At 34.0% G+C, this 66,422-nt stretch overlaps 3 protein-coding genes across 7 annotated transcripts; 1 reads left to right on the forward strand and 2 right to left on the reverse strand.

Moving 5' to 3' along the window:
- Window positions 1-3,330: 3,330 nt before the first annotated feature.
- LOC147066922 (uncharacterized) lies at window positions 3,331-7,305 on the reverse strand. The gene is made up of 2 exons (XM_085953683.1): window positions 6,986-7,305; window positions 3,331-6,160 (listed from the first exon to the last, which is right to left on the reverse strand). Exons 1-2 carry the CDS (start codon window positions 7,151-7,153, stop codon window positions 4,241-4,243), a joined length of 2,088 nt encoding a protein of 695 aa, XP_085809809.1. The 5' UTR covers window positions 7,154-7,305; the 3' UTR covers window positions 3,331-4,240.
- Window positions 7,306-15,025: 7,720 nt separating this feature from the next.
- On the forward strand, window positions 15,026-29,102 carry LOC147066923 (uncharacterized). 5 transcript variants are annotated; one of them, XM_085954725.1, is made up of 9 exons: window positions 15,026-15,094; window positions 15,284-15,528; window positions 18,407-18,589; window positions 19,630-20,306; window positions 23,262-23,387; window positions 24,622-24,812; window positions 25,621-25,763; window positions 27,107-27,256; window positions 27,626-29,102. In XM_085954725.1, exons 2-9 carry the CDS (start codon window positions 15,358-15,360, stop codon window positions 27,767-27,769), a joined length of 1,785 nt encoding a protein of 594 aa, XP_085810851.1. In that variant the 5' UTR covers window positions 15,026-15,094; window positions 15,284-15,357; the 3' UTR covers window positions 27,770-29,102. The 5 variants fall into 5 exon arrangements, with proteins under 5 accessions (XP_085810851.1, XP_085810850.1, XP_085810853.1 ...); XM_085954724.1 differs by having other exon boundaries at window positions 15,028-15,090; XM_085954727.1 differs by lacking the exon at window positions 18,407-18,589 and having other exon boundaries at window positions 15,033-15,090.
- A 2,199-nt stretch (window positions 29,103-31,301) lies between these two features.
- On the reverse strand, window positions 31,302-43,991 carry Tbce (Tubulin-binding cofactor E). The gene is made up of 7 exons (XM_085953850.1): window positions 43,551-43,991; window positions 41,459-41,568; window positions 39,146-39,325; window positions 38,622-39,039; window positions 36,818-36,949; window positions 36,562-36,718; window positions 31,302-33,115 (listed from the first exon to the last, which is right to left on the reverse strand). Exons 1-7 carry the CDS (start codon window positions 43,893-43,895, stop codon window positions 32,778-32,780), a joined length of 1,680 nt encoding a protein of 559 aa, XP_085809976.1. The 5' UTR covers window positions 43,896-43,991; the 3' UTR covers window positions 31,302-32,777.
- Window positions 43,992-66,422: the final 22,431 nt, after the last annotated feature.

A 66,422-nucleotide genomic window follows, 5' to 3' on the forward strand; every position in this document is an offset into this window, starting at 1 on the left:
TCCTCGATTACCAGCATTTGTAACATGTTTTCCCACGTCCTAGTTACATTTTACCAAAAATTTTATGCATACCCATCACTGCTGTGTTCTAATAGTTGTCAACTAATGAATCACTTAAACAATGATTTTGATCAAGTCTATCAAAATTTATCACCAAAATTCAATGGTCCTACTTCGTAGCTATAAAAATTATTTCTTCTCCACATTATTTTTTTATTTTCTCTCTTCGTCGTTCCATCATGACTGAGGATCGTGACCACCTTGAAATTTTTTCATCTTTCGAGCGACCAAGACTTTTCACCCCTCACAATCCTCTGCTTCTCTCGGGGCAGAGTGAATGCTGCCCTCCGTAAGCTCCTTTACTTGGTTGCTCCAGTGCGCCGACGCTCTTTCTCTACTTCGTCTTGCCTTGAGGCTTACCCAAAACCACCAGTCTCGAAGTTATCCGGTTCGCGCTGAACAATATGTCCAAAAAACTGCAGAATGCGTCTCAGACATATTGCATGCCGTTCCTATATCTGCAGTCTCTAGAATCTAGATGATTTACCGGTTCGTTCTGTGTTCTATCCAAAAAATACGAAGCATTCGGCGCCAACGCCATATTTCAGAGGCCTCAATTGCCTTCCGATCCCTCTTTTTTGTTTTAAATAATCCGACTACAAATTAGGTCATCTTTTACTTTGCAGCCTTAATCATCACAGTTTTTAAGATACTCAATTTATCGACACCGTTCAGGCAAAAGTCACCAACCCTGAAAATGGCAGTTTTGAGTTGAGTATGTCACCCGAAGCGTAAAATTATGTTCTTTAAGATGCAAAACTCACCACGGTACATTAGTTAGTAAAATTTTGCTTAAATCCGAATTATTTGTTTTTCACTAAATGACTTTCGATAAAATCTTAACAAGCAAAAGTCATTATAGGTGAATAGACATTATTGACCATATAAAAAAAAAAAATCCTTCGTTATAAATATACAAGCAAAAGTCACTATACTATAGATGGTGAGTTTTACTGATCCTTCTTTTGGCTAACATTGTTCAGATTATTAACAAGTAAAAGTCACCAAACCATAATTGAGCTATTAAGAAGACATGAGAAAATAATTTAATGTAGATAAAACCTTAAAAACATTAAAATCTGATTTTTCCTGCATTTTCAAACTTTCAAATTGCGATATCTCAAAACTATGTTTTTAGGGTTGGTGACTTTTGCCTGAACGGTGACGTTATATTATATGTCATGTCATTTAATAATACATTTCAATTAAAATTTTGATAGCTACCATATATAGGACCACCGAATATTGATGTTATACTTTATACATGGCCGTGTTTTGACTCCATCATAAGTATTTCCCATATTCTCGTAATATCAAAAGCCAAGAATATTTGAACACCTACATCAAGTCAGTAATAATTATTATGCAATATTGCTCCATGATTTTATTCACTTATATCAACGTAATTCACAATTACTACCTCATTTACACTGAATAATTAAAGAATAACAAATAAGAATGCATTTCAGATTTGTTTATTTTCTCTATAAGAAAATTTATTTTTAAAATTAGTCATCAAAATTTATTCCTAGCCAGTATAAATCCTTGTTTGTGTTCATAGTCATGAATAAATCTAATAGTCAATTATTATTAAACAAGTTACTGCAGTATATATAAATCAACATTAATATTATATATATATATTTTTACATTGTTAAATGAAATTTTTGTAGACTGTATCTAGACATTTTTCTTCTATATCAAAATTATTATTGTTGGTAATAAAAACTATTTTTTTATTAAATGTGTTGTTTTATTGCATGCTTATATAATATATTGTCAATACAACATAATGATGCACAACCAAAGATGTTGATAAAAATCAAAATTATGGCAAAAGGGGACCATTAATTTTGATACCCATACAAAGGTGCCATGTCAAAATATCATAGTAGGCTTTACTCTGGAAGAAGATTCGACATCTTTCTGTGCAACACAACATGATTGAAGCCCCACAATGCCCAGGGTGTACATCTCTCAAGTAGTGAGTGCAGGTTCGATTACCGCAAATATCGCAACTAGCTGTCATTTAATCTTCATAAAAAGTCTGTTAAGTTAGTCGAGTGGCTTACGTGTCAGTTTATAATGACATGGAAGTCTGACAAATACATATTGTTTTTCAATTTGTATTTGGAGTCTGTATGGACCTAATAGGTTGAGTAAGTGGCTAACATGGTTCCATAAATAAACAGAACAGTGATAGCCGAATAGCCAACATGCAGTGATTATATATTTTATAAGTATTTAATAAATAGATATGACAAAAATGAATGTTTTATTTTTTCCCTATCCCAGAATTGTCGTAGTTCCGTTTATCGCTGTTCTATTTTGTACGGTTACCGGCTAACATATTATATTTCTCATAAAAACAAAAATCTATTAATACAAACCTTCACTCTGTGGAGGGCCATATGATCTTAGGATTGGACATAGTATATAATAATAATATTACCTCCACTCCATGTAGGGCAGCGGTAGCGAACTTATGGCACGCGAGATGATTTTGCATTGCACGCATTTGAAGAGAGAAAAATACATGATAATAAATGACAGATCGCACCGTATAAAAAATAGCAGGAAAATACGTTTAATGTAAATATATAATTGCATAGGTTGGTCTTTAGGCTTTATTCGTCACATATAATATTATCGCACTAACCTTATCAGGACCTTTAATTTTTATCGATTTATAATGCTTGAGACCACTGTAGTGAGAGAATGCCTCATCTGATCGGAGCAATTATGGTGTCAATATATGCGTAAAGAACCAGACTTAATAAATACATTAACAAACAATTTCATTTCTACGCACAAAATAAGAAATTTTATTCATAAAAATAATATATAACTATAGTCGACGACATAACCATGTTCGGTTGGGTTCGGCTGTTTTCAGCCAGTACGGGAGCGACTAAAAAGAGAACAGCCCGTATTACACGTAGCAAATCGTCAAAGTTACTTACAATATGAATAATTATTAAACTACTGTCCACAACAAGATCTCGGCGATTACAGGAAGTAGCTGTAGTCGCGTGTAAAAGACCTGTGTTGTCATTTTTTGAGAAAACATCCGGCGAAATTAGGTTTTTAATTTATAACAACACTATCCTCAGTAATTCACTTAGAAATCCAATTATTATTCGATAACTAACAATAAAAAAAATATTTCAAATAATTTCACCTTTTAATTATTTTTATGATAGTTAGGTTAATTTAATACTGGATAATTATTGAGTTTGGAAGGAAATAAATCATTAAACCATTAACTGATTATATTGCTGCAGGTATTTATTAATTAAATAATTTGGAGAACACAAATTATGACTTAATAAGTAGAAGTGAACAGTATACATAATTATTAAATATATGGATGACCCAATTTTTTTATAATTTACAAATAATGTCTTTTTAGTAAAGTTGTTGTAAAAACACATACTCTGAAAATCATTTCATCAAACTCAATAGACTTCCCGGGAAAACCCAAAATCTCCTCCTGCGTGTGCGACTATTAATCGAGCACCTTTGCCTATCGGCTTAAGTGATCCTCTTTCGGTTTCTAACTGCCAACATTCAGAGATGGAATGTCCAGCATTGACATGTCTCGTCAAGATATTAAAGGACGTCCTTCCATTCGATAATGACAAACACTATTCAAAAACCGAGCTCTCCATGAAACAATCTCAAATCATTCAATCAACAATTGACTGAGACTTTTTCCATCGAAAGCCGAGTTTTGCGAGAAGTTTCCCCAAGTATTCTCTACTGCAATCCAATATATCACTCTTTTTCAATGCTATCTATAGTTTTTTTAATGTAGGAATAACTTTGCATACAGTGTAAAATTCATTAATTTTGCGACGAATGGCTCCTTTGCAAAAATTGTGTACCCAGAATTGTTGGTTTTTGGAGAACTGAATAATGTATTACCCTTCTTTATTATACTCCAAATTGTACTGTTTTTCATAACTTTTAAATATTCGGTCACATTAAATATACGATTGAATCGTGTAAAACAGACTTTTTATATAACACATACTGACGTTAACATGCTCGAGGTAAGGATGTACTAATTATCCATCCCTACTCTGTGCGCTTCTGCACAGGTCCGTGCCTTAGTTATTTATCTATAGGATCAAAATTCATTCTGTATTATTTTTGTTCATTGAAATTAAAAAAAAAATTAAAGTGGCAATAAGAGTGAGTCTTCAATGAGTGTGTCGGGTTGACCTTGCTTTAACTTCTTCACGTGCAGTAACCAATGTTTTCGCAAGTCGCTTCGATTATGAAACTTGGAATTACAATATTCTAAAGGGCAATGTTCAGTTCTTTCACCATGCTTCTTTTCATGGACACAGCGCCGACTGCTTGAGAGAAATCTTTCTCCGCAGATGGAGCAGGGATATGGTTTTTCACCAGTATGAAGACGGTTGTGTAACATCAACGCCTTTTTGTTCACGAATCTTCTGTCGCAGATTTCACATTGGACAGGGCGCTCTCTTGTGTGAACAATACCGTGTTCATTTAAGCTGCCTTTGCTGTAAAACCCTTTGTTACAAATCTGACATTTATACCGGCGCTCTTGAAGGTGCTTACTTAAAATATGAAGTTCTAAAAGTGTTTTCAGGTTCCTCTCTTCTCCACAGTAATCGCATATAAAGGATTTCTTAGATTCCGGTAATCCTTCATGTTTCAACTGATGAGCTTTAAAATAGCGCATGTTTTTATAGCTCTTTCCACACTTGGGGCAGCATATTTTGCTGTGACTGTCTTTGTGAATGAGCAGTCGGCTACGGGAGCTGCACAGTTTTCCACAGACTTCACACATGAAGCTATACTTGTCTCGGGAATGTGCTAATCTCAGGTGCTCTTGTAAAATATGCCTCGTATGAAATTTCTTCTCGCACTTTGTACAAGCGTGCGCCTTTTCGCTATGATAAATCATATGAGCCTTCAGAATGTTTCGATAAAAGAAGGCTTTGCCGCATACAGTGCAAAGGTATGACTTTTTCCCCGTGTGAATCACCATGTGCCTCTTCAGTGTTCCGACTTCCAGATAAGATTTGTTACATATCCTGCACGAATGACGTGTTCCTTCCGGATGAGTCAGAATGTGAACTTTTAACGCATCATTACTACTGAAAGTATCCAGACACATTGTGCAATCGAATTCAGTTTTGATATTGGCTTGCGAAACTTCTTCATCGCTGTTATATTCTTCTTTTATGTCATTTGTGATTTGATCCTCATAACTCGAGGCTTCGGTTGGATGACTAGTATTGACATGATCGAATAGCATGTGTCTGAAATAAAATTTCTTATGGCACACTCTACATGCGTACTTCTTTTCTTGGTGATATCTAATGTGAGCTTTCAAAGCGTTTCTATGATAGAAACTTTTCCCGCAAATATTACAAATGAAGCTTTTCTTTCCGGTGTGAGTGACGATGTGTCTTTTTAAAATGCTAGCTTTACGGTATGACCTGTGACATATTCTACAGACATGCCTGGCATTATCAGGATGTGATTTTTCATGCCGTTTCAGTTGTTCCCAACTGCCAAAAGTATTAAAACACATAGTGCAGTCATATGCATTTCTTTGCTTTCTTTGATTACGTCTGTTTATTCCAGCGCGGAACATAATAACTTTTTTCCTTCGTTTGATTTTCACGGAATCATTATTTGGGTGGTAATCATCATCCTGACTGCTATTCGGTTTGATTATGGGTAAAACTTTATTTTCTATACCTAGTATGTCCAAAAAACTCAACTCACTATCGTCATCTTTGATTTCTTGCTTTAGGTTGCTATTTAGAAACAATAGATTATTGGCATCATCACCGACAGTCTCATGTGTTTTCTGAAATACATCAGTTTCTCCGTCTTCATTCTTTGATTCAGGCAAAACAATGAGGATGGTATCTTTGTCAGAAGAATTATTGGAATCGGCAGAAATGTCTAAGACTTGTTCGTAGAGGCAAGTTATACAGTTTTTTAAGACCATTTCGGATTCTTCACACTGAAGTCGGAACGAGTATGCTGCAAAAGTTTTCTCCGCGCACGCTGGGCAAACGCGCTCTGGTAAACTGTCTCCATCTGACACCTGAAAATACATACAATTCATTTTATAAATATCACAGCATTTGGAATTTCAATCTCATTCGAGCGCGGTTACAAATTTTATTTTATATGGTTGACATTGTATTATCTAATTTTCAGTATAGGAATTAGGTGTTGACTAGACTTATTGGGTCCCCATATATTTAAACAACAGAACTAATAAATAGAATTCCGATAGGCTATTTCCCAATACACTACATTTTAACGCAGGGTTTTGAATCTGTGAGGGTCCTACGAAAATGAACCATACATTATGGTGTGTTGTAACCTTCAAATAACCGTATAAACCGAGAGCAGTTTTCAGAACGAAGGACAAGTTTATTCTTTACATGTGTTTAAGTTTATCTCATATTCTTCCACACTCGAGATCGGTTGCCTGTTACTCCTTACCCGTTGGGTATTTCAGTTCCCGTTATTTCTGAGTACCCTGAAATAAACACTGCAAATATACCGATATTAATATTGGCTGGTACTAGTCGGTTATCCTGGATACAGCGGCAAACATATTTTCAAAATAGCCGATATACTGGATTATTTGTTAGGATAACCTAACCCAAACTAACAAATAATCCAGTATATCGGCTATTTTCAAAATGTGTTTGCCGCTGTATGCAGGATAAACGTATAGAACCTATTGCCTTTAATGTATGTATACACACACAAGTACTTTCTCCTTTTCTATACAATTCATCTTAGGTGATATTGTTCCATAACTACTTAATGTGAAATTAATAGGCAATCATCGGATTATATTTGGACACTTGTTGTTTTCTTTATTAATAAAACAATAATTGGCATGGTAACATACCTCAATCGAAGAGATATTCAATAACATATCTTTAATGCTAATGTTTTCATATTCGATTATTGTTTCGCAAATAGGTTGAAGTTCATCGGATTCAGTGAAGCATATTCTACAGATCCGGTCACGGATTGTGCCTGCCAGTAGATGATGGATGATTATTTCTTCGCTCATTTTGTCTTCACATTTATTTTACCGTGGTTGAAATTTCGTAAACGTTTGGCGCGACGAGAACTGTCAAAATAAAAATTTATAAATTTACGTTTTCGCCGACAACGCATCCCGCACACAACGCGGCTTCACGTATTTCATACATTTTTGTCTATGGTCAGTGAAAATGTGTTGCAAATGAGACAGGTTGAAAAATTCCCAAATATTATACCTACATAAACGAATTAATTGTTTTTCGTGCTGTGTGCAATAATTATTGCTACAGTGAATTGCTTTTGTAATTATTATTATAAACATTATATTTTTTTTAAATACCTACTCAAAATTTACAAAAATATTAATACCTTGTTGACACTTGCATGGATGTACTGTTCACAGTAAGAAAAGGTTCTACAAAAGCATTACAATTAATATGTACAGAAGGAACCCACTGTATATCTTACTATAATACGACATTTTAATATTTTTTGATCACTAGTCAGTTTGTTACACTTACCCCAATATTGGGGTAAGTGTAACTAAATTCATCTTTATTCCAAAAGTACTTCAAAACCAAAATATATTATAATATCCATAGAAAGATAATATTTCATTTAATGGATATTGAGTCTTGAGTTAAAGCTACAGTAGGTACAGAATTTCAACAAAATGGACTAAAATATTTTTTTAGGGTAAGTGTGTCATACTAATGTATGAAACGCTAGTGATGTTTCGAAAGAAAAACGACGTATTTTTTATTAATTAACGTAGGTAGTTGACGGAAATCCGATGACACTAACGAGTTTACTTTTTGAAGGATCATGGGAAAAACTTGTTATGTCAAGTAGACAGTCAACATTATATATCCATTGTGGACAATCCTTTAAATTCAGGTTGATGATTGAACTCTTTAATAAGATAAGTATAGTACCAATTGATTACAAAAGGATCGTAAACTTTTTTTCAAACATATTCTACGGCCTGCGGTTTTTAGCATGAAACATGTTTTTGTCTTGACCACCCGGCCGGATTCGTTACGAAAACATCGCACAGGCAGCGGTAACGAAAACAAAAAATAAAGTCACAAAAATAGCGCGGCGCGGGCTGGAGTGGCTTCAGTCGGCCATGAACGGCGCTTCAGGAATAACGTGTGACTCGCGCCTCGCAATTTATTTTATTTTCCTTCGAATTTGGACAACCAGCATTCAGAGAATCAATGGGCAAAGCATGTTCCATGTTTAATAATTTTAGCCGTTAGGGTTTAAGTAACCATCATCTTTAAATAATAACTTATTTTTTTTAATAAAACCTATAAACCAATTGTGTCCGGGTACTTCGTTTTTAAACGGTGTGTTAATATTATTTTCTTTAATATTCTGTCCAATTAATTCGAGGACTACTTTTTTGTGAGACATGCTTTTCCAACGTATGCAAATTTTCTGCAAAAGATGTTTCAATCGCTTTGTGTAATATTGTACTTCTGCTAAAACTGTATTTTCTTCTTTCGTAAACATGATTATACATATCCATATGACATATCCCGTTTTTTTACACATTCAACTGTTTTTTGTAAGTTTCCTTCGTCGTAAGCTCCTTTATCTGTCTTTCGTTTATATTTACTTGTGGAAAAAATGGACATTAATTATTATCACATGTTAGATAAGCCACTTATTTTAAAAACTTGTGTATTAAATTGAAACACATGCACTCTTCCGAGTACCTACCTACTTAGCTAACATAAATCTATACCAATAAAATTATAAACATTTTATTTCAATTGCGAACATTTTTTCGATCGATATAAATAATGCGTCGTGTTCCATCACTAGTAAAAATAATGAATATGATGAATGAAATAACGAATTCATAGAAAATAAATGGGGGAAGTGTGACACAAAACAAAGGTACACTTACCCCACGCGTTTACTTTCATGTGAAAAGTGTGTCTAATCGATTAAAGCTTTAAAATGCTTATCAATAAGTAAAACGATAACAACACGTGAAGCAAGGTATCAAAACACATATACTCACCAAATTTTACAACCATAATGTGCAGATTTCCGTGTTTTAAAAAATAGTTTAGTAACAGCCTGCTACCATCTCACTCGTCGACTTCAAAATGTCGTCTGGAGAATAATCCATGTAGTCACCTCAAAAAACATGGTATCGACACCATTTCTGATTATTTTTATAAATTGGTGACTTTGCTATCACCTTTCCATAGATGGCATCATCCAATTTGTAGTATATACTGAGATATCTTAGTAGCTACACTTACCCCAAAGTTACACTTACCCCGACTCACCTTACATCATTATTTTGTCTGTAGGTTAGTAGATATTTTTTATCATTTAAGGCATTGAACCCTTGGCGGGTCTTAGCCTCCTTCAAAACTTCCTCCATCCTGGACAATCTAGCACCGACACTCTCCAATTGCTTTGACCAAGCATTCATAAATCTCCATTCCAGCCATCTCAATTTCGGCCGTCCAAGTCTTCTCTTACCCTCAGGGGTTTGATACATTTCCCGCCTTATTGGTATATCTTTATGCATGTGGTAGATTCAGTGCAGTCTGCATTTTCATAATATGCCATAATCTTTTTATCCCTATATAGTGTGTGCAGCTTCTCATTATACCTTGACCTCGAAATGACGCTTTTTTGAACAGCCCAAAAGATTCTTTTCAAAACTCTCCTCTCAAAAATATCAATATTTCTCTCATCCGTATTTTTATATACGTATTATACACATATTTATTGGTAAGTACCTATTTATATTCTTAATTTGAAGAAATTTAATTTTAATTAATTCACCGAAATTTTAATTTCTACTTCCACGTTTTTATGTTCCCAAAACTATAAAAAAAGTTATCTAGTTAAGCTGCATTTTGAATGCTTTTTTATGTTGAATGGCCAGAATGGCAAAATTGTTGAGCCTGGTTTTCCAATTGCATTATTTTTTAATATTATTTTTTAACATGTCTAGCGATGATTTTATTACTGAAAGTTTACTTTATAAAGCTCAAATTAAATAAATTGGCAGATTCTCAGGCCAACCATCTGCCATGATCACCCTCGATCATGAATAGTAACTTTTGAGTCGTTTCTTGGAGTCGTGATCGAATTTGAACAGATCCTATTTTTTGAGCATGATCGCGTCGAATATTAATACCAAGAACGTACGAAAATATCCAAGAGTGGCTGCGCGAGTGTGTCCTGTATTGCATTTGACATAACAACACAAATTTGACATTTACAAAAATGGACTTCATTGATTATTTTAGCAGCCAATAATAATTCAGAAGAAAAATAATACCCTAGTACCTAAATACAATCAGCAACTCGTTAATTGTCTAAATTTCATTTGTTGCCTTACTTATAAAATTATTAACAATCGACCTTATATTATGAACCAATCAAATCAAGCGTCAACACGATTAAGTTGGCAACTGAATTGTTCCGTGTAATTGCTATTTAAGGTCGACGATTGTTCACAGCAGTCGTTGAATCTGGTTGATCTGCGACTCTGCTGGTGTAATTTCGTCCTAGCATTTTTGCTTGAAACTTAACGGCCCACGTGCTCGTCGTAGGTCAAAATTGAGTTTTAAACATCTCGCTCTAATGTTTTAGAATATAGTCATATTTCGGTACATAACTGTGCAGTGGTGTTAAGATTTTTTACGTTTATTAATTTTTAAACGCACTTATGAAACCATTAGTATAATTTATTACGAGATAATTTTTGTAAAATATTCACGATAAAAAATTATATTGATAATCTCTGTGATCCCAAATTTGACAAGAATTAGGCATTTTATTATTCAAAAAATCGGCAAGATTAACACATTTGAAGATGATTCTAAAGGTACTTATTATAAGCTATTTCTTTGACCATTCAAGTGTGATAAACATCTTACCGTAATGACGAACATAAATGTCATTGCATCTTGCGCATATTCATGCATATGACGCGGGCTGCCAATGTACATCGCCGGTAGAATAGTTAATCGACCAACATTAGCTACATCTCCTTCGTGATTTTATCAGATGTTTTAATAGTTATTCTGCTATTCGGGATGGAGACAAAACTAACAAATCAAAGATCATAAAAATCGGTCCAGCCGTTCTTGAGTTATAAATGGTGTAACTAACCCGACTTTTGTATATATAGATAATCTTCAGGAAATTAATTATTAACTCAGAAATACACATGGGGTGCCCCAAAGGACACTTGTGGCCTTCAGGCCATTTTTCAAAGGCACTCAAAGCATTTGGAAAGCATTTCAAAATTTTTTCAAATCAAATTTAGAAAGTGTGAAATAGTTACCTATTAAATCTTATATGTAAGACGAGACAATTTAAATAGGTATCTTTTGAGTTGTGCTTTAATTATTTTCTTGGATGATGTTGATCTTGGTCCGAAAATGTTACCCACCAATGATCTAACTGTTATTCTTATCGTGCAATATTTCCATTTTTGTTTTCATATATCTTATAATAAATATCACTAATGATGTCATAACTCAAAGGTTATCAGTTTATGTCTGGTTTGGAAATTCTAAATCTTTTCATTCTGCATTAAATTTGACATGTCGAGGAAATTTATTTGAAGAGGGTTCACTGGTCTCACTGGCGATACAATCCAATGTGGTTCTTGGTCTCTTCCAGCATCTGCCTTCATCCAGGCCTGTCCAAAGCCAATTCTCTCCAGTTAGGATACTCAAGGTTTTAAAATTCTACTCGACATTATCCCTCACTCTTGTATGAGGTCGTCCACGTTTTCGTTTGCCTTCCAGCTTCCTGAATATCAGTTTATTTGTAATAAACTGTCTCATCCGAAAGGAGGGGGGGGGGGGCGTAGGTTGCGCTGGACCCCCCCGTGATGATGTAAAGGTCAAGGTTATCGTCTGCTGGCTTCTTCTTTCGGGGACATGCGTGTTTGATTGACAACGTGGATTTACGGGGAAAACAGAGCTTTTTATTGTTCGGAATACATTTACAGTAAAGTTACAGCGTATAAAACATTTAACAAAATATTTATACTTAAAATAAATAAATTTAATTTGGCGAAGACGTCGGCGCCGGACGCGGCCGACGTCTGGAGAGACCGAAACCCGAATGAATCTTCTAGGGGCTGTGGTCGTCTCCGAAAATCAAAGTAGGTAATAATACAACAAATAATTATTCACAATTTTATCACTGAAAAATGACAAAAAGACAGCCTTCACACCCTTTGGCATATTATGTACCTGGCTTGTAGGTACCTTGGGTCTCATATTTCTGAGAATTTCCGCTCACAGAAACATACAACTTTACTAGAACTTTTCTAGGTACATGCTTTGAAAGTTGCTGTGTATTTCTTGGGATTATTCTTACTGGGCTGAAGCATTTCTTTGCTAGGTAAAATCGATCAGACATATTTTTACAAAATCTTCATATAAATAATTTTAGCTAAACACAATATTATACCTACATGTATGGCTGGAAACTTAGCTTGCTTCTAATATTTATAGGTATACGAATTTTGATATTGGTCAAAATTGGATGAAGGCTAATGTAATAAAATTAAGAAATTAATTATTATTTTAGGCATCTAAAGTGTTGTGCTGACGATTGTTTTAAGTTATATAGGTAACTACAAAATCATTTGCCATTAAATATTTATTGGCTTTCAAATTACAGCTTGCTTGTATGTTTAAAATTGAATAAGTATAGAATTTATAATGACGCTAGGTTTTACTTCGCTTGCTTCTAGAATTAATGTAGGTATAAAAAAATACAGGATTTTATATTCATTAAGGGCTAGAATGATTCTATTAAATTTTGTTGAAGTTGCAAAATGGTGACTATAAATTTTCATACATCTAAGCTTACGGGCTAGAAATTTCTGTCTCGTAGTCGATCTGCTCAATATGTCTGCATGAATCCGCCCAATGATGGTTCAGGCCTCATGGCCTTGGATTCTCTGAGGATGCCATGGCTTAGGCGGTATCAACACTACTCATCCATCCCGTGTACGTAGCCCAACCATCTAAGGCAGCCTAATTTAATGGACTGTACAATAAGCGCCCTCCCCTCCCCATAAAGTGTGCAGCTTGTTATTGTATTTCCATCTCCACTCCGACTGTGTGTCATTAATGGATCCCAAGTTACCGTGCAGCACGCTATGCTCAAATGAGCCCAACACTCTTTGCATGTTTTTGGTCATGTACCAGGTTTCAGAACCATACATGGCAACTGGTCCTATTAATGTTTCGTACAAGATGCATTTCAAGGTTTGGTTCAATGTCTTGGAACACCTTCATTATATCGAAGTGACTTTTATTGAATAGCACAATAATTATTATTCTTCTCTTAATTTTGATTATTTCTTGGTTCCCTGTTAAAACACGCGCGTTAACATGTTCTTACTCCCTACTTCAGTTTTAGTTTGTCAATTTATGGCTACAGCCGTATGTTGTAGCTTAACCACTGGGGAATGCCAAAAGAAATGGCGTATTTCAAAAAAACATACCTTATTCTTAGGTCAATAATTATTATAAAGCAATCATTATTCGTAGGATGTTTATCACCCTTGAATGGTCAAAGACATAGCTTATAATTAGTATCTTTAGAATTATCTTCAAATGTGTTAATCTTGCCCATTTTTTGAATAATAAAATGCCTAATTCTTGTCAAATTTGGGATCACAGAGATTATCAATATAATTTTTTATCGTAAATATTTCACTATAATAATGTCGACATAAATTATACTGATGGTTTTATAAATGCGTTTAAAAATTAATAAATGTAAAAAATCTTAACACCACTGCACATGGATGTACTGAAATATGACTATATTCTAAAACATTAGAGCGAGAGGTTTAAAAGAATACTATTTTATGTAATAAAAATACTTTATGCAGTCATCAAATGTTTAAAATAAATATAAAGGATAATAAGGCTTCAAAATTATATAAATAGATTATCTACAACGTTTAAGGAATGTCCAGGATCATGCTTTGAAAATAGAATAAAGGCTCCATTTTGACCTACATTGAGCATGTCCCCCTTAATGGAAGTTTTCAAACCCCTCTCAAAAGCCCTGTATACTACCATATATTTGGTTTTCTAAAGTAGCTAATATGGAGTACCTATTATGACTTGTCTTTGATGTTTTGAATGCATGGTGTTCTAAATTTAAGTGCCAATCGGTGACTTCTGCTTTGTTATTGTCAAAATTTCTATAGCCGCTTGAGTGTAGAGTGATTTACACCTCAAAATCAAAGCAATCCACTTTATAAAGTAGCTGTGCGTACTAAAATCTTCTCTAAAATTGTTAAAATTGGCAAAGCTTCAATGGTGCAATCAGTAGTGCACTCAGCTATCAACCGAAAGATTGGAAATTTGAGGCCGACTGTGGACATTTTTTGTTTTCCGATTTTCAAATTGGATGTAATGGTTTTTCATTAACGGCCATCAACCGGATTCTATCTACCAATGAAATGGCTGTACAGTGCATAATTTTTTTTCACTTTAATAACTACCTACATACTGTTCGACAAGAAGATCTAGGCAATAACCGGAAGTCGCTGGAGTCGAAGTGCGATTAACAAAATAGGAGGGGCTTGTTAGTTCACAGTTTTAACACGTGGACAACTCGTCGATAACCGGAAGTCGTTGCAGTTTTAACACGTTCACAAGAAGATTTTGTTCGACAGTAGATTTATTAACTAGTAAATAAATGATAGTAAACAATGTTTTGATTTCAAATGAAAATAAAATATATACAATTTATTCTCCTTACAAAAAATTCTACTAAAAAGAGGATCACAATTCAAAAAAGATTGAAAACTGCCAGTTTGAGTATGTAATGCAGATAAAAATTGTTATTATTTATCAAATTCAAATAATATATGCTTGGAAATACTATAATACAGTAATACGTTACACTATAATTTTCCTTGTTTAATTATTATTAGTAGGTATTAATTATATAAATTATTAATTAAATTAATTAAAAAAGCTGATTGGCCACCATTTTGTAAGAAATAAAAGGCCAACAGTAATGCTAATGTCAAATATTATTATAAAGTTATATTCGTTTGAGTATTCAGTTGACATAAGCTTATGCATAATATAGTTTTGACTTAAAAGTATATTTTGTATCGTAGGCTATCGAGTATAAGACAGTGATGAGTGATTTGTTTCGAAAACTGAAATAACACAACATAGCAAATAATATAAAATGAAAATGATTGTTCGAGCGATGCTATGTGTGGTTTTTGTGACCGCCACGAGTAAAGGAGAGTTTATAAGTATTTTAAAACACAATTACTGGAAACGGATTCTTTATGAAGAGAATGATATCAATATTCCTGTACCAAATGGATTACACTATTCGGCATCTGAAACTTTGGTAGGTAAATGATACAATATTAGTGCAGATTTTCCAATCATGGCTTTTGTAGTAGCAAAAAAGCTTACCATACTAAAAGTCTGAAAAGAATATCAAATAATAATAAACAGGGAACCTGCATACTCTTTGTATTACAACAATTGATAGCGACTCTGACGTTTTTAATATGGTTGAGCTGATAGCTATAGAAAAGTTGTTTTTCTCTATGTTGAAAACACTAGATTCATTGGAAATAGAATGAAAATGGCAGTTTATTGTTAATACATATCGACTGTAGAAAGGAAAAAGGGCGTAACCCTCAGATTTTTCAAAATAGGTTTTATTGCATAAAACCGTTGTACATGACTAAAAAATAAATAATAAATATAAAAAAATACCCTAACATAAAGTAAATAAATTGTGCTTTGCCCCTATCAACAAAGTTCTGTGACATCTTGAGAATCATTAAATAAAGTTTCACCTATGTTTTTGTTACCTCCTCCATAAGCACTATGTCCTATATCTTGTGTAAAAAATATAACATGCCTAATATTCGATTTCCCTGAATCGATGGTTTTAATTCAAACCAAAATCAAAATTAATCCTCCGACATAAACCATCACTGACATAAACCACCTATATAAATACATGTTGATACCAGATGGAAGTCTCCCACAGGAGACTACCTCAAAGGGCGGACCGAACCATCAACTTTCCCAGAACACCACAGCCTACGTCCACTCTTTGCGGTTCTCGCAACCCTCAGCCAAGCAGAGCCCGCCTCCTCAAATCCGAATTCAAATTCGTTCGCGCTCCCGCCAAAATGCAGGCGCAGTCTGCCGAAAACGGCCGCTCGCGCCGCCAGTAGAATCCGTCGGTAAAACAGGGAGGTTCGCGACCGAGAGCGGGATGACGCCGAATCTGACGGTTGAACACACGCGAAAAGCTCTCTCTTCGATTGGCCGCCGGACAGCCAGCATCGTCTCTGCTCGCCTCGGACGCGAAGCCAAGACACATCTCCCGTCAAAAGGACCGCGTCGGCAGACTTCTCAAGTATCTCCAGGAAACAAAGGACCACATCGGCAGCACGCCAAGCCGCAAGCTCCGATCCTCTCTCCCATCGGACGCCGGACAGCGAGCATCGCCTCGGATGCGAAGCCCCAGCAGCCAAGCCCGCGACACTACGTCTGCAGCCCAAGCAACAAGTAGCCCAGCCCGCGACACCATGTCTGCAGCCCACCAAATCGCAAATACGATAAAAATAAACCACCCTCGACAAAATACACCGTGCGTTTCTGTCCCCCACCCCCGTTTCTTGGCCATGACATTATCACGGTCTGCCATCTCCACCTAAGAGCGCAAGAAGGCCGGTGATAATGTTCCATTAAAAAAATCACTGGTACCAAAAGTTTCATGTTTTGTATTATGCGTTATGTTATATATTGTGTTATTACTGCGCCGGGCACTAAATCACCTCGTTCCACCTCCACTATCAACACTAGCAAGTGGGATTATGATCTCTATTCAATTTTTAATGTTGTGTGCAAACCACAACATGTTGTCACTAATTTATGTTACGAGGGTGGGTCAATAAGTCCTTAGAAAAGCCGACAGGTGGCGCGACTAGTACTGTAAGCGGTTTGTTTTCATGCAGCGGCACTACCGATTCAGTATGCTGCGAAGTTTCAATCAGATTGGTCGGGTTGTTGTGTGTTTCTCGTACATTTAAAAATTGGTGGAAAATGGAAAAATGGAAAATGGAGAAAATTGAGTTTAGAGCTGTTATTAAACATTTTAATATAAAAGGGTTAACAGCAAAGGAAATAAAAAATGAGTTGGATTTAGTTCACGGCATATCTGCTCCTTCACTTGCAACTATTTATAACTGGTTAAATGAATTTAAACGTGGTCGTACATCAACAAAGGATGAACCACGCTCAGGACGACCTGTAGAGGTGACTACACCAGAAATGATCAATAAAATCCACGATATGGTGTTAAGTGACCGAAGATTAAAGTTGAGTGAGATAATTGAGGTTACAGGGATCTCAAAAGGTAGCGTCATTTCTATTTTACATGACAAATTGGGCATGAAAAATATTTCTGCAAGATGGGTGCCGCGTTTGCTCACAGTCGACAATAAACGCAATAGGGTGGTGGCCTCTAAAGCCCTGTTGTCGCTCATGCAACGCAATCCGGATAAATTTTTTCGTCGCTTTGTGACTGTAGATGAAACATGGATACACCACTATACTCCCGAGACGAAAGAACAGTCAAAGCAGTGGATTGCGAAAGGCGAACCATGTCCAAAGAAGGCGAAAACCGTAAAATCAGCTGGTAAGGTTATGGCTACTGTATTTTGGGATGCACGTGGAATTTTTCGTTGACTATTTGGAAAAAGGAAAAACAATAACATGGGATTATTATGCATCTTTATTGGACCAGCTAAAAAACAAAATTGAAGAAAAACGGCCTCATTTAAACAGGAAAAAAATCCTCTTTCATCAGGACAATGCCCGTGTTCACACATGTTTACGATCAATGGCTAAAATTGAAGAATTGAAGTTCGAATTGGTCGACCACCCACCGTATTCGCCAGATTTAGCCCCCAGTGACTTTTTCCTTTTCCCAAACTTAAAAAAATGGCTAAGTGGACAACGTTTTTTTTCAAATGAAGAAGTCATCGATCGGACAAATGCTTATTTTGAGGACCTTCCGAAAACTTATTTTTCTGACGGTTTAAAAAAAATTGAGAAACGTCTAACCAAGTGTATTGAGCTCCAAGGAGATTATGTTGAGAAATAAAAAAAAAATACAAAAATAAAAACTGTTTTAATGCTTTTTTCTAAGGAATTATTGACCCACCCTCGTATTAGTCAAAGCTTGTCTAACGTTACAGATATTATTGGAGAATCAAAGTCTAGTCTTTACGGAATTAGATTATACAAAATACACAATAGGACCAAAACGGAACAAACCTACGTTAGACGTTGTTAAAGACAACGCTGGTAACAAAATTTTCAATTTACATGGATCTCTATTTTATGAACATCATAAGGCAACAAACACTGCTTTAGCAAAGGTAAGCAAATAATTTATCTCATCACTAAATAGGTACTTCTTCTTCGACTATGTTCGACCAGAGCATATGGACACCACAGTCATGGTGCCTCCAAGAATCCCTGTCGCTCGCCAGTCTCGGTGCATCTTATCAGATCATGCCAGAATCCCGCAGCTTGTCCCATGTTTTGTGTGCTGCGCGGTGTATTATAATGTGTAATTTTTTTCTGGCAGATTCGCTACGAACGTTCTAAGGCGCATGCACACATGACGCAAAAGTTGTAACTACTGTGTGAAAATTCAGAAGCCGTTAAACTTTTTTGATCCATGCATGCAATCTAGCAATTTGCACGGTAATATGTGTCTATACGTGCATTTTCTTGTTATTTCTGCGATAATACGTATTGTCAGGAGTAAATCCATGCACGTGTAAATGGCTACTTATAATGTTATACCCCATTTAGACGTGCATGGATTTACTGCTTATTTATCGTGGCCGTAATAAGAAAATGAATGTGTGAACATGTATTATTATGCAGTTGCAAGATTGCACGCATGAATCAAAAAAGGTCGGAAGCTTCTGAATTTTCATGCGACAGTTGGGATTTTTTCGATCTGCACCTGCGAAGTAGTGGCGAACCTGCCGGCAAAAAAACTAATTACACCACGGCCGATTTTTACGATCTGTCAAATAGTACCATAAAATGACAACATCAAGTCTCTCTTCCTCTTTAAGAATGCGATTGGAGAGACAGTCAACACTTTTGCATTTAAACAGTTATTGTCACGATAGTTCAAAATACACATTATTGCTGCCAGTAAATCTATGCACACGTGCACAGGCGCCATTAGGAATATATGCATATAGCTTGTCATACAAAACAAAGTTACAAACAGTTATATGTTTAAATACTGGTTCACGCGTGAATAGATATGAGAACATATTATTATTATTATGAGATATTCTCCTCTTTCTTTAAACTATTTTGTACTTGTTTAATTATAAAATGTGAAATTTATACTACAATATTTTGAGTAATAAAACATAAAAATATGTTTCAGATAGTCTCAAATGATGTTGAAAACTTTAAAGAATGCGTCTTAGACACAAAGAGAAACATAGCATACTTGATAGGTTTGGGGAGATTATTTGCAATGAATACTATCCAACCTATCAAGATCGCGGATAAAATATTGGTTGAAGAATTTAGTAAATTAGGACAAAACCTTAAGGCTATCTCGCTGGACACGGACACTGGAAATGTTGCAATTATAGAAGCAAATCAAAACATTGGCTGGAGACTGATATTGCTCGTCATCAATGATTTTACATTATTAATTGATGAAAACCCTGAAATGCTGCCGAGGAAAAATAAAACAGCTGTTGTTAACGTGGAAACCCCTCCCGGATTACGTAATAAGTTTAACAGTGATGTTAGAGAAATGACAAACAATATCGTATCGTTTAATTCTGAGGAGTGTCAAAGGCATGTAGCTAGATTATTGATAGACAATAAAAGACTTAAGTATCAATTACTAATGATGGGCAATGCGCATCATTATCTATTAAAAGGTAACGGTATATATCTGTCATCTCCAAATGTTGGATGGATGAATGCGATGGATAGCATAAATAGAAGAAGGAATAATTATGATGGTCTCAAAAATGAATTTGAAAGTATTGTTGAGAATTTGGGGAAAAACATTTCAGCCATGTTGAATGAGGAAACTGTTCACTGGTGAGTAATATTTAAAACTAATTACAATTTTTTAAGTTATACTTCTTTAGGCACGTTTGAAAAATCAGATCAGAGTGTATTTTTGGCGTGTGACATGTAACACATAATTTATTTTTTCACACAAAAAAACACTCGATTGGATTCGAACCAATGATTGTTCAGTTATCAGCCGAACGCACAACCATTACGCCACAGAATAATACTGCAATCGTGACGATTATACATATTATATTGTATATAGTTTAGAATTGTTCCGTTGCCTAGGCAGCGAATTTATTACTGTCGGCCATTTGCAATTCCTTCCGTAAACTAACGATTAAACGTCATAGTGGCAGTTGTTACTTTAAAAATAAAAACAAAGATAAATAATTATATAATTTAGTGATACAAGTTAAAGTGTATAGAAACAAACCAACGGCGTTCCAATAAGCGGTCCTTTTTCTTGAGTGTGTAATTTAACAAGATAATTAAGAGCTAATCGAAGAATCTAGTTTATCACAAGTTTTTGTTTTGTTACGCCAAATAAGTATAACTTCTAATGCTTGTACATAAGTACACACACCGTTTTTTTTTTTTTAACCATGTCCGATCTAGTAAGATCATATGCGCCTCCACAGATTGGAGGTTTGTATTAACAGATTTAGTTTTTACGAGAAATGGATGTCAGCCACTTGCTCAACCTATTAGGTCCATACTCTGACTCATACACTAATTGAAAAATAATATAATATGTGCTTGCCAGACCCAGGATTCGATCCTGGGACCCACAACGTCATAGGTTGACGCTTAAGCCGCGCGGCCATCGTGAGTTTAAAATTACAATAATATTATTAAAAAAATATTGCATTTAACTATAGTGAGTTGGGGCAAGTGTAGGATACAAAATGAAAAGCTACCTTTCCTAGTGCAAGTGTAGGCAAATTTTTTGCACAGAAGAAAGAATCATTGTCGAGCTTTTTTGTTTTATTTTAACTTTTCTTCCTTAATGTTTTCTCCCATACACATAGGCAAATTACGAGTTCCTTAACTTGAGAGAAAATGCGATTTCTATATTGTAATAAAGATTAAATCAGGCTATGTATGTAAATTTTTTAATCTTCAATAATTGATAACGTAGCAATGTACATTCAATATTTTTTAAAGGCCCTTCCTTGTGTTGTGTGAAGGTCGAAAATAAAGAATTTGGAATAACTTTGCAAGCTAAGCCTGAATAATTTGTAGACTTTGTATGAAAGATGTATAATATGTCATTATGATTCCTTGTCTTTCACATCTTAGAAATTAACATTTCATAATCATGTAAAATATAACATAAAAAAAGGATTATTGTAGATACAGGCGGCCCTCGACTTTCGTACGTAATTGGTTCCTGAAAATGTGTAGAGAAATGTAAAAAAGTACATCAAAAAGACTACTTTAAAATATTTATTTTCTAATGGGGAAAATATAGTTTACGAGACATATTCAGGTGTATTCTTTATATACTTGTCAAGAGATTTGAATTGAATTTCACAATTATTTTTTTCTTTTCTTGATAAAGCGCTGTATATCATGCTGTGTTTTTATCATTTGCTTTACGTATTTAAGATATACGCTCTCCATTGATCATTGGGATCACATTCTTCCATGATAATCAAAAATTTGTCAAGATGCTAGAAGACTTCATTCATATTTTTGATTGTCAAAGTCTTGACGAGTGTATCTGCTTCTTCTTCTTCACTTTCATTTTGTGTTTCATTTAACTCTTGCTGCTCAATTAAGTATTCATTTGACAGAGGTTCTGAGTGAGATTCAATTAACTCATTAAACATCTTTGTTGTTGACGTCCAAGTTTAGTTCATTCGTTAGGTTCACTATTTCAATTGAGATAGTTTCTGGAGTTTCTTCAGAATTCATAAAATCACTGATCATTCGTGGGCATAATTAAATGTTTCCAAGAAACCTTTCATTGTTAGCTCTTTTATCAACAAAAATCTAAATTTTAAGAAACGTACTAAATAACAAATTGTACAAAAGTAGAACGTACGAAAGTCAACGGCTGCCTGTATGTTTATGAAAATTGAAATTAAACTTTTACCACTTTTGTTATTAAACATTATATTATAATTTTACGATAAATGTTTCAATGGAGTTTGTAATTATGTAAATAGTCTGTAAATCGTAGTCTTAGTTCAATAAAAATAAATACATATGACTGACAAAGTTTAATATGCACTATTTATGGCGGATCTTAACAGCCTACCTCCATTACTGCCATGACTTGACCCTGACTCACCTCAAATTATATTGTTTCTGTGTTACGGATAGTACAACTAAAATACAGTCAAACTCGGTTATTATGAGCGGATATAGCGAGATCTCGGATGTAACGAGAAAACATTCGTTGACATTTTAGTTTATGATTTTCTCCATACATTTATTCACTTATATAACGAGCTACTTATCGGGTATACCGAGCTAAAATATCGTCAAAAATTATCTTAAATCTGTTAATGTGTCGATCATTTAAAAACATTTCGACTCTAAGCAATAAAATCCGACCGGACAGGATGCCGCCGGGATCGGATTACGTTTATGATACTAGTTAAGTGTCTAAGTACCTACCTAATTGGTGTTTTCGCCGACAATATTGAAAAAGTATCCACGCATATGGTTGAAATTGCATGTAAAAAATCCAAGGTTTGTGATGTCAGTTGGTACCTACCAGCGTTCATTACAATAAACAACTTTACTTCTTTGGTAGTTTATGAATGCCATGCTTGTTTTGGGGAAAAATTCTAATTGTGTATTTTTGTTTGAATTGCGACTTTTTGTGTTATGTGACCGCTCATTTAAAAATACCTATTCTCTGATATAACGAGCAAATTCAGTCGGTCCCATCTTCCTCGTAATAACCAAGTTCGACTGTAATTAATTATGGGCAAGAATATTACTATAATTCTACTGAAATTATAGGTTGGATGAGGGGAACTGTAAAGACAAGATTAAACCTACAGATATTGGGAAAAAGATAACATCTTGTGGCCTCATGAAGGATATTCCGACGAATGAACTTTTCCCTTGGACTGTTGCAGTTTTGGTGTAAAAACAGTTTATTTATTTATGAAAATTAAGTACTTATGCAACTTACCACACAACCTATAATAATTTAATAATTTATTGATATAAGTATATATTATTTAATAATTAAATAATTCTATATTATTTGAAGCGCTTTCTTTCAAAAGCGGCTAAACAGTTTAATGCAATTTTGAGATAAATTGAAATAACATTATAATGTTATTTCGATTTATCTATCTTTTACTATCATTTTAGCCGACTTTGAAATTAAGATAAACTTTTAGTAATTAATATTGACGTATTTAGCTGAGTTTTAAAATTAAGACTCAGACCATACGGTAGACAAAATATTTATCAAAAAAAATATAAATAAGTATATCAAACTCAAAATACTCAATATAAAATATAATTTTTTTATATACTTAATTTAATAATGTAAAATATAACTATGTTTGTCATCTGTGCTCAATTGTCTGTCACGGTTGATTCTTCATGAACGAATTCTTTTAAAATAAAATGTAAATTATCATTTTTTTTCTAACCGCGGGACATGGGAGGCTACATTAAGCGGCCCTCGTAGCTCGACACTGGCTTCTCATCCGGTGACTCCGTGTTCGATTCTTGTTGAGGTCACAATACATTTACTTACGTAGTTTTATCAAAAGGCCGTGTGTTTCTGTGATTGTTTCACTACTACAACATTACTGTCATTGGGCCTCATGGTCCGTGTCCGGAAATTTGTACATATGCAGTTCACCGTATCACACTTCACAGTGAAATGTTGTATCGGAAATATATGGTCGTATATTAAAGACCGTCCAACCTCTTTGCGTCGTATAGTACTGAGATAAAATTCATGTCCAAATAAAACACGCTTCTTGTCGGTTTACAGGAAGCCAACGGAAAACAAATTTTGAAAATAGTCGATATACTGGATTATTTGTTAGGATAGGATCTAATAAAATTGGAACATTATTGTCTGCAATGCTCCACGAACAAAGCATATTTTTTTTTATCTCGGTGCTATAGAGATGACCGTATAGCATACGGTCATCTATCTCTTTCCGATAAGAAAGCTCATGGCGAACTGTACTATGGTAAAATGTAATACGTACAATTTACCTCATGCTATTGTAGCGCTATAATAAAACCTCTTTTCAAGGAATATTTTAGCCATATCACCAACCAAATTATTTACCTATTACCTATAAATAAAAGAATGATTAATATAATTATTTCTCACCTTATCATGCAGGTCTCCTTCTCCATACAAATTCATATGCTACGGTACTCTGATACATCCAAAGGTAGTACTGATATCATCGGACTGTAGTGATGAGTACGAAAAACATGTAGTCGTGATTGCCAGAAGTGGGATACTGGACAACTCTTTACTAAATACCGAACAGCCAGAAACAGACAGAAAGGTGGTTGGAAAAATGTTTGGTTAGTTTTGAGGAAACATTACATTTTTAATAAACCATTTCTTTTATTCAATGAATAATTCACAAGATTTTGAGAATGTAACATTCCATATATTGAACATATATAATTAGAAAACACCTCAGATATATTATACGCACTAGAAAAAATCATATTTGAAAAAAAAAATATGAAACTCGACAGGATTTGAACCCGTATAACCATTGGTGTAGCGCCAATCTAAACAGTGGAGTAAAAGACTTTCCCATTGTTTCAAATGGATAAAATAAAATAAAACATTGTCCTTCCACCAAGAGTTTGACTGTAAACAAATTTTTACATTGTAAACTATAATTTGTATATGGAATTAATGTTTTTAATGTAAAAAGGATGATGCCATGAAAAAAAATACAATAGTTATAAGTTCTAAACCTACCCAGTCACAAAACATATATGAATCGGGTTATACCTATTACACAACAATACAACTAAATAGATGGTAAAACAATGTTTCGTACCACTGGTGCAGTAGTATGTTCCCAAATCAACTTAACATTTCAGGCATGAAAAGCAAAACGACGATCATTTTAGCATTTCTGGCCATTATCAAAAACAACGACGAAAACAACGAAAAGTAACATTCTTTTTATTGAACATACATAACTTAAAACACTTCTGAAAAATATAAATAACCAATAGAAAAAATCTTTTTTTTTTAATACGACACTAGCAGGAATCACACTCCATCTCTTCATCTCTCAGGATTCACATGTAAAATCGAGGTTCCATTATATTTTATAAAGTTAATATTTTGTTTTGCTATTTTTTTCAGATGGTATCAGAGCTCTAATTCTTGATGAAGAGTTCACAGAAAATGGTAAGATTGGAGTAGCATGCTTACCAGTACATGAAATCAAACCAGAAGTTAATGCCGCATGCTATGGATTACCACAGCAGAGCACCATGTCAACAGCGGTAAGGCAACTGATATTTCATTTTGGCGATTTTATGTTATGTAACATCATATTGTGTACTACATTGTATAAAATACTAAATTGTGATAAAATAAGCAAGCCGATACTAATTGAGAAGCTGGATAGAAAAGGGGCCTCAGTAAAATTAGGGTAGGTATTCATTCCCTGTGACAATGTTTTCGGTATTCTCGATTTCTTTTTTACGATATCACCAAAAATCATTTTGATATGAATGTCGGTTGCATGTCAAAATATAAAGTCTAAAAAATGCCATCAAAATGTTTATTTTCATTTATTTCAAACTTTAATTTACCATGTATGCCTCTTATCACCCAGTTCCTCAATTTCAGAAAATCATAGAAACTTCAGTTATTAGAAAAACTAAATATAGTTGAATTGCTGCAATAGTCAATTTTGATAACACCGACCATTTATTATTTAATTCACTATGGCACACATTTATGGAATGTCGACATTACATTAAATCAGCATAACAATGAAAGCCATGCATACATTTAAGGCCCCTTACACACTGTCAACCAGGTAACTAGCAACCACGAGGCGTAAGAAAGGAAATCAGCATTTACGCACGTGGTTGCAGCAACCAGTCACACTTTCTGGTCGCTGACAATCGTGGTTGCCTGAGACCAGTCGACAGTGGGTAAGAGACCTTAATGAAATAACAGATACGAAAATTTTAATTAACAAGGAAACGTTTTCCGCAATCAAAGATGCGATTTTCAAATTTCCAATTGCACAACAATTATTATTAAAATATTTTTCAATTGACATACTTACATACAGTGTTAAATAGCAGTATTTGCAGCATTTATATCTGCAGCCTTATAGCGCCTGTACACATGTATGGATTTACTGGCAGTGTGTATTTTAAACTCTCGTGACAATAACTATTTACGTGTAAAAGTGCTGTCTCTCCAATCTCAATCTACAAGAGTAAGCGAGATGCGATGTTGCCATTTTATGGTACTATCTGACAGGTCGTAAAAATCGGTTCATTTTTAGCCGGCAGATTCACCACTATTGGTCTAATGTGCAGGCGCAAATCGAAGAATTCCTAACTGTCGCATGAAAATACGTGTTGACATATGCAATTTCTTGTTATGGCCGCGATACTTACTGTCAGTAGTATATCCATGCATGTGTAAACGGGGTATAATTATAGCAGTCATGTTTACAGTTTACAGTACAACACGACAATATTGCCATAGTAATAAATTATGGGCATATACTTTATTGTAACAGTAAATATCACTGCTAGAAAATAACCACTGATATTATTTTATAAAGGATAGTGCAGTCACTCAAAAATTCATTTCTTTTCAGGAAGTATTTGATTTTTCAAAAGTTGAGGTATGCAACCCTAAAGTAGCAGACAGCCGTTTCTTTTGCATAGTTAAATTTGGTGCTAGGAATAGTCAATGTAAAGCTTTGGATGATGGAATGTATATGCACGCTGTTTACTGTCCATACCCGGTAAGAATTGTTACAATTTTCATAAAAACTCTTTACCTTGTTTCTTCCTAAACTTATATTAGTTTCACTCTGGCTCTTGTATAATATTATAATAAAGTCTTGAGAAAATGCCGATGCAGAAACTAAATAAGGCAAAGAGGTGCAAGCATAAAGGGTGAAACATATGGCATAATTTGTTGTGTAACAGAAGCATTTGACTAATAGAAATGGAACGTAAACATATGATTATGGTGGGAACAAAAATTACCAATTTTTATACAAACCCCAATAAAATACTACATGAAGCGCCTATGTTCAAATCCCCCTAAAACCGTTTTTTTGTTTGCATTTATTTTTTTATTATTAGTAATTTCTATTGTAACTTTTCAGGACAATCCTAAGCGGTATATGGTATATGGAATTTACTATGAATGGAATACTTGCACACAAGTATTTGTGAATCAAGCGACTTATACCAAACAAACAATCAGTAAATTAAGGAGAATGAACATAAATATGACATCATTTTTTTGAACACAAAAAACTATTAGTGCTGATGAAACAATAGAAATAATTTATAATTTTATTACCAATTTATACTCATGTTACCAATGCTACATAATAATTATTATGTATCTCTTTTGACCGTTTTGTTTGATTAGTAGAATAGTAAGGAATCTACCTTACCCAGAGAGAAACTTAAAGAGAAAATAAATCATGAAAAATAGGTGACTATATAATTACAGAACTAAATAAAATAATTAAATCTCCCAATTCCAGTTTCGCCTGACTCATTACCATTAAAACCTTTGTCTTATGCTGTTAATAAATTCAGTTCTATCTTGTTGTGCGATTGCATTACCATACTAGTCTCACTATCAGCGGCAGCTTTCGGTGGGGGTGCACAAAAAGGTACTTACCGTATTTTGAAATAAGATCTAACATTGTTTCTGCTTATCAAAAACCACTACAATTTTCTCAAAAGTAGAGTAAAACCATCATTCGATGTCCACGGATATCATTGGAATCGTGCGAATTATCTTTAAAAATTGACTACACTATAAATGATTACATTATTAATTAAAACAATTGTAAAACAGTTATAGCACTACTCGTCTATTAAATATCGTCCCTGTTGCAAATAGCTGCCAAAAAAAATATTACATACAACTTTTATATGAAATTATTTAACTTTCGGTACTTTTATATCGTCTGTTCTGGCAGAACACACTAACTGGAGAATACTAGTTTTGAGTAATTTGACTGGTTAAAATGTTTGAAATGGTCTATCATGTGAGTTTATTAAGTAATCGTCAAAAGATTGACTTTAAAATAAAGACTGTTTATTTATTAAGAAGGTTTCCAGACGGTAAAGTTTCAAATAATGAACATTTTGGTATAACTAACTTAATATGTCATTTTTTCGAATTAGTGTCTTCTGACAGAACAGTGACGATATTTTAATCCTCTCTTCGAAAGGAACTTTTGTTATTTTTTATAAAATCTTTATTTACCGAAATAATTTGAAAATTATATATTAATTACACACATTCATCATTAATATTTGTTTTGTAGAGAGGATTACTTACGTTGATAAAACATAATATATTACTAAATGATCGGACATGGTCGAAAAAAAAAATTATTATTCCATTATTTCCTATTATTATTTCTTTATAGACCTCCTCGACTTACAACATTTCGCACTTACTTACTTTTTTTACCGTTACAACGCACGGAGGCGTAAAAACAATATATTTTGGCATTGTGACATTCGAGATGACACAATCGGATGCAGTATTTCAAACCATATAACATAATATATGTACATTGTTACTGAAAATACATAAATATGCTGATTTGTTTGAATAATAATTGTTTAATTTATTTTAATTCTTCGATAGTACCAATACCTTGTATGCAATGTTCTCTGTAAGGTGTGCGCGCGCACACCTAACAAAATATGTCCGCACACATGTTTTCATCTCCTGCACAGTCCTCACACAAAAGTGTTTATATTGAACAAAAACATCCCAGCATACAAATATATAGATAAAAAAACGTTCCGCAAGTTTAGTATTTAATATATTTTATCAACAAATACTTTTTTTTCTTTACGTCAAAAATTATCGTTGTTAGGGTTATTATTATATAAAATCACTAAAATTAATAAATACCCTAAAAATGTAAGTTTTAATGGAAAATTGTATTTGTGTGTTTGTAGGGAGGAGGGGGGTGTAAATTTACTGCACTGGGTGACGGGTGACACCAACCCTAGTTACGCCACTGCTCAGGTGTGTTGATGATCCGCACACACAATAGAAAAATTAGAGGGAACGTTGCTTGTATGTAAAAATCCTTTACACTCGAATTTACTTCAGAATGACATTATTGTCAAAATGCATCTATTACAATAGGTATATACAATTTAGCTAGGCTATAAAGATGTTGGTAAAATTATTTTTCCCAAAGGTGAGTGATAATTAGAACACAAAATTTATGCAGTGTACCAAAAACGGAGTTTCCGCCTATGATACGCCCGGAAAAAGTGAGCTCCTATACTGAAAATTTACCAAAAAAAATTACATACACATTTTTAATGAAATTCGACTTACGACCAATCCATCCCGGCAACCCCCGACCTAAGGAACACCTGTAGACTGCAATACATGTAATATATTATACGTATAATGGGTTTGAGTTTTGTACTATTCTATCTGAGTCATTTTTTGCGACCCGGGATTTGCCTTTCGGTATAATCAGCCATTATGCTCACTCACCAATGGTAAATGCACACTGACAATGAATACAGTCAATTCTCGCTTATATAATAAATTAATACAATAAAAGGAGGTAAAAACCTTATTGCCTATTAATCAAAGGATCAAGTAAAATAAAAAATCTGTTAATACAGTAAAACCTCGTTAGTAAGAACACTGATAATTCGAAATTTTCGTGAAAAGAAAGTCCCTTGAACATTTATTTTCATATAAAACCGTTCCTTTAATTCGAATTTCGTAATTTGAAATGATTTCAGAGTCCTGGCATATAAAAATATTCAATAAATCGTAATAAAGTACACTATACAATGAGTCATTCTTCTTAAAATATCAAAAACGTAGTTTTACTAGAGGACCAATGCCAAACGATTGTGTTGACAAATTGGAAAAATAAAAAATATTTCGTATTTTTATATAATTCTAGCTCAATTTATGGATCAATGACACATGGTATTTTCACAAATTTTAATTTGAAAGAATTGTATCGGAAATTTGGTAGGCACATCTAAGATCGGAAACAAAATTTAAAAAAAAATTAATATTTTTCCCCCATACATTTCATATTTCGTAATTAGAATTTTTTTTTTCGATTTTCGGTCCCATGGAATTCGTATTAATGAGATTTTACTATACATCCTCCACTCTGTGGAGGCCCATATGATCTTCGTGGGATTGAAAATGCTAATATAAATATAATTTATTTTATATTATATTAATTTATATTAATTTGAGCCCAGCAATAATGACATTGCATTGATTAAGTCATTTTAAAATAAAACAAAAACATCTAAAAAAACCAATATTTTATTGATATTTCTAATTACTTATTAATTACAATATAATTTAAATAAAAATAGCAATTATTAATTTATTTATTCAAATAAAATTATCCATAAGATGAGAGATAATCAATTTTAATGACGTTGCATAAGTCTGTCAGCGGAGAAGATTGTTGAACAAGTGTAGAAGATTGAAGTAATATATTATAATGAAAGGTCTTCACTAATTTGACGGATATTCTACGTTTGATTCTGAACATCCTTTTAGGCATATCATTTTGATGTTGAACTAAAAACAGATAGCATTTGAATCGCATAGAATCAATAGAAGATGATAGCAATGTTATAATTCATTTTGAAAAGTTTAAATACTTGTGTGCACTTCTTGCATAAATAGCAAAAGACAAGAAGTTATTGATCTTAATTATCGACTGAAAGCATGAAGTGAAGATTAATAAATTAATTGTTGCCATGTTTCTTCTGTTAATATATTATCATTATTTTGTTAATTTGTACATAAAAAAAGACATGTGAGAAAAATACAGCGCTTAAATTATAATCATTCCTTGCACACTTGAGCTTAGGGATACCTGGATTTACTTCTTAAAAAAAGGAATGCACACACCAAGCAATCTGTCATCAAGAGATGATGTTTCAGTAGATATCTACCGTACTGACCCTAATGTAAGCCAAAGTTTTTGAGGAATTTTTGTATTCTACAACACACTTGAGAATCGAGGACCGAAAAACAAAATATATTGTAATTGTGCAGATTTGTTGTCACACATTTTAATATTACATGGACGGTGTTTAGAATTGTACAGCAAATGGAATAGGTTTCTGATGTCTTCTGGTATTCGATACATAGCTCTGATCATAGATGGAGGGCAATCAGGTGCTATATTATACCCTCATTGGTTTACGGTGTCGAAGTCTATATATTAAAGGAACATAAGAAAACTAGAGGCTTTTGAAATATGGTTGTATCGGCATTCCATAATATTCTTGGCTGATTACAATACCAATGAAGGGATTTTAAGATGAGCCAATAAGACGAGACAACTTATAGCTAATATTAAAGACAGAAAACTGGCATACTCCGACCATATTTTCCACGATGAGAAGTATGATTTACTCCAACTCATAATGCAGGGGAAGGTAGAGGTTCTCTTGGCTACGCAACCCCCGTAGTGGCTCAATGTCCAAGGCGTTGGAGATCTGATACGACTGGCCCAGGATAAGAAGGTGTACTGCAAGTTACTCACCAACATTCGATTGTAGATAGCATCGAAAGACGAAGATGTTTTATGCAATACATAATCAGTTTAGCTCTTAAATACTTTAAATAATTTCATTTTAAACGAGTGGTGCAACGATTATTATCTGTTCCGAAAGTTGTCTCTGTGATGGGGTATAAACGGCTAGCTTAAAGAGTCACATTTTTCAAGTTTCACAGATGAAAATGCTGACCAATTTTACCGTGAATGTCTTTTAAAAATGACATAGGTAAACCTATCTCTTTCTATGCCGCAATTAGATAATTGATGTAATTAACTTGATGGAATTTTTCAGTTATCAAAAGTTGCCTGTAAATCGAAGTTTCGTATGGTCTGATTTGACATTATCTCGCCTACTGCCTAATTTTTGTATTTAAAAAAATCCATATACCTACTGAATATGTAAATTCTGTTAGGTATAGCAAAATTCCATGTAACGAGAAACCTCCAAGCAAGAATTAAGTGTAGACATATTCAGCTTGGTGTTATCGCTTAAAAAAATCAAAAGTAAAAGACACGTCCACATTAAAGATTGAAATAATTTGAAAGACTAAAAACTGAAGAAGTTGGAGAAACGGGATGATTGATAAGTTAGAACTTTGGCCTGTAGCACCATCGATTAAGAAGATGAAATAATCATGCCTAAGCTCAGTCGGTCAGTTTATGAGAGTCAATACGATAGTCATCTATGAGAATATATTTAACTCTATCTCCATTTAACCAAGACAATATCCCCATTATTGACAGAATAATAATCCAATCCTTTGAGTTGATTATCAAGCGGTATAATCATGTTATCGCTGTCATCACATTTGTTAGTGTATCTGCAGTAGAGAATGGGCGATCCCTTAGCACCAATATTCTTCATGGAGAAGAGTCTTCTAACAAGGGCGGAGAGCTTCTGGACGGTCATGGAGGAAGGCAGCTTTTTCTTGAACAGAACGCCAGTCACCTCGTCCTGAAGGAATATCTCGATGAGCCGATTGTTTATGGCCCACGAGTTTTCTTTTAGCTCTAATAGGCTATCTTCGGGTAATCCGTGTTCTGTAAACAATTACAACATTAACACCATGTGGCTGTCGGAAGGTACTACATACCATATAGATGGCATATTATTATATTATTCTCTACACAGTCATTTAAATAATGTGTTGTTTGTGCAAATAAATTGAAAATACCCAATGACTTTACAAATGCTTTCAAATCACTTAAAACACACAAGAAACAAGACTGTTCACTAGGACTAATGAAAAAAAAGATTTGATCCCACCATGATTTGACCAACCATTCTAGCAATAGAAGCTTAAAATTTTGTTTTTGATATTTTCCATAAACCTCATTAACTTGAGCTTTGCAATTTGAAAGTCAAATGCATATTTTATAAAAAATTGACTAGGTAACCGAACCTATTCACTGAATTTCTATGATGCTTTAATTTTTCGAATGTTTTGTCTATTTCAATTATACAGTTCACGGGAATTAGCGACAGACGATGTATTATGATAAATCTTTTTTTCAATTTATGATTACTACACAATACTTCAGGAAAACTATATAAAAAAAATCCAATGGTGTATGCAATTTATTTAATGATTAATCAACACTCGAATGTTAATTGTGTTGAAACAAAGCCGTTATCAACACACAATAATTGTTGTTTTGAAATGTCTGAATGTCTGTAAAAATACGTAGGTAATACTTTTATTCAATAAAGTTGTGAAACTATCCGCACAGACAATTCGTGGGTCGGGATGTGTAGTCAGGTAAGTCACAAAACAGCAAAAATGAGATATGAATGCCACTATACTAAAAAAAAATAATCTTTCGTTGTGTGTAGTCAGGTAAGCCGTACGTCTCACCATTTGCGAGATGCAGTTTCAGTCAAAACATATTTTTTATTTTACAGGGTGTGCACACAGTTAAGTCACATGAGTAGTCAGATAAGTCAACATTTTGTGTGACTTACCTTACTACTCATATTTGGCTTACCTTCAAACGTCATACCTACTCAGTGTTGATTTTGGTGAATCTAACGTATTTTTAAAGATATTTTGAGAAATTTTGAAAAAAAAATAACAGAACGTAAGTAAAATAGTCATATTATAATAAATTATGACTTATATAAATAAGTATGTGTATTATTTGTAAATAATACAAAATATACCAAATTTATCGAATTTGATTTATTTAAATCTAAAAACACGTACACAATATCCAAACAAATAATCTTGCTACTAGGTTCAACCACATACTCCAATAACTTGTATGTTGACGATTCATTGATAGCATAAAAGATCCTGATTTTAGTATTCAAGAATTATTACAGTCTAATTTACCGACATTGAAGAACCACGCCCTTCATGCTCAAATAGTGCTTCCACGATTACACATCACAACGATGTTTTAACCTTTTATCCTCGTTCTCGATTGAGAAGTAATAATCACCAAAAATGTAACTTAAGGGATGATACAAAGCTTTCAGAAATGATAAAAATGTTGCACGAAATACTGGCAAAAGTTACACAACAAGTACCTATACTGGAAGTTATGAATACGAAAAAAAGTCGTATCAGACAAAGCGAACAGGAAAACAACATTTTCGCCAAGTAACCGTTCAATAATTCTTGACTGTTGAACTGTTACGGAAACCAATTTGTAAAGGTTGTACACTAAAAACATTACGTGAAAGTCACATTTTTTTTGAATATGTTTTAAGAAAAAAACGTGCGACTACTTCCGGTATACTTATTCAAGAAGATGCAAGAGGAAAGATATCTCTAAAAACAAAGATAGCGAAGAAGATAGGCAAATAGCAAAGACACATATACTCTCAATTCCATCATTATGACAGTCATTACTCTAGAAGGGAGTGTCAGAAAATACTTACCGCCACATTTGACAATAACTGTGATGTATTCTCAATATTTGAAGAGTATTAGCTCTACTCCCATCAATATTCGTTTATATGCAGAAATATTCCATGGCATGAACTTAACATTCAAACGGCCAAATAAAGATACTTGCCAAAAATGCGATAAACTTAACTCAATTAAGAATTCCACCAACGATGAAGAAAGAAATAAAACTCGTGAGGAATTGAAAGAGCATCATGACGAAGCTGACTTTGCATATTCAGCTAAAAGTTGTGATAAAGAGTACTTGCAATATTCCTCTTGCCAAATTGTAACATTTGACATGCAGCAAAGTTCCCTGGCCTTTTACAAACGACATTTGACAGTGCATGATTGTGATAATAACCAGGGATATTGCTATGTATGCCATGAGACTCTTGCTAATAGAGAAGCTAACGATATTGCTTCATGCCTGTTCATATACTTAACCAAGGGGATACATGATAATATTAAGCATTATGATCATGTATTCTGATAGATGTGCGGGTCAAAACAAAAATAGCCACGTAGGTGTAATGTGCATGATAGCAGTAAAACATTCTGAGACTTTAAACAAAATTGATCACACTTTTTAGTCCCTGGCCACACACATATGGAGTGCGATAGTGACCATCGCATAATTGAGAAGAAAAAAAAGACATATAGTGGAACGATCGAGCATCCTCATGATTGGGCCAAATCAATGTGTGAGGTTGCAGAGAAAAATCCTTTTATAGTCACTGAAATGACTCGTGCAGATTTTTTTAACTACTCGGATCGATTAAAAGGACCATTGCCACTCAGAAAAATTGACACAGATGGGAAAAAGTTTGTTTGGAGAGATGTTTAGTGGCTTCAATTCAACAAACACGAACCGGGAATAGTGAAATTTAAAAGAACTCTCGACGAGACGACTGCATTTTAACAAATTTCATATATAAGACGAGACAAGACGAAAGATTTGATAGACTTACTTCCATACATTTCATCGTATTATAGAGAATTTTGTGAGTCACTTGAGACATCTGAGATAGTCAGTGATATTTAACCTGATACCATTGAAGAAATCCATACTGAAGTTTAATAATAACGATGAACCTTTATAATAATCAGGTTTGTGTGCCTTTTCACTACTTAAATAACATTAAAGTAAAAAAAAAGTTATAAAAATGCTACTTTTAAATTTATATAATATTTTGTTCAATAAACCAATAAGATTTATGTATAAAATGTGTGTTTTATTGCTAATATTAGTCGGATTAACATGAAAAAATAACAATATTACTTTGTGCGTAGTAAGGTAAGTCAATCATTTTTTGTGCAAATCCAGTTAAGTCAATTCCTTTTTTTTTTCAACCAATTAAGTTTTAATGAAACAAAGTAGTTAGAATACTTCTAGGACATATAATTGAAAGCCAATTACATGTTATTTGATTTGTTACCCATAAAAAAACATAACTATGATTAGGGGAATGTGGGGAATTTTTTTGAACTTTGTTTTTGCTATATCTCAAAATGACAATTTGTGACTTATCTGACTTCACATCCCGACCCACGAATTGTACAGATACAATAATAACAATGCAACAAAAAACATACTTGCGACTAATTGTTGAAATCTAGAATGTTCTAGAAGGAATTCTTTTGCATTGTGAGAATCAGCTTCAAGTTTCTTCCAAGACTTTCCGTGCTTCTTTAAATAGTCATATTCGGCGCCCCTTCTGATTTCTTTTGCAATTTCTGAACCGTTCAATTCCTGCAGTGGAAATGTCATTGAGAAATCAATTATAAACTGTCGCAGATAATCATCTAAAAGTTTAATTATCTTTTAGGTAAGCAAGTGTTGAGGTGTTACCTTGAGGTTCCCTATCCTGGCAATGACAAGCTGACAGCAAGTGTCGTAATCGTCTTCCTTCAAAATTGGGTTCTTCAGGAAGTAAAGTTTTTGTAAGGCAGATAACTTGTTCAGTTCACTCACCGATCGCCACTAAAAATAATAGGAATGTTATTTTATAAAATGCACCCATCATTCCACTATTCGTCAGATATAATAAAATGACTATATGTAATGAATATCAAATTTTATAAACTCTCATGAATTACCACCAAGTAAACAGCTGATGAATCGCTTAAAAAGAAAATAAGATTTATTTACAAATGAAAAAAATGTGGACTACGATAAAAGTATGTAAGCATGGCTCAGGAATGGCAGAATACATTTCCACTCCAAAATGCAACATATGTGTCTCTAAAGCGTGTAAGTAAGGTGAATATTTTCCATAAAATAAAGTTGCAAGCGCAATATTCCATATGAACTTTTTTTGAAAATGTTCAGGAAAGATATTGTTACTCCGCTGCTTGCTTTTGCGTAATTCGAATAGGTTTCTTAAAATATTATTTTTTCTTTCAATACTGAATACACAAGATTTAAGAGTGTTATATGAAGAAAAAAAACCTCAGAAAACATACAAAAGGGTAGGCTAAATGGCAATCAAAACTCACATTTCTAACTGTTCGGCTGAGTGCTCTTATCCTTTGAGCAATCAGATCATGTATGACTCGTGGAAATCAAATATAATAGGTGTTTTCATTCTTCGACAAGGAAAAATGTTTACTGTACGGTTCATTAGCAGTTTTGTTCAACAGCATGTGACAAAAATATAATTTAAAAGTCTTCGGCAGTATCGCACTTACGCCGACGATATAATACATGCTATATGAATGAAATATGAATTTAATATACAGATTTATGACAGCATACTTTAGTTAAGGTATCGAAAAAGGATACCTAAATAAAAGAATTTTAAAGTTATTTTATATAATCATTGATTATTGTAATTAACTGATCAAAGATTGAAGTATACTGAGCCTTTGAAACTTAATCCTAATACGACCCCTTAGGATCAGATAAAAGAATATTATTTTTAGCAATTTTGAGTTACATTTATTGTAGTTGACATAAAATAACATATTACATTAAGCAGTGGCGAAGGATGGAGGTAGGCTGTTAAGATATGATACGATACTGACAAAGTTTAATGTGCACTATTTATGTCGGATCTTAATGCCTACCTTCACCCTTCGCCGCTAACATTAAGAGACAAAAAGACTTTTCAAATAATTCAACAGATAAAAGATATTAATTGAGTTAGCATTTACTTGGTAGAATTCCATTTTAAAAGAAATGAAAATATAAATATAAATTTTGATATCCATTAAAAACCCACTTAGGGTTTTCAAAGTATTAATAGTATTACAATTAATAATAAGTATACAAAGTCATATATAATATTGTTTGAACGAATAAGAAAATGTATTCTGTCTCTATCTATGCGTATAGTATTTAAGCAAAGGCAAACGGCCTATCTGAATAGTCTTGATAATGGTGTTACAAATGAAATAGCTATCGACAAACCTTTTTAAAAAAACCTGTAGAATTTAATATTAATTATATTTTCATTTCTTTCAGATAAAAGATAGTTCAATTATGTATATCCTGAAAACACTTTCTTGTTAATATTAGTGGAATGTAAATTTACTTGTGTTTGGTGTCTCCTGTAAAATGGATACGTTTCTCTAATCCTAAGGAGTAGCATAGTGAATAGAGAAGTAAGTAAGATCAATATGAAATTAGTAAAGTAATACAATGCAAAACTTACGTCGTTTAACATATTTTGTTTTAAATGCAACACCTCTACATTGGAAAATTGTCTAGCTTTTTCATCATTAAAACTATTGTCGAAACGGACTTCTTTGATGCCGCAATCGTTCATGCTGAGAACTTTCAAATTTTCCACCACTCCAAGATTCAAAATGTCCTCCCAACTGACAAAATGATTCCCGTCCAACACGACACTGGTCACATTAGAAAACATTCCGTCGGTGAGTGTTGCCACGTTGGAAATATTGTTGTACGCCAGAACGATTTCTTCGATCCGGGGCAACATTTTCGATATTCTTTCAACATCTTGCCATTCTAGATTGCAGTGGGTGAGAACTATCTTTCTGAGATTTTCAAAGCACTTCGCAAACTTATCTATCTCATTGTTTGATGTAGGCAGTTTTAATCTGTTTTTGCTGGAAGAAAAAGCCATCAACATTAAGTATGGTTGTCTTTTCTTTTATTTTATATATTTTATTAAAAACCATTGGAATAACCTTATTGGCTTATTAAAATAATTACCTTAAATCTAAGGTCGTCAAATGTGACAGTTGTGTGACTATAACAGCGATGGATTTCCAGTCGGCTAAAAGGTTGCGGGATACATCAAGCGTTTGTAGCATTGGACAGAGAGAAGCCAGATCCCCAGCAACGCTCACGCACCGGTCGCCTACGCACGCCTCTAACAGTTTATCCAGTGTCCTGTTACAAAAACATTATTTTGAAGAATATTCATAAATTTAATAGACATTTTATTTCCATCCATTATGAACCTGCTTATTGAATTGGCATTTACATGGTAGAACTCTATTATAATGGTTTTAAAACAAAAATATTTTGTGAATTTTACAATAATTGAGTTATTTATGTTGACAGCTAGCTATTCAGGCTATGAACGTATCTTTAGAACAACACAAGACTATTTAGTATTAACTTAGTGTGATTCTGAAGATGGGTTCACAGCCTGAAACAGCTGTCAACATAAATAACTCAACAATTAATATATAATTGAGTAAAACTTTTGTTTTTAAACCACAAATAAAATTCTCAGATTCAAAAATAAAGTGACATTTCATAAATCATAGTACAATAAATTTAGATGATTTTCGATTGGCAATTTATTATTTTAGTCGAAGATTAACTCATTCGACGCGGATGACACGGCTGCCGTGTCCCCGTTAAGCGGCCGATTGATCCAATTAGCATGTTATTTAAATGCGGTAATTAAAAATTAATTAAAAGGTACGCAGCGATTGTGTTAAGTACACTGTATGTCTTTTGTAATCGACTTGACTTTGACGACTGCCACAATTAGTGGCGCGCTCTATATCTGGGCCTTATTCTGTGACACATCACAATGTTATATTATGTCAACCTGTGTAACACAAAAATATTTTTGATATCTAAAATTTTTAGTAGCCATATTAAAGTAAAGAAATAATTGGTATGTTTTCTTTGACCATGATCTTTAAAAAAATACTGTCGGGTGTACTTCCTTTAATTAATTCGACCGCCACACATTTGAAGAAAGCTGAAGTATATCTAGAGTGGATTAAGGTCAGAAAACACTGTCCTGATTGACAAACCATTATACTTTGTAAAATGTATTATAGTCCGCAAAAAGTTAGCATAACTAATTTGTATATTGTCTGTGGTCATTATAAATAGTTGACATTGTATTGGGTTGTCTAGATAAGTTCTCCTTACCGCTCTTTTTTGTTTCCGCCCAAACTATCGAATCTGTTAATAATAATACCTTTATACAATTAAAACCTACTGCAAGACACATTCTATCGTTGTGTTGGATTAATGAATTCAAGGCCAAAGGGCCAAATTCAAGAATTCAAAATGAGCGGCGGGCCGCAAGTAAAATACCATTTTCAGGTATACACTATTTATTATCACGAAAAATAAACATTACAAAAAAATTAATGAGATGAATGAAACTGTTGTACATTTTTTAACATTTTTTTAAAATTCAGGTGTTAATTTTATAGTTGATATTCTCAAAACTGCTTGTAAATGGGCATCGGAGATATTTCATCGTAAAGAATTTTTATTGAGGTTCATGATCGAAAATGTTTGTTCACATGTATAGGTTGATCCAAAAATAACGAACATTTTTCTTGCATAATCTTTAAGGTCGAATTTGTCTGAATTAAGGGCATTGTAAAATTTGGAGATTTCTTCACGACGATGCAATTCTCTTAAATCAGTGTCACACTGCAGATCAATAATCTCAAGTTGTAGCTCTGTTGGTACACTATCAATATCTATTGAAAATGGATCGCGTACTATTGCTAAGCAAAATTTAATCTATGTTAATATATTTTTTATAATTATAAAAAAGTTATTCGTAATCAGAAGTACAATTAATGATGGCGGGCCGCAAAAAAATACCCGGCGGGCCACATGCGGCCCGCAGTTTGCCCCCCTATGATCTAGAAGCATTATTTTTATCTACAATAATATTAATTTTATAATGAAAACATTCATTAGGAGTGCGATAACTTGGGGTGGATCTTGGCTCCCTCCAATAACACTCTCCACCTGTCCCTATCCGCTTTCCAGTTCGGTATCCACAGTATACGGCATTTAATGACAGCTTAGCATCGAGTTAGCAAATTTTTGGCCTACCTCTTCTCCTGTGTGCTATTGAATTGTTTGACAATACTCTCATTGGTGGTGCGTGTGAACTAGCCAGCACAGTCTCCCTATCTCAATTAATTGGACTGTTCTACGATTTTCCTGCAGACTGTAGAGCTCAGCATTGTATTTTCTCCTTTTGTTGATAAATACTAATTCAAAATAACGAGTTAATTAAAAAATAATTACCCCTGCTTCTGTTGCACTGAATCAAATCCAATCATTTCTATAAAAGGAACTTTGATTTGCTTTTTCCAGTCGTCGATGACAGCTTGATAGAGAGCTGCCGTATCTTCATCCTGAAATAAATACATTCTTAAAAAGACCACCCTACTAATAACCATTATAGGTTCATTCAAAACATAATATGTATTGGACAAATCCTAGAAGAAATCGTTAACTGAATGAAATTTGAATACACATTTTTCCATGCACTGTTAACTAATTAAATTATCAACTCATGTGTTGTTCTTCCTGCAAATAATTCCTAATTACGTTATCTGAGGTGTTTCAAAGTCAATAAAGACATAGCTAGCACGGCTGTGATTTAATTCAAACATTAAATTTTGATATTGTTGCACGCACTAATAATAGATAAGGACGTTGGAACAATATCAATTCCTGACACCATTGATAAATTAAATTGGTGATGTAATTACCCTAAAACCTTATGTACCTTATTTTGGAAATGAAGCATCTATTTTCAAAAACCGATATGTACAAAATCCAATATTTTGTAGTAAATGACATTTTTGTGTTTCAAGCGTAAGTGGTTTGTTTTAATTTTGTGTTTCTTTTTTCCACTCTTTAATATTAGTGGTAAATAACTTTCATCAGCTTTATTCCAACGGAACCCTTAGAATGAACCACACTATTATTTTTAATTATATTCATATTTTTTTTTTTGACGATATCCGATCCTAATAAGATCATACGGGCCTCCACAGAGTGGAGGAGGTTTGTATTGTCAGATTTTGTTTTTACGAGAAATAGATGTTAGCCACTTGCTCAACCTATTAGGTCCATACTCTAACTCATAAACAAATTGAAAAACAATATGTGTACTTGCCAGACCCAGGATTCGGACCTGGGACCTACGACGTCATAGGCTGAAGCTTAAGCCGCGCGGCCATCACTTAATATAATCATATTACTATTATACCATGACACCACTTGCATGGTTTTCTAGGTTAGTATGTATTACCAAAACAATGGTGGAAATGTCACATCAAACTACGGTGCATCGAAACAATCCGGCAATATTTTTTAAATTTTAATGGATTGAAATTTTGTGCTATTCCATTTGAGTAGTTTTTTGCGACCCGGATTTCGCCTTTCGGCATCTTTAGGCACTATGCGCATTCACCAAAATCATATAAATATTTTTTAAGTTAATCAAATCTCAAATATCACAGCCATTGAGCATGCGTGGCACCAGTCTAACCATGCAGTAGTCATTTTCGTTTGACGATTGTCATTTTCATTTGACGATTATTACTTTGAAAAAGGTATTTATTATAATTGTCTACATGGAATAAACTGTTTTTCTAAAAAAAAAAATATAAAAGCCTTGTGTCTACCTCTGCGGCACAATTACCGAAATTTGCAGGTGAGTTTGACACGGCTACCATTTTTGCATTTTCAATATTTTTCCAATATGTAGGCATATTCCTTGCCTTTCAAATTAAATATCATTTACCGGTCTACTTGAATTAGACGCTTAGCACTATGAACAAAGCTAGAATTCTTGAAGAGTTATGACTTCTTCTAATAATTCTCTCTACATATAATTATCTAGATTGGACGCCCCCTGATTTGGTATCTGAAGCAAAAAGCATCGATTGACAGATCCATCTGTCTCTCTGACTGCAAATGTTTGGGGTGCCTATTCCTCTAAGCACTACCGAATTGCAAGCTCTCTGCCGCTTGTTGATCATTCATATATGAGCAGCGCATATGACCTGACTAGCCAAGACTTCTAATCTTGATTGATTGCGATGAAAATATTTAGTACATGCTCATTTCACAGATTCCATAATATACAAGTTTTTGAAGCGTAACCATGGCAACAAATTTTATATTATTGATTTAATAAAAAAAGCAGTACATAATAAATTAGGGACTTCAACAATCACTGATTTCACTGACAGGGATGCATATCAACCAGCTTTTTATTGTTATCTGCTAAGGTAAAAACTTTGCAAACATATGAATTCTAAAATTTTACTCTATTATTATTCGAATTGTATACTTTAAAATAATAATAACAATGTATTTTCACCTCTTTTTCGCCGTAGTATCTCCGGATGGCGTCCGCGCAACTCTGTGACGGGATGAGTTTGTTAGGCCTGACAAACGACCCGGAATTCCAACTCCTAGCTTCGAAATACTTCACATCCCCGACCGAACCGTCGTGCTTTCCTCGGCTGTCATCATCCCAATCGACTCCGTACCACAGTCCCTTGTAACCGCTAACTTCTCCGATGTATTTCACAGTTCCGATAGATTCGTCGCACCTTACTCGGCTTCCTACGCAAATTTCTTCAGTTTCGGCGCTCTGCGTCGGGTGTTCCATGTTTACATTGCACAAATTTTTGGATAATAGCAGTGGAAAGGCGCCCACCATAGTATGAATAAACCACGTAGTGAAATAACAGACGAATACCGAAATTAAAAATTCAAAACAGTTTATATTCTGACAGTTCTGACGTCAGACTGTGGAATAAAAAGATGACAGTCGACTCTGTGCCTGCCACAACAAATAATTATATTTTCCCTGATTTTTATAAGTATACTCAGTCACTCTTTTCCAACTTTTTACAAGATTTTTGAATATCATAAATAAATAACATTTGAATTGTTGCTCATCAATTTAATGATAATATTAATTTGCTTATCAATGTATTTCTAATGTCGATTAGCAATGTGAAAACATTCTGTAGAGACATTTTGAAAAAGTCAGTCCAGATTTTTACTTTGGCAATATTTTCTCATGTTTGCTCGTTTCTTTCGAATCTAAAACTAGTTCATTGTAAAACCAGTAGATGTAGATACCGTACACGATTTGGTTGTAATATCTTCGAGGTGATTGGTCGCTTTCAGGGTTGGTCGTGTACCCTGTTTAGTTTCTTTGAAAAAAGCTGATAGATAGCTTTTATCTCTTTCTTGTACAGGGTGTGTTCGTTTGTGAGTCACGGAGCTGTCTCCCTTCTATCTGAATTGGCATCTGTCTATTTTACAAATATGGCTGACAGTCTGTTCGGACGTCTAGCGGTGATGTCGGTCCGCGAATTTTAGGGATGTTTCAACCCGCGATGACTGGTGTGTAGTGTTTCAAGTGAAAAAAGACTTTTATTAAATGTGCCCTCGTCTTTTATCGCCGGCCTGATTACCAGGGAAAGCGCCGATACGACGACAAGATGAGGTAAGTCTCGAGTTCATCGCGCCCGTCCATCATTCTGCGGAAACAAAATAAATAAATACATCCTTTCTTCGCATATTCGGGATATATTTATAGACTGCGGGTTATGCCCGGTTTATTCCCGCAATATGTTTACGTTCTGGCGGAAATTCCGTCGAACAAAGCTTAATAAATCGTTTCAGTTTAATACCCTTAAATTCTATCTGTCAGTCAGATGTGCAGCGTTTGGCTGCTGTTTATACTAATTAAAGATTTTATCGGATGCTTTAATTACTCTTAAATTAGTTCAACACATTCTGTCGCGTCTGTTTTCGACAACAATAGCCCTTAATTATTCTTTAATTTACGATTTACACGAAGTTTTTGTTGGTGTAAGTGGTCGTGCTTTGTCGTATGGTATTGATTTTTACGTAGCAAGCGTGTTCCACCCTTTTGACGATATGAATGAGTTTAGCATTTTTCTATTTCCTATTTTCGGACATCTGTGAATGGAGGAATATATAGATATTTCCGATTCTTTGTTGTGCAAAGGAAGCATCGCGTAAGGCTTTGTTAAATTTGCGGGAAATCACGCTCTTGTCATTTTGTACGCGAATATTGTATAGCCTGTCAGATTGACTCACCGCCCACCGCATGCCATAATACGAGAATGTTTTTTTTTTATAAGAACGTGTGTTTGTAATCAAATCATAATATTTTCATTGTTTATCATTCGCGCACAATGTTGTGGCTTAAAAAAATAAATAGCGCTACGTAATAGTTATGTTCCCATAATATTTAAGAAACACGTTTTCTTTAGAGTTTTCCTCCCCCTTTTATTTAGCCTAGGTAAAGCGAGCACCTCGTGAAAAACAGGAACGTGACCAATTTTTTACAACCCCTCGACGTTCAGTCAATAAAATTAAAACATTTTCTTTTTTTCCAATACCTACCTACCTACTAACCGATTTAAGTAATATTAATTGACGATTTGTGAATAAGATAAAACAAAATTAATAGGTAATGTTTTTTTATCACAGTAATCAATAATACAGTCCGACAAATTGATTAGAATCTAATCACGATTAATATACCTAAATCTATTTCAAATTTATTACATAATGCTGATTTTAGAGAGTTACTATTTTAAAAAAATCGCATTAAATACTTAGGTAGTAATTTTCTTTTTCGTATCTACCATCTACTTATCTATGTCTGTTTAATAAATCAAACGTGTATCATAAATTTGCGTCGTAGGAGCATTAAATGACAAATTCAACACACTATAAAGAATAAATCATTTTCCAGACAGACCTCCCCCACTTTTAGGAAATATGTATTGATAATTTTGTAATGTACGCGCGATATGGCGAAAACAGGTTTGATGTAAATTGAAGCACACGAAATCATTCGAAAGAAACGCATTTCCATACATACCTACCTACCTACCATTTTAATAATAAATAGGTATAATCAATAAAATATTTACACATGGCCATATTATTATAACTACGCATATTAAAAAATCAATCTTAGTGTTACCATACTAATAATTATTAATTCTCGTAGAAATGTAAACAATGTTTGTTCATTAGCCGTTCGTTATTATTACTCTTCCAATTTCAAAATGATTTCAACATGTACTTATTGCATAAAAGCCTGTCTTCGGCATAACCTTTAGTATAACATTTTCTGTTCCTAATTCAGTTTTAATTTTTTTAAAAGCAGATTGCTTTAACACATGTTTTTTTAAATGTCGAAATTTCGTAATTATTTTAGCTGTGTGTACACTAACTCCGAATGGATAACATACTAAGTACTTGCTGATCATTTAACCATATTATAAATTGAATGTAGGAATTCGCTTGGATTGAAACAATTTTAAATTGTGTACCTACGTCGTAATAATCATTAGGTATTGTAGTGCCTATCCATCAAACTCAAGTTTGCTCTTAGTTTTACCTGTATCTGCCACTGTATAATTTTATAACGGATTATAGTGTTTTTTTTTATAATCGTCTGATACAACAGTTTGTCAAGATTGTTACATGCCTATTTGAAGACCCCCAATGATCCAGGTGATACTATGATAATGACAATTCGTCACACAACAAAGTCAACTACTGAGGTATTGCCGAGGCCTTTAGCCTGCGCGCCCATCAGACGGCCGGCCGATGCAACTATGTAAACCGACGGTCGGCGGTTGAGCATAACAACAAGCAAACCGTGTATAATATTGTGTACTGTCATTAGTATGTATAGGGGGAGTAATAAAGCGCGGTAAGGTATACACGGGGGCGAGAAGTGCGTCGAGAACGTCTGGTGGCTAGCCCACTGACCACCCGTTGATGGGCCATTGCGTTGAGGTGCACCGGTCGGCCGTCTAATGGGCGCGCAGGTTAACTGTCCATATGTCATGTGACTTTTGCGGCTATCTTTCCGAAGAAAAAATATCTATATCTATCTAATTTTCAACCCGAGGCTTAATTAGTCAAGAAGAAAATGTGTTCTTGTCAGAAAATGCTGGTTCACCAATGTATGCGACTATTGTTTATGCCTCCATGCATTTTTTTTTGTTACGCATCGATAAAATTTACCGGGGGAAAACACGTCAAAAACAACGTCATAATTAGACAGAATGCAGGTGGTTAAATTGGTAAACCACATTGGTCAAAATTCTATGGATGTAGGACACTGTAAATACAAGGTATGTTTCCGAATTATGTATGTTCAGTAAAAAATGTTACATTCTTAAATCTTCTAAATTATTCATTGAATAATAAAAATAGTTTAGTTAAATGTTATATTTCCCTTAGATATGATTTCTTCCATATTACCCATAATGGGGTACGTTTTCTTTATTGGTACGTTACTTACCAGTATATCAAATAAGGCTACTCTCGCCCTACACAGTTGGGAAACACTGGTATACGATAATTCAATGTCACGGGTGTTTTTCGCGGTGCACAATTTAAATGACATTGGTTTATAATAAATTGGCTACAACCGCAGTAGGTGCTAATCTCCATTTTCAGCGGGGTCGACCTGCGCAGTGTTTTCCACTCCTTTCGGTCCTTCGCTTTCCGTTGATACGTATGTAGAGTATATGCTTCATAACTTTGCACTCCGGCTCTAGGATGAAATCATGTAATAGGTATATTCTAGAAATATTTTCTATTTATTTATTTATTTATTAAGTACTTACTACATACCAGTGGCGAAGGGTGACTTTTGGAAAGAGGTAGGCTGTAGAGATCAGAGAAAAATAGCACACTTGTAAGGTATACTTACAGGACATAAGAAGATAATACTTACGATATTAGTACTGATGAATAATAATATGTGCACACACTGCACACTAATGACAACGACACACTGAATCGTTGAAATTTCAATAGCTCACCGACGGTATACAGTTGAGCGATGAGTTTAAATTATGTATTTTCATAAACATTCATACACGTAACATACGCCCAAAAATATATCATTGGTGGCTTTGACAAAAGCCGTTGTTGTCATTTTGCCATTCAAAACACTTCAAGATATTTCAGTAGGTAATTAATATAAAGGCTTACTATAATTAAGATCATTTGTACTCTAAGTCAATTCGTCTGTTTTTCTGAAGAATTTTTTTCAAAACATCATAAAATGTTTGCCCACGTTTTAATTTAATTAATAATTCTTTTTCAATAGCTATAATTGAACGATTCGATAATCTAGTTTGATTTTGAGTATTTTGACAATATGTGTGGACACATAAACGTCAAACTCGAAAACGATATTTTTTAAATTTGATCCGTACTACAACAATCAATGACCAATTTCAATTGGAAAAGTAGACATTTTTACAAATAATTTGTAATTCAAGCACTGACGAATGACTTAGGGTACAAAACAATATAATCTATCCACATTCAGAACACAATAAATCACTGAATTGTCTCACAAAATAAAACTATACCACCATGTATTGAACAACAATCTGACTGAATTAAAACGATATAAATTATGTTTGTCTATGACTGAACTAATCTAAATAATTATCACGAGATACAATTATTTGTTATTTTTAAAAACAATTAATAATTATATCTGCTTGAACCCAATAGACATTATTTTTTTAAATCATCTTATTTATTTATTATTTGCTTAAAGCGGCAGGCATAGACAATAAACTTTGCAAAAAGAGTTGGAAGCGGGTCTCTCGGCGCTTCCGAAACGCGACAAAATTTGTAGACTTGCTTGAAGAGATGAGTCATCATAAGTATAGAAAACAATTTTCGATTATGTTGTCAATAATCGTCATTCAAAGAACAAAAACAGATGTCGCTACTCGCTTGTAATTTATTGTTTGATTCTAAACTTGACTAATTTAAACAGTCGGGCCAATCTACATTCAAATTCACATCATAGATGACTCTTAATATTTTAAAATATTCCATATGTCGACGGCCCCAGGAAAAACCATGATAAGTCTGAAAATAGCGTTTTAAGTTTTATAAGCTTTTTATAATATCATATTTTTTGTGCATGTCCTGTAAAAATTTCAGGTCTCTAGCATAAAAATTGACAAAGTTAGGTTTTCGACAATGGTGCTCTATATCTACATATCGCATCGACCAAATTTGTGTTCACATAAATATCCGAGGAGTATAGTCATATATCAATAAAAAAAGTGTACTGCGTTTTATTTTACGAGTAAGAGGGTTGTTATACTTGCTATAACAGTCTTTAACGGAGATCCTAATATACGGCATGGTTTATATTGACGTATCACATTAGTTTCAAAAAATATATTGGTTTATCTTCGGAAAATATTGGAATTTGCAGTAGGTAAATGCAGTTTTAGTTAAAAAGCTACTCATAAGTCACTAGTACTAGTGTTTTATTATCAAAATATTATATTATTGAATATAAAACAAACAAAATAGAAAAGAATTATTTTGTACTAATATAGGTAGGTACTTATACTATACTAGGACACAGTAATAATGTTTAAATATTAATTTTGATTCATCAGCCAATTTCAATCCACCGCAAAATAAAGACCTCCACAAGCTTTCTTCGACTATTTTCGGTTAATTACTCTTCTACTTAGATACCCAAAAAACAATGTTGTAGGTAATGTTTAAGTTTGAAATTGTTATATTATTTGATAATAAACAAATATCCAATAGAAAACGATATGGATATATCATTATAATAATTCACTGTTTCAATTATTTAGATGAGTAAAAAAAGTATGTAATTATAAATAAACTTAATTTAAATAAGTAAATACTTAGCAGAAAACGACATATTTTAATTAAATATTATTACCTATCACTAGAAAACAAATTGTTTTGCAATTAAAAATGTACCCACCTAAAATATCCGATCATGTCCGATCCTAATGAGGCCCCCCACAGATTGGAGAACAGGTTTTGTTTTTACGAGAAATGGATGTCAGCCACTTGTTCAACCTATTAGGACTCCGAGCACAAATTGAAAAACAATTTGTATCTATTTTTCAGATCCATGATTCGAACTCGGAACCCACGATGTTATAGGCGGATGCTTATACCTATAATATTATGTTTTAACTTCAAAACATTATTTTATTTTCGGTACAGTATGACACATTTTGATTAAATTAGTCTTGTACATCGATAATAACAACTAGGCAGTATTTTCATGTTTAAATTACAAAATATTTTATTATTTAAAAGGAAGGACTTACCTAGCTAGCAAATACAAGAGAGTTTATTTTATTATTTTTTTAGCTAAATTCTTACTAATTACGGAATAATATTTATGACTTAAGAAAGTGAAAAAAATCATTTTTATTACCTACACTTTGAAATGGTGAGAATTTCCGAAAGGCTTACTAGTTGATTGGGACCGACTTAAGCTCATTGTAATAATAATACTATGAGTTCGGCTAAAAATAAAAAAAATACGTCCTACGTGTTAATAGTATTTTTGCAATAATATAAAAGGGTTTATATTATTATTAGTTTGTACATTGAATATTTTTCGAAAACGAGCTCTGTGGATTATAAATTATTATTGCATCGGTCACCTTAAAGGGAGATTAGCCGGGTTTTTTGAAAACTTATTTTATCTATTATTTTCAATAGAATTTTACCGAAAACCGTATATGAAAATAGTCAGTTTATGAAGCATTTATTGTTGTCTAGAATCTAGGTAAGTAATGTATATAAGATGAGATTAAAATTTGGTATCTGGTAGGTACCTATACTATTGAACAAAATATCAATTGGTTTTAAATCTAGTAAATTATTTAGTAATTTATTGAATATGATTGTTTTAAAATATGAAAACTAGCAAAAATAGTAATTAATATTTTATCTAAGTTAAATCGGTCGGAGTTATACAATTTTTAGATCGATCAAAATAAGTTAAATAAAGTGATATGAATGACAACGGATATTAAACGGTGTTTTGTTGATAAATAAAAAAACTCTACGTAATCGATTGGATTAGATAACATAATGTATCATTTAAAGAAAATACTACTTGAAAGCCAACCGTTTAGAAAAATGCAGATTCGTACCACGATTATTTAAATTTTAAACTAAATATTACAATGTTGCGGAGGTACATACTTATTTTAACTTTCCAATTATATTAATGCAATCATGACACCTCGTATTAATTAACATAACTGAGTTCAGTTAAGACGTACTTATACTGATGTTTCATGATTTATGTTGACAATTAAATATAATCCATCTATGTTTACTAATCGGTAATTAAACTCATATCAACAATAAACATTAGAAAAACACAACGATAGTTAATATGATCACTAGATCAGTATTTATAAGCTTATAATTACAATTTTACAAGATCAATTACCTACAGAAAGATAATATCTTTATGATATTATCATGTTGCAAAAATTGAATTGAAAAAAGAGAATATAAGGTAGGTACTGAAAAGGTTATCACTCTTGTTACATAAGAACTACATAATGTTGAATCAATGTTATTTTAGATAGGTAATTACCTAATCGTGATTATAGAATGTGTATGTTATACAAGCCTAGTATAAATTTTATATGAATTTAACTTCTGCTGATGAACATTTTAATAATGCTATCTCATTTGATAACGAAAGTAAATTCAGCTGTCTTTAAATAATAATTATTAGGTTATAAATAACACTTTCCTTAGGTTTATTAGTATTAAAATTTTTGAAACTAATAAACCTACTTAAATATATTTTTTCCAACATTTCGATGCTTTGGTAGGTACATTTGTGCCAAATTGTTATGTATAATATTATATTCCACTAGTTATTTAATATTTTTGTATTTTTATATTGAAAAATCATAATTATGCGTGTTCTAAAGTGATAATTACTAATTTAATTCACTCAGTATATCCTTTATGTAAACTATTAACGAACTTACAATGATTTATTTAATGAAATATATTATCTCTCTGGTTTCGATAATTGTACTGAATATTAATTAAATTAAAATTGTTCTACTGATATACATGACCATTAACATTATATTGTTTTTTTTCTATCTATTCTATATTTTTAATGAAAAATTTGTTACGAAGTAGGTATAAAAAATAGATATTTTATTGATGGTGTAGTAAGTAGTGTTATGTACTAATTTCCTCATAACTTCTTTATTATTCCATTATAAACATTTTTCCTGAATGTTTATTATTTCGTAATGTACATATTCTGATTATTTATATAAATATCAATAATAATTTGCAAAAAAACATAAAAAGTCATACTTAAATACATTTAAATTATAAAAACTCCGTATAAAAATATATATATATATCAATATGTCCCTATATCCCTTGTTAAGATTTTATAGACACGCTGTACTATTTCGAGTTAAATATTGCGCAATGTCAATTTTTCCGTAAAAGAGCGTTATAACTATAGTTGTAATTCATAAAATCGTATGGAGTAAGAAAAATGCGACGTTAAATAAGGTTTCTATCTCAGAATATGAATTTGTTATGCGGAGTCAGTAATCTATTTCGTCCGCGCAAAAGCATGTTGAATCGAGTCGAAATATAAAGTGCGTAATATTATTCCAAATAAAAACGATTTTTGGACATTATCTCAGCTGTTAATTAATTAATCACCATTAAATTTTGATAGGAATATAGACCATAAAATGGTCTATCTGATTTACTTAAATGAGATAAGAAAAAACTTACTCATTTTATATGATGAATTTAATAGCGTAAATATTTTAGTTTTTTCGCTCTCCTGAACATTTATGATTTTAGACTTATCATGGTTTTTCCTGGGGCCGTCGATGTATTTAAATTTGAAATAAATACTTGAAGATATAGTTTTCTTAGAAGGTAGGCTTTAAATAATCGCTTAGTATAGAGCCTTCGCCACTGCTACATACATACGAGTGAATATCATTTGATATCATTATATGCGAGGTAGTCAAGCAAAGAGGCATTTATCTTTTCGGATGTTACGGTATTAAAACTTTTATTTAATTCTTTAGTTCGAAGCAGACTTGAGAGTGGGTCTATTGTTTGGGCACCGCATCAGTTGAAGTATGGCCTTATGGTGGAGAGGGTTCAGAAGAAATTTTTGAGACTCCTTTACTTGAGGTTGTATGGATACTATCCGTGGCTTTATCCAACTGACTTTCTCTTAGGCATGCTTACATACTGCAGTCTGCAATTTAGAAGAAATCTTTATTTAGCTACGTATTTTTTTCAACTTATACGAGGTATAAATGAGAACTCTGCCATTCTGGGCAGTGTTGACCTGTGTGTCCCTGATAACTATCGTAGAAATAGAGACCATCAGTTGTGTATTCTCCCAAGGTGCAGAACCAACTGCCAATTGGGAGGCCGATAACTATGTTCAACGAAATTGCTTCGGGTGTTGATATATTCCACCTACGTGAGGATGAGATAGGTGGACGTTATTTTATGAATTCTTAAAATAGGGTCTGCTTAACTCATCCGGTGTACTTTCTTGTACCTATCTAATTTATATTTTTTGTATTTACATATCTCTACTTTTTAACTCTACTTCTAGTTTAATAATATACTATCTATCTCTATACTGATCTATCTCTTTTTTTATGTAATACTGTTTTATATTTCTTTGTTTCTAAATGTCATTTTGTGAACGTCTTAAACTTATAATATGTAATGTCCACAATATGTTAAAAAGAAATAAATTGAAATTGAAATCAGTGTAGCAAAGAGTGTAGAAAAAGTGAAAAGTTATAAAACGTATACTTCTACGTCTCCGTCACGTCATATTGTATGCACGCGTATTTCGAGTGCGTGTTATTGCGTATTATTTCTCGGTTACATGTAAATTGTGTGTATATAGTTTGTAGAATCACAGTTCATCGGAAACAGATGGCCGTATAGCATTTAGATACAAAAAATGACGGGTTGTTTGTCTAGCATTTCTCCGTGAAGTAAGTTGTACGTATGTTACAAAACCATTAAATTTATATGCGGCGCTTGTCGTTACATTTAATATTACCATTAATTTGATATGTACGAATTGATGCGAGCACCTACCTACTTGCTCACCTATTTTTGAATCATTCTACAGTATAACCCCTATTTTACGTTTTTTAAGGGACTGAAGAAAAAAAACCTAATTGGAGGGAAAATGTAAAAGGGGGGTATTGAAAAAAAGAACATTTAAATTTTATGTTTCTAAAAAAATAACGTTTTATTAAAAAACAACATTCAATTAAAATTTTTATTGAAAAATCGTTCGAATGTCACGACCCAATCACTGTCAAGTGCGCGTAACTCGCGTATTTTGAATATTTCCGACGTAAATCGCGGGAAAGAAAAACGTAAATGCGGGTATTAAATGTACTGAAATACATCGGGACTGAAAAAAATACACGCAATTGCCGGGAAAACGTGAATTCCGGGCACGTAAAAACGAGGTTATACTGTATATTATTCTATATAAATATTATAATATTATGATATGATTGTATTTCTAATTTACTTACCTATCTATTTTCTTATGCCTTTCCCTTATATTCCGGTGGTTTTTATTGCGTATTTGTTTAAATGTTTTATTTAGACACGAATTTGATCTCAATGACAGACGGCCGTATGTTTCCGATACAACAGCTCACGGTGAACTGTGGTGCGACGAACTGCTTACGTACAATAATTTTCCGGACACGTTATTTCTCGGGACGCTACTGCTCTGTCGCCGGTAAGATGTCCGTCGTCCTGCGTCCAATCCACAGAACAGATAATAAATAGAATTCCGATAGGCAATAATCAATTGATTCATGGTTTTGAATGCATGAGTGTTCTACGAAAATGTAACACGAATGCACGTGCAATAGTGTGCGTAATACACTAATATTAAATGAGCGTCAATGCATAAACCGAGAGCAGTTGTCAGTATTCGACGTATGATGTATTCTTGACACGTGTTTAAGTTTATCTCGGTGATTCCTTACTCGAGAGGGGGGATACCTGCTACTCCTTACCAGTTAGGTTTTTCAGTTCCCATTATTTCTGAGTCCCCTGGTCCAATCAGAATATCTCCGTGGATTGCGTAAGTATTTACAACAGATCCGTCACCTAATTTTGATCTATGACCGTGTAATAAAGTATTGTCAGTTGCGGTAGGTAAGTAAGTACCTATACATAATGAATCCATTCACAAACATGATGTATGGGATAGGATAGATGCTATGATAATAACAGCTGCTTCTATGTCTAGCTTTTTTCGACATCAAACAGTTTTATTATTATGAAAATATTTAAATTTTCCATCCTGCAGTTTTTAATAGGCGCGCTTCCTGTTGGGTCGGTACAGTGTGCCATAATCATAATATAATGGGATATTACGCCGAAGTGTGCAGTGCTTTTCAATTATTAATTATTACAACTGAGTCGTTTTTCGCAAAGTGGTGGTTTATAATTGCATTGTATGTTGTTAATATTGGCATTTGAATGCAAATTTATAACTACCTACTGCCAAGAGAACTTTCGGATTCACGAACAAAAAATCGCTCCCAGCGGGACCGGTCTTGGACCTATTCGGACATCGCTCTTTAGTGAGAAAGATGTATTTTTCTGGAGAGAAATCGTCTATTATTGCAAGGAAACGTAAAATCATGGCTCACCCTAAAACAGAAAGCTTTTACTTTCGTAATGTAACCATAATAATTACAAGATAAAAAGAACTTTTTATATACCACATTTTTAAATTTTCATAATTGAGGACAAATAAGGCAATTGTAAATAAATCATTTTTTTGCTATTTTTCAACAAACAAACAAATATAGAATACTGAAATGTCATTTTGATTTCCATAGTAACGCACGTATATATTAATAATTTAGTTGCTAGGACCACCCCCTTAGCAACCAATAATAGTATTTTACTTTTTACGGATTTCTTCCGAAATAACTTTTCATACACAATAGAATTAACTGAAAATGAATTCAATTCTACTTAAAGATGGCTAAAAGTATTAAAAGAATGCATTGGCATCGTGTTCTGATATATTCTAAAAGTTTCAAATGTCTAGCTAGTCGACAAGTTAGTTAAAAATCGATTGGAAGATTTGTACTGGATAAACAACCACCGGACATACAAGAATACGAGCTAAGAAAAACGTGGTAAAAAATGAGTTGATTTGAAAAGTTTTCACTGACACGAAAATAATTTCGTTCACCCCGAATTTTCTAGTATCGGTCCTGGCTCCTAGAGTGTGTGACGTTGATTATCTATTAAGTAACCAAATTCTACCTTTGTTTAAAATTTAAATTTTTCTCAGCCATTCTGGAATTTAGGGTTCTGGAAAATTTTTCGCGCGCCTCAATATCTTATACATTATGACGCTTAGGAATGCCTACTCAGAATAGTAAATTTCATAAATGTTTCTTCAGCTCTTGAAATATACAATTTTACAATCTGAAGCGCTCGATAATTTTCCGAAAATATTGACATAATATGTATTTATATAATTTTAAGTGTATTTTATAAAAAATAGTGTTAGATTTCTTGTTACCTATATAGCCTACAGTGGTGGGTGGCGAACCTATGGCACGCGAATGTTTTATTTTGAAGAGAGAAAATAATACCTATACAGTGGAACCTTTTCCTCGATCTATCGTCTAAATATTATGGTCCCGTCACAAATATTATCCCGATTGACCGTTTTTGTTGAATATTTTTACATAAGTCGAAACTAAAATGCCCTCCTCCCCCGCGCAGAAAACTAGAACTCAGAAGCTGAGAAACTGAAAATAATTCAAAACGTCGAAAAAAACCAACTGGAAAAACGAGTTTTTTATTTTTTTATATATCCCGCATTTATCGTTTCCCGCATTCATCGCTTTTTTCTTAGGGTCCCTTGAATGTATAGAAAATAGCAGGCAGATACTCTTCAAGATTAAGCGTTACGTTTTATATAAATATATAAGTGCATCGGTAGGTCCTTTTGCTTTATGCGTCACATATAATAATATCGCACTAACCTCATCAGGCGGCGGGGAAAAACCGCGCCGGGAACCTCTGATTGTGATCGATTTACCGTGAGACCACTGTAGCGAAAGAATGCCTCATCTGATCGGAGCAATGATGGTGTCAATCTGTGCATAAAGAACCAAACTAAGTAATACAGTAATAAACAATTTCATTTATACTTACCCAAAATGGCTGTACCAAATAAGAAACAAAAACTTGGTGGAGCTGTAATTCTGGCAGACAGTGTCAAAATTGGTGGACCGAAATGTATGGCGTAATTGAAAAAAGTTATATAAAAAAGTATCTGTTTGTGTGCTGTGCTCTTTGATTGGTATCTAGAACCTTATCATGTTTAATAGAAATCTTAAAAACAATTTTTACCTATGAAAAACTGCTCGGCACGTAAGACAGTCAAAAAATAATATTTGAGAAATTTTGGCACGCGTACGTAAAAAGGTTCTCAAACCCTGGCCTACATAAGACTTGGAATTAGATGGTCAACTTATTGTTTCCGCGAGACGGAAGTATAATTTCGGGGATTTCATGAACCTGGAGCTGGGCTCCGGTACATTTCGAGTCCTCGCACCATTTCACAAAAATGCAAACATTTTTAACTATGCCGTTAGACTATAATTGGACATAGTTATTCAGAAAGTAGCCAGTCCACAAAAAAATGAGATATGATATAGATAGATGCGAGAAGGTTTTCTCTACGTTCTGCTGAAAATTGCCAAGCCGCAAAAAAATCTTGAAATAAAATACTATTTACAATTTTACATACATTTTTAATATCATGATGTTGCTAAAGTGCCATTATCTCAGCTCGTCATTATTGTAAACTGGATACATTCTGCATAACTACGTTCAATTTAACCATATTGTGATGTGACAATAGGTTAAGTTATTTCTTGCCTTCAGAACAATTATGTATTCGTGATTTGATAGTATTATTCTATTAATAATTAGTTGACGTTGTGCATCGGTCGCATTCGCATGCATAACACGAAGGAAAGGCATCAAAGCGGTCGTCGCGTGCTTTCGGCGATTCGGTTGGTTGCTTCTCGCCGATCGCCATCTGCCGTCCGTCAAACACGGTCAAATTCAACTCTTCTGGATTACTACAACGGTAGCATACACATCGCTAGGCGTTTACGGAGTTGGATAGATATGAGTTTAGGCGGGTGTTGGGTTATTTTAATCAGTACTTAGTACGCACATAATAGTATCTGTACCTTGGAGTGAAAGTCTGGAAGTCACATATTCAATATTTTGCAGGAGAGCAGTTAATAGTTGATAATATAATATAGTTGAAATACTCACTCGCGTTCGGACTAAAACTCCGTATGTTGGACTTCCGCACTTTTGCAATATCTTTGCTAAATAGCTTAAAGCAAAAATGACTTAAATTGGACATCCACTCTTTCAGCTCTAAAGTATAATAATTGGACTTCTAATTTTTCAGTATTAAGAGAACATTACACAAATTGAAATCTGCATACTTAACTCAAAAATTATATAAAAATGTAACTTCTGCACTTTAAGCTCTAAGGTACAGATGTAGGTATAAGTTGTAATAGAAATCGTCTAATATTTTATAGCACCTACGCTGGATTTGACTCTTTTCGAGCCTTTGCGTATTCATGCATGCTTCAAGCTCCGAGTCGTCCATCTTCGCTCTATCGGTTCAAATGAGCTGTGGTCTTCCAAACTGGGTATTTAGTAAGGATTATTATTTATTGGAATACACCCACGATGGCCGCGTGGCTTGAGCGCCGGTCTATAGTGTCGAGGGTCCCAGGTTCGAATCCTGGGTCTGGCAAGTAGGTACACATACTGTTTTTCAATTTGTGTATGAGTCAGAGTATAGACCTAATAGGTTGAGTAAGTGGCTGACATCCATTTCTCGTAAAAATAAAATCTGTTGATACAAAACCTCCACTCTGTCGAGGCCCCTATGATCCTATCAGGATCGGACATGGTCGACAGAAGAAGAATTTTGTAACCTGCGTGCTCGACATGGGCTCCCACTATCAATAATATATATTATTATGTTCCGATAGTTCTGCGATTCTTTGGTCATAGACTCGAGAAAACTACTGTTTAGGAAAGTTCATCGTTAGCGTGAACATCGAAGCTGGTTGAAGCAGAAGCAGAAGGTCGTCTTCTCGATGGTCCGACCAAATAAAGGACGCAACGGGACTCTCAATACCTTCACTCATTCAGATTCAAGTATCGCTGGGGGTTTATAAGGCATCACGATACTCAAAAGTGAACAAAAACGAAGGACAGACATGTCATACCCACCTCAAGTGCAATGAGAGTATGAATGTATTACACATACATCTGTATTATAATATATACTAGCTGACCCGGCAAACGTTGTTCTGACATATAAATTATTTCTAGTGAATATTTTGGTTGTTAAATAAAAAAAAACGAATGTATCGTAAGTGTGTGGGGATGGGATCTATGACAGAAAGACGAATGGAGCGCTGTAGACGATGACCGCCGATAAAAACAAAAAAAACACCAACCATACATTTTCTCAATACAAAATGAGTAATGATGTTCATAATGAATGAATTACCTGTGACAGGATCTCGTTGTTTAATTTTTATGCAATATCCGTCTTGTCCCTTCCAGAAAATTAGCGGATATTGGAGAGCGTCGTATGAACGGTGTGTCAGCGATGAACTCCAGATTATTGTTTCTTCTTCGAATCACGATTTCTCGCGTCGATGTGCGGTCGCCAACCATGATTCTAGCAGTGTCGTCAACAACAGGCGCATTGAATCAACGCACGTGCTCTCCAGCTGGTGTTTTATCAGGATTTATGACAAAAGCGTGATTGTCACTTTGAAATTCGTGCATGTGTGCTTTGAAGAATTTCAATAATTCATTATGCTCATTCAATAGAGCGTTCAGTTCGCCGACGATGCGCCTGGCATTAGGCGAATTGAAGTTATTGTAGCCGCAACGTGCATCCACATGATTGATGTCCTCACCGTGAAGTAGATTTGTAAAAATGTATGTGGTTCGTTTGGCATTGGCAGCAATGAGCCTACTTTGTGGTATACTTGGCCTTTGATTTTGAACGTAGAATGGAATTGTTGACCATTTGCCGCAGTATTGTGAACTATTTCTGTTGCTCCGGACGAAGTCATTTGGAAGCATGAATTGAATGTGCGAATGAACTTCAGGAACAGGTTTGAATCTGGAACCGTGCCGATGAGCAAGCCGTTCAATGGTTCTGGTGGTATCTGAATTTATGGTAGTTGCACTTTTCCTGATGCGCAACACATCCCGGCTGACTCATGTTTGAATTTGAGCGCATGACAATGGGGACATTCTTTGTCTATAGCACCAATCAGCACTTTCGGATGAGCGGAATATTCAATATCTGGCTAGTACTCGAATGCGAGACGAAGGAACGAAGCGGATGTAAATGTTCGATGTACTTGTTGGCGTTGTCGGTCATTTGCTCTGCGTATGTTAACTACGAACCGGCGCGCTTGGCTCCGTTCCAATTGTCGTTGTTGATTTCGTTCAGCTCGTGCCTCTTGTGATTGAGATGCACGCAATTGCGACATGCTTACACGCAAGTTTTTGTTATCTTGTTGGATTTGTTCGTCTGTTCTTTCTGCTCTACTATTTCGCATGTTTGTTGATTTATTCGTTCGACGGCCCAAATGGCCCCCCTTGCGTCTTGCTGGTATTGTGCACTGTAATACACACACATAAAAATAGATAAATAAAATAAATCGTACAAAATTTTGCACGCACTGCGTTGTGGCATGCCGAATGAAATGTCAAAATGACGCGACGCTTCTCTTGAATTCTTCTCAGACGTAGCGCCATCTGTCATTTAACAACATAAATAATTTCGTTCTGTTTGAAATACGAACGACGGTTAAATTTGTTCATACAAAAATAATAAAATCGCGATTAAAAAATGGGAGGGTGGGGGTAGGAGGGTGAAAATTTTAGGTTATATGTATTTTCTGATGCCAAATAATAAAAAAAATTGTCAAAATAAAAGAAAAATTTTCTGGATAGAGATACCCTAATCACCTAGCGATATGAAATATACTTGTTGACCTATTCTCATACCTAAAAAATATACATAAAAAAATTCATAACAATCGGTCGAGCCATTTCGGAGGAGTTCGACCACAAACATCGTGACACGAGATTTTTATATATATAGAGATATATATATGTAGGTATATAATTTACCGATGATTTGTCTGCGACGTTCGTTGTACAGACCCCTCCACTCAATTCTATTAAGGCTATACTTCAGCTGAGGCATGGTCTAAAAAGATCGTGACTAGGCGATGCCCGGATTGTGCAAATGACGCGAGGTGAACGAAATATAATTTGTCATAAAAATTCAACATGCGTCCTTTTAATGTTATGTTTATTATTATATTCGTAATAATAATAGTATATTCATTGTCATGTTTTCTTTTTCAAGCACATGCGGAACGTTTTTTAGTCATCTTTACACGATTTAAGAATATATTCCTCCGACGCCATCACAAAACAAATTGACGTGCGAACAGGGGCCTTATGTTAGAACTTACGAGTTGTAGTCGCCTGGTCGACATGACGTCATATGACATCATTTTGACGTACTACCGGAGTGATAATAGCATTCGAGAAAATAACGCTAGTCAAATGCTGACGTTATTCATTGTTCCCATACACAAATAGGTGTTTCAGCGTAATAATATCTATGGTGAGCAGTGTGTGTTGGGCGGCTTGCCTCGAGCGTGTATTGGCTGACGTCACAATTACGTCATGTCGTCGGGTGACTTGATATCACTAGTTAGAACATAGGGCTGCAGGTCGACTACCGCTCTCCGAATGGCAACGCGGCCGAAATTAAGTCCCACATACTGTTGAAAATTGTTTGCTGTTTCACTTATATACGCTCTTAAAGAACTGTATAATTACGAAGATCTGTGCTCCCTAGTGCCAGGGCACATTTCAACTCATCGGCGTTCTTCTCAAAGACATTTTTGAAAGTCGCACCTCACACTCGCTCAAATTTGGATTATTGTACCACCATACAGATGTATCCAGGGAACACAAAATTAATGGGAACAGGCTTGCCCTACTGGGTGTGGAATAACGCGGTACGGATCTCGAGTATGGAAAAATGTGGGATAAACTTAACTAATACTTAATAACTTGAAGAATAGGTATGATATTTTTATTTCTTAAATATAATCCGCGTTAAGTATTTGAGTACAGTCGGCGTGTTTTGTGTCACTTGATGTTTTTATGGCATAAAGAAAATAATAAAACTAGTTCCCATTGACTTTGTGTTCCCTGACTGTATCTTAGTCTCCGGGCTCACTTTCCTGCTACGATGAAAAAATATCATATGTACTTATAATATCTAATAGAGGTGCATGCTGGGCATAACGCGAAAGGACAAAAAGAGGAATGAGTGAATAAGGGAACAGACAAGGGTTTGCGATGTAATAGAGTTTGTTAAAAACCTCAAATAGAAATGGGCTGGGCACATGGCTCGAAGAAGGGACAATCGTTGGACAAATTTAGTCATCCAGTGATATCCAAGAGACCTAGAGGCCGCTGGATCAAAGAAAGTTAAGAAAAATCAGCTTGAAGAGGCCTTCATCCGGCAGTGGATAGAGTCAGGCTGATGATGATGATATATATCTTGATAAATATTAACATCCTTTGTTTCTACAAATCACGGATTCTGTAATGAATACGACTAGGGCTTAGAAATAATTCCGTTGTATGTAATGATTACTGTTCACTGCGCAAGTGCGGCACCCCGATTGAAAATCTCTGGCAATTACTGTCAAAGCTACACGCGACTCCGATGAAGTTATTTTAGAAAACTCATCAAACGTTAATTTATGGTTTTAATCTTAGGATGATATTGTTGGCTAACATGCTGACGTTGACATTCGTGTCTTTATCGGCCTATTCACGTAGGTCGTCGTGAGTTTTGTAAAATTCATTACACATTCTATCTTCGTGTTATTTCAATTTTCTCTCCAAGCGAAGGTTGTCTGCGACGAGCCGAAACATCGGTGGCACTGTTTTGATTCAGAATTATTTAAAGATAATAAAGGCCGTGGGAATCGGTTTTGAATCCCCGGGTCTGGCAAATTCGTAATATTATCTTGTGTCTCAGTGTGTGTTTGGACCGAGGGATTTCAATACCGGAATTCAATTATTTATCGATACCGAAATACCGGTCTTAAAAATCTAAAATATCGGTATTTTCTGTAAAGAGCATACACATACACGTATTTATGTTTTTCTAAAATGGATTCAATAATGTTATTTTATCCACTATATTGTATATTATTCAATTTATTGTAAGTATACTACACTCCACGTAACCTTGCAATTTGGAATGGATTTTTTTGAATTATTTGATGAAATCAGGCGTCTGGCATTAACTGATACAATTATGTGTGCAGTGCGTATTACACACAAATCTTGTCACTGTGTACAATTGCAAAGTTACGTGGAGGATACTCTACAAGCTTTATGCTGTCAAAACTCAAATATATGAACTGAAACAAACAAACGTTAAATTAATGATATTTTATAAAATCCCTCAAATATACTTATAGAATTGTCGCGATGAAAAAAACACATTCGTTGCAAATATTTCCAATTATTCTATAGCTAACTAACTATTAATTGATCCATTGTTGATAGTACATCCAACAAACGTTTAATTTCAGAGAGATTTTTCTGTAGCATGTCTTTGTAAAAATTAACTGTTTTAAAACATTATGATCTATACATGTTTACAAAGGTCGATATAATAAATGTAGGTAGTTACTTTAGGTTGCTATAAAATAGTGTTTCAAATAGATTTTAAGAGTTATGTTTACTGATAGGTACTTCTTTTTCTATAATATGTTTTAATGAATATCGGTATTAATACCGGTATTGATATATTATTTATTCGGTATTGTAATCCCTATTTGGACCCGGAGTATATTGAACAAGTAAAATAACGTCCATTTCTCGCAATAAAAAAGTTTAGAAACCTCTGCGTGAGGCGAACTAAACTCTTTCTACGACACCCATGTTTTCATTTCTATCTGGTAACCGATTTACCTACATTGTATAGATACCCATCAATAGAATGTATTGGTACCCTTGTACCGAATTTTCAAGTCTCGTTATGCGGGAAATGGCGATAATTAAGGGGTTGGAATAGCTAATTATTATACAATCAATACTCGTAAAACGTTTATCAAAAATGTCAAGATAATTCCACACCTTCGATGTCCAGTCTTGGAGCGGAAATGGTAATTTTATCAGATCTGTTTATTTGAATAAACGAATTTCTCACAGCGAACCAATTCTTTTTTGCACAACGTTGAAAAACATCGTAAAATAGCAGTATTTCGCTTATGAGAGAATGTGAAAGAATGGGATGGGTAGTATTTTATTTTCTTTTATTTTCGATAAACAAAAAACTTTTTTTTATCGAAAGTAGATTTAGACAATTTTCTAATTAGCCCCTATGATGCATAATGCTGTTGAAATGATAAGTAGTGCTGAGCCCGTTAAAAGTGTTTCGATACATTTTTGTCAATATCGGATCATTCAATACTTTTCCATAGTTGGAATATTTAAATTCTGATTGGCGATTACTATGCATACGAATATCATTTTACTACAAGTGGAGCATGTAGATATGAAGTAGAAACTGTTTTTTTATAAATATTATAGTATCTAGTATTAAGATCGGCGCACCCTCAAGGGTTCCGTCGCCGTGGCTGGCCCTTCCTCACCCTGCAGCGGTGCTACAAAAGGGATTTACGCGCTGCTGGTCTGACATGGCGGGAGGCGCGAGAATTGGCGATAGACCGAGCCAAGTGGTGCGAACTTGTGATTGCCCTTTGCCCCGATGCTGGGGCGCGACAGGGTGGGTGAAAGAAGAAGAAATAACAATACATATTATAAGTATAAATTAATAAATGTACGGGTTTGATGTTTAATGATTTAGTAGTTGTTTTGAATCGATGTGCTTAAAACATCCAACCTCCGCAGGTAGTGAAATTAGTCCAATAACTTTTTATAGCTAGATATTTTTTGTTTTCAGCTGTACCTATACTTTATTAAATAGTCGACTATAACTTAAGTATTGCCTTTATCATGTGTTGTTTTTCAAAAAAATACGTGTCATGGAAAAATACATAAATATTTAAATTATTTCAGTATCAATATTTCCATTCGATACGATACCGAGACCAAGTATCAATATTTTTTTTTTGTTAATGACGGCTCTTATGATAAGAGAAGAAATTATGTTGATTGGCGTCTGTATGCGGAGAGGCATCTATCGCACGAGCGCAGGCGGCGACTATCGCTCAGGCCGGATGGTTAGCCGCCCACCACTACCAGCCTAGCGTCTCTCCGCTCATCGCAGATAATGTCCATCCTCTACTTTCGTCATATCGTTTATAGCAGTTACCAGCAATCTATCTTTTGCCGCGCTCTCACGTGGCAGTTTTAGTTGTCCACCAGTGTGTTGAAAGACAGTTGAACGTCAATTGATAAGCGGGTACTACATTTCAACAAAGTTGATCAACTTTCAAGTAGAATTGAACGAAGTTGATTTTAAACGTTCAACGTTGGAGTCTACTGGCTGCCTAGGCAAGTAACCAAGGTGATAACAACTTGCATCTTTCGCAGTTTCGTCACTTAAACTATTAGAAATTACGGAGTCGCGCGAACTAACAAAATTCACTTGACGTAATCTTGGATTACGACTACGGGGTCAACTTAACATCGATACGTGAGAACATTCATTTCAATTTCTTGTTCAACATTCAACATACAGTTGAACGACAATAATCGCTACGTGAGAACACTGCATTAGGTACAATGAGTGATGTACTCGTTTTCGATTTTTGCTTCCATAATAATTCTATTATCTAGCGTTGAGATTTGTCACTTGCCCATGAACACTGATAATTAATATTTCTTGAATACAGGCCTTCCTAGATTCCTCTTATTATTTTCGGTTCCTAGTTATTCGCTGCTTCGTAGGTGATTCCACCAACATTGATTAGTCCGTTAATCCAGCCGTATATAGGGCGGCCCTGTGGCCGTTAAATTTACCTTGGGGTCGTCCATATATGATGCCACACCCTAAAGCAGTGGTTTCCAAACTTTATGTTACTACGCCTCCCTTTAAAAAAAATCACATCTTGGCGCCTTCCCCCCATGTACTAATATAAAAATGAAAAAA

The sequence above is a fragment of the Rhyacophila brunnea genome, unplaced genomic scaffold (assembly GCF_057557595.1).
Source record: "Rhyacophila brunnea isolate RB1 unplaced genomic scaffold, BYU_Rbru_1.0 scaffold_4, whole genome shotgun sequence".
Lineage (NCBI taxonomy): Eukaryota > Metazoa > Arthropoda > Insecta > Trichoptera > Rhyacophilidae > Rhyacophila > Rhyacophila brunnea.

Excerpts from the sequence above, each read along its gene's own strand:
- Tbce (XM_085953850.1), bottom strand. The coding sequence starts at position 43,895 with ATGGTGGGCGCCTTTCCACTGCTATTATCCAAAAATTTGTGCAATGTA. Across the intron at positions 39,040-39,145 it reads TTGACGACCTTAGATTTAAG|CAAAAACAGATTAAAACTGC; the intron begins GTAATTATTTTA and ends TTTTTCTTCCAG. Across the intron at positions 36,719-36,817 it reads CCAGGATAGGGAACCTCAAG|GAATTGAACGGTTCAGAAAT; the intron begins GTAACACCTCAA and ends TTTCCACTGCAG.
- LOC147066923 (XM_085954725.1), top strand. The coding sequence starts at position 15,358 with ATGAAAATGATTGTTCGAGCGATGCTATGTGTGGTTTTTGTGACCGCC. Across the intron at positions 23,388-24,621 it reads TGGACTGTTGCAGTTTTGGT|GTCTCCTTCTCCATACAAAT; the intron begins GTAAAAACAGTT and ends CTTATCATGCAG. Across the intron at positions 27,257-27,625 it reads CTGTTTACTGTCCATACCCG|GACAATCCTAAGCGGTATAT; the intron begins GTAAGAATTGTT and ends GTAACTTTTCAG.
- LOC147066922 (XM_085953683.1), bottom strand. The coding sequence starts at position 7,153 with ATGAGCGAAGAAATAATCATCCATCATCTACTGGCAGGCACAATCCGT. Across the intron at positions 6,161-6,985 it reads TGAATATCTCTTCGATTGAG|GTGTCAGATGGAGACAGTTT; the intron begins GTATGTTACCAT and ends ATGTATTTTCAG.